General features: G+C 41.9%; 9 protein-coding genes across 24 annotated transcripts in view; 5 read left to right on the top strand and 4 right to left on the bottom strand.

Moving 5' to 3' along the window:
• Positions 1-3,578, bottom strand: part of atp2a2b (ATPase sarcoplasmic/endoplasmic reticulum Ca2+ transporting 2b) — a 24,189-nt gene extending 20,611 nt beyond the window's left edge. The window contains exons 1-3 of the mRNA XM_035526926.2: positions 2,964-3,578; positions 2,492-2,509; positions 2,312-2,394 (exon numbers count right to left, since the gene is read on the bottom strand). Coding sequence (XP_035382819.1) covers positions 2,312-2,394; positions 2,492-2,509; positions 2,964-3,081 — 219 coding nt within the window. The 5' untranslated portion in view covers positions 3,082-3,578. The remainder of the gene's footprint in view (positions 1-2,311; positions 2,395-2,491; positions 2,510-2,963) is intronic.
• Positions 3,579-7,632: 4,054 nt separating this feature from the next.
• On the top strand, positions 7,633-11,434 carry ube2g1b (ubiquitin-conjugating enzyme E2G 1b (UBC7 homolog, yeast)). 2 transcript variants are annotated; one of them, XM_081719656.1, is made up of 5 exons: positions 7,633-7,794; positions 8,591-8,693; positions 8,854-8,951; positions 9,388-9,566; positions 9,783-11,434. In XM_081719656.1, exons 1-5 carry the CDS (start codon positions 7,752-7,754, stop codon positions 9,864-9,866), a joined length of 507 nt encoding a protein of 168 aa, XP_081575782.1. In that variant the 5' UTR covers positions 7,633-7,751; the 3' UTR covers positions 9,867-11,434. The 2 variants fall into 2 exon arrangements, with proteins under 2 accessions (XP_081575782.1, XP_026860010.1); XM_027004209.3 differs by having other exon boundaries at positions 7,635-7,794; positions 9,780-11,434.
• A 613-nt stretch (positions 11,435-12,047) lies between these two features.
• Positions 12,048-15,238, bottom strand: arpc3 (actin related protein 2/3 complex, subunit 3). The gene is made up of 7 exons (XM_027004208.3): positions 15,115-15,238; positions 14,576-14,675; positions 14,358-14,434; positions 13,959-14,027; positions 13,337-13,463; positions 12,673-12,767; positions 12,048-12,309 (listed from the first exon to the last, which is right to left on the bottom strand). The coding sequence occupies exons 1-7, from the start codon at positions 15,118-15,120 to the stop codon at positions 12,247-12,249; spliced, it is 537 nt and encodes a 178-aa protein (XP_026860009.1). The 5' UTR covers positions 15,121-15,238; the 3' UTR covers positions 12,048-12,246.
• A 152-nt stretch (positions 15,239-15,390) lies between these two features.
• On the bottom strand, positions 15,391-19,184 carry gpn3 (GPN-loop GTPase 3). Its single transcript, XM_027004105.3, has 8 exons — positions 18,982-19,184; positions 18,593-18,701; positions 18,256-18,423; positions 17,742-17,866; positions 17,473-17,588; positions 17,256-17,352; positions 15,992-16,120; positions 15,391-15,777 (listed from the first exon to the last, which is right to left on the bottom strand). Exons 1-8 carry the CDS (start codon positions 19,027-19,029, stop codon positions 15,712-15,714), a joined length of 858 nt encoding a protein of 285 aa, XP_026859906.1. The 5' UTR covers positions 19,030-19,184; the 3' UTR covers positions 15,391-15,711.
• Positions 19,185-21,823: 2,639 nt separating this feature from the next.
• On the bottom strand, positions 21,824-25,649 carry vps29 (VPS29 retromer complex component). Of its 2 annotated transcripts, none has more exons than XM_027004099.3 (4): positions 25,558-25,649; positions 23,440-23,631; positions 22,961-23,196; positions 21,824-22,275 (listed from the first exon to the last, which is right to left on the bottom strand). In XM_027004099.3, exons 1-4 carry the CDS (start codon positions 25,558-25,560, stop codon positions 22,158-22,160), a joined length of 549 nt encoding a protein of 182 aa, XP_026859900.1. In that variant the 5' UTR covers positions 25,561-25,649; the 3' UTR covers positions 21,824-22,157. The 2 variants fall into 2 exon arrangements, with proteins under 2 accessions (XP_026859900.1, XP_081576286.1); XM_081720160.1 differs by lacking the exon at positions 25,558-25,649 and adding an exon at positions 24,332-24,373.
• Positions 25,650-25,878: 229 nt separating this feature from the next.
• Positions 25,879-31,431, top strand: gtf3c5 (general transcription factor IIIC, polypeptide 5). The gene is made up of 11 exons (XM_027004086.2): positions 25,879-26,205; positions 26,491-26,689; positions 26,826-27,024; positions 27,383-27,578; positions 28,748-28,852; positions 29,197-29,311; positions 29,507-29,587; positions 29,728-29,816; positions 30,042-30,124; positions 30,315-30,457; positions 31,164-31,431. Exons 1-11 carry the CDS (start codon positions 25,999-26,001, stop codon positions 31,310-31,312), a joined length of 1,566 nt encoding a protein of 521 aa, XP_026859887.2. The 5' UTR covers positions 25,879-25,998; the 3' UTR covers positions 31,313-31,431.
• Positions 31,432-32,360: 929 nt separating this feature from the next.
• On the top strand, positions 32,361-38,129 carry cel.2 (carboxyl ester lipase, tandem duplicate 2). Its single transcript, XM_027004233.3, has 11 exons — positions 32,361-32,429; positions 32,738-32,885; positions 33,283-33,402; positions 33,489-33,686; positions 33,869-33,999; positions 34,127-34,234; positions 34,581-34,695; positions 35,156-35,342; positions 36,070-36,273; positions 36,454-36,651; positions 36,904-38,129. The coding sequence occupies exons 1-11, from the start codon at positions 32,361-32,363 to the stop codon at positions 37,115-37,117; spliced, it is 1,692 nt and encodes a 563-aa protein (XP_026860034.2). The 3' UTR covers positions 37,118-38,129.
• Positions 38,130-38,307: 178 nt separating this feature from the next.
• zgc:92275 (cholesterol 7-desaturase nvd) lies at positions 38,308-55,395 on the top strand. 2 transcript variants are annotated; one of them, XM_027004259.3, is made up of 8 exons: positions 38,310-38,965; positions 45,483-45,671; positions 45,851-46,029; positions 46,294-46,419; positions 49,437-49,556; positions 50,658-50,834; positions 51,404-51,587; positions 52,019-55,395. In XM_027004259.3, exons 1-7 carry the CDS (start codon positions 38,536-38,538, stop codon positions 51,563-51,565), a joined length of 1,383 nt encoding a protein of 460 aa, XP_026860060.1. In that variant the 5' UTR covers positions 38,310-38,535; the 3' UTR covers positions 51,566-51,587; positions 52,019-55,395. The 2 variants fall into 2 exon arrangements, with proteins under 2 accessions (XP_081575666.1, XP_026860060.1); XM_081719540.1 differs by lacking the exon at positions 49,437-49,556 and having other exon boundaries at positions 38,308-38,965.
• Positions 55,396-58,802: 3,407 nt separating this feature from the next.
• Positions 58,803-68,192, top strand: part of grin1a (glutamate receptor, ionotropic, N-methyl D-aspartate 1a) — a 28,728-nt gene continuing 19,338 nt past the window's right edge. For 3 of the 13 annotated variants that reach the window (XM_081718829.1, XM_035527436.2, XM_081718830.1), the window contains exons 1-7: positions 58,809-59,267; positions 59,456-60,283; positions 62,348-62,482; positions 62,770-62,946; positions 65,655-65,717; positions 66,537-66,634; positions 67,178-67,299. In XM_081718829.1, the coding sequence (XP_081574955.1) occupies positions 60,035-60,283; positions 62,348-62,482; positions 62,770-62,946; positions 65,655-65,717; positions 66,537-66,634; positions 67,178-67,299 (844 nt within the window). In that variant the 5' untranslated portion in view covers positions 58,809-59,267; positions 59,456-60,034. Of the gene's footprint in view, positions 59,268-59,455; positions 60,284-62,347; positions 62,483-62,769; positions 62,947-65,654; positions 65,718-66,536; positions 66,635-67,177; positions 67,300-68,192 lie in introns of all 13 variants that reach the window. The other 10 variants (XM_081718828.1, XM_035527438.2, XM_035527434.2 and 7 more) reach the window with 8 other exon arrangements.

Below are 68,192 nucleotides of genomic sequence, written 5' to 3'. Positions count from 1 at the left end.
CCCACGTGAGGGCACATTCAGCGGGAGACAAGGGGGCCAAGCGTGTAAGGGTAATGACCTGGACCGCTACATGGCATACTGCACCTCAGCCACCCTCTTCTTCAGTGGCAAGCGTGACCGCAGTCTCTGGTGCCTGCTGTTGGCTGGGTAATGAGACGAGTTGTGTTTGATGCGCGCTCGCCCTGCTGGCCTGGCACAGACGAAGTGAGTGCCCTGCCTGGTCGGGTGGCAGTTCAGACACTGCCACCGAAGCTTGTTAAGCATGTCCCACAGGGACTGGAGACAGACAGCTTTCCCAGAGAATGGGAGACAGGCACTGTGAACACTGCAGTATGGCTGCGGCTAGTCATCCGGTGCTAACGCTGACGACAGCATCTGACACAATTAGCTCAACACAAAGCTGAATGACCACAATGCACTAAAGAGAATTCAGTGCACCACCACAAAGGTATGTGCATCATGCACGCGCACACGTCACAGTTATTTAGGCACTTGCAGCATCATCTCACTATAGACACAAACAGAATAAACATATGGTATAGTACAGCAAATGTCTTCATTCCAAACACTGTTACACCTCACAGGGCCTGTCTTAGTCGAGAAAACACAAACGTCACTACTCTCCGCAGTACAAACCTTCCAGTCATCAGCAAAGAAAGCAGAGGATGGGCCCTTACAGTTTTGGACATCTACAGAAGATATTATCTGCAATTGTATCATCACTGCTACTGGTAAACCCCCCCCCCCCCAAGCTCTGGGGACTGGGCTTTAGCCACAGATCATTAGCCAACATTAGCTGCAAAGAATTCAGAAACAAACTCCTTGGTATTGTGGTAAAACACACAAATTTCTGCATCTACAGAAATAATCTAGGTCATTCCACAAATGTGTCATGTAAAACTCCATCATGCCTCCAGCCTATAACCTATTTCAAAGTCCACAGACACAAAACAAAGCTAATGGGAGATTTTACCACGTCGTTAAATACTGTTTCTAAATCCAAAATGAACACCAGTTGGATAAACCGCAATTAATTACTCTTTTTCATGACAAGATTTCTGACTGGTCCACCATCTCTGGGCAATAACAACTTCTAAAGAAGAACTGTTCTAAAACAAGTTCTAAAGAACTGCAGACATGATGTTAACACCACTTAGATGACTGGCAGCCAAGAAACTATTGGGGCTCTGAGTCCAAACGGCAGAGATGAGAAGAAAGTCTACTAAACTATGGAAAGGACACAAAGTGCTGACTGACAGGACAGCTGGTAGGACAGGAACACCATGGACGAGCAAGCAAGAGAGAGACAGAGTGATGGACAGAGAGACTGAGTCACTGAGAGTGACAGCAAAACAGAGGGAGGGCATGAGGGAGAGAGTCTGAGAGAGACCAACGGACAGATCTATACGTTCCAGGATGGCAAAGAGGTCATGGAGGTGACCGTCACAGCTATGACTAACTTTGTCAGGGGGAATATCTTTCTAGTGCATGTACATTCCCGGTGTGTTCATTATGGCAACCCCAGTGTTGTGGTAACAAACACCGCAATCACAGTACAGCTATGGGACCTGAAAGGAAGCCAACAGGACAGCCAGACAGAGGGAGCAAAAGGTTACGGGGCCGGTCACAGGGGCCTCTAATCTCTCGCACATATTCACACCATTCCAGACAGGGCTGGCACACTAAGGACCCTTCAACTCCTGCCCGTCACTACAGAAGTGTCAATTGTGGGACAGGTGAGAGCCAAAGGCCACATTCGCACCGTCTGAAACATCCGGTCTAATCGCCGTCAACACTTCACAACTCAACGACAGCAGCTGTCTCACTGGAATCACATTACCCATGCATCAGATTCTTAACTGGCAAAACAATAGACACCTTTGATCTTGACAAAGATCTTGGATCCAAAAATTATAATTTCAACAGTATCACACGTATCCAGTGGTGCTACACAGCTGAATACAGACAAAGATTTGCATACTAGTCAACATTACTATTTACAATATTTAAATAGCCTGTTAGAAAACATTTACAACTGTGAATGAATAAGTAAATTACACGCTTCTGAGAGCTTTCAGGAGACATTATTATAGTCACTTACATTTACGGCATTTAAAAATGCGCTCTTGTCCAGACCATACATCAGCTTAAAGATATCGAACATTTAAGAATATAGTAAAACAAACTTGCTGGTACTGGCAATGAAACTGTCTGAAACCACTAATACTACAGTCTCTATTCCCATCACAAACACAAACCTTTTTCATTCTTTTGAAACTGCTACGGGACAAACAAAAAAAACAGTACTTACAAAAGATATGCATGCTGCCAGAAGTAGAATTCTGACCAAGAGGTCCTCGAACTGTTCAACAACCAGCTCCCACAGCGACTTCCCTGCACAATAAAGAACTCACATGCATAAGAATAGGCACTGGCGACACAGCAGAATTCCCACGTGCATTTGAATAGTGAACGAACCACGGCGCTTTACCTTCTTCCGCTGGTAATTCTGTGGGGCGGCGAAAGATCCGTATGAAGGAGAGAGAATGAGACATTTAGTTGCGCGATCACAATTCATTTTCTTAAAACCCGGGCATAACTTAACCAAAAAAAAAAACCTTAAAAACAAACGTATAATGTTACAAATGACTCGTCATTTCAAGCATCGTTCGCCTCTTATTTTGAGCTCATCCCGGCCGGCTAAGACCACGAGGTCGCCGACTGCAATGACGTCAGGTACGGGTCGGTTCATTTTCAACCGGTTAAACATTTTTAGTCTGTTGATGTACCGCAAAAGCCCGTGAGTGCACGCTGGGTGCGCGTCTCACGAACGTTAACTATAGCGCTGTGCAGTTAAATACACACCAGCATAAGCGAAACCACCAGCTAGCGTAGGTTAGCTAGGTTCGCTAGCCGGGGCAGCTGGGTGTCTAGCTCACCTAAATGCTCGCTAAACCACTCACCGTTGGGTCCCCATCTCTCTCTTTGCCGTTTCACCTGGTCTAGGCCGAGACCCGTGCTTTCATTAACACTGAAGTGACTGTAAACCTCCTCCACGGTCTTGGTATGAGCGTTCTCCATCACGGACAGTCTCCCGAGGGCACCAGTATTAACCTACACGGCGCGTTTCCAATCTCAGCAAGTCGAGTACCTAATAATAAAAATCTAACCGAATAACTTCACAGCAAGCTCTTCGCTGACAGTGAATCACACGCGTTTCGCTAGCAAAACCAAAGGCTCTTCGCCGAGTTGTGTAAAGCACAAATCTTTGCGCTAGCTAAGTTAGCTAGGCTAGCTAGCTGAGGGTTACTTCACGGCGCCGCAGAAGTTTTGAGGTAAACCGTCTCTCTCAGACCCGAGTCCCGGCTCGCAGGGTCGCTCGGCCGCCCTTCACCGAGTAAAATAATCGCTTCTTTAATCTTAATAAGGCAGCTCCGGGGAGCGTCTAAACGGTCTGTCTTGCCGCCGTCGCGGATATCTGTAGCTCACTCCTGACCCGGCGATCACCATCAGCACCAACCGCCCTCGGCTCGCGCCGTCCTCGAGACTGCTCCGCGTGCACTGCGCGGTGTCCGCATGTGGAACGCGCTCATTGGCTGCGGGCGCTCCGGAAGTCCCCGTTTCCTCCCTGACCGGATCAGCCGATCCGCCTCGAATGTTTGCTCAACGTCAGTGACTTTCGGCTTAGGTTTAAAGTAAAATAAATAAATGCCAACTCTTTATGTTGGATGATAAGTGACCGGTAAATGTAAAAATTAATTGCCGTTGTATATTTTTGTAATTTTTCAATTTGCATTTTGGGGGAAAAAGGTGGCGGTAGCGTCATGCAACGTGGGTAAAATGGCAGTCGAATCGGAGAGTCACCTGTCCACAATTAACTACGGCACTGAAAAACTCAGGTCAGGAGATGGTCTTTCCTTCGTAGGTGAAGTTTACTGCTAAGTACCAATGTAGTCCAACACGACCTGTTTGCTTTGTGGGTGAAGTGAGCAACTATTTGAACTAATTTTGGCCTACAGCGCTTTTATTATATCATTTTTGATTTGTGGATATTCAGTTGAGACAAGTTGTGCATAAGTTAAAGTATGAATAACTCAAACAGAATGGTTAAGCAATAAACCCAATTAACAAGAGAATGCCATTTTAAAAATGATATTTATTTACACATTTATAGAGGAGACAATAAAGGGGGATTACATTTTAAATATGTACAGATGTGTCTGTATCTGTCCTAGATGTCTATTTCTCCTGACTGCAGGTATGCACCCTTCACCTTTGGTTTATACCTAAAGTATATTGTATAATTAGCCTATTTTATTAATTCAGTATTGAATATAGTTTTCTAATACAATACCAACTTTTGCACTTTCACTGCTGTTTATGCCTGTTTATACTAGAAAAAAACCACCAATAAATATAATTTCTTATTTAAGAGGATGTTTTTCTGAATTGGTTTTCAGACTGTAATCAACCTTTTTCCTAATAAAATAATAACTAATATGGTCACACATACACACACAAAAAAATATTGCTGCAATAAATAAAGGTGTGAGGGTAAAATTAGTGAGGCTTAACACATGCTATGGAAAGCCATGCTTATACTCCGTGCCTTCTATTACAGTAACTGCTGTGTCGATTTAAAAAATGACAGACTCCTTCAGTCAAGGTCATAGCCAGTTTGCACCATGACTAACTCCCACCAGTGGCATCCTAAGCACTGTATATACTTGATTATGTATGGAACTTGTTAACAGTTATCTGAACCTAAATAAAATATTATGAAATTCAATTGTCAGGTTGTGTACTGGATGTAAAGTTAAATTCTAAGCAGTCATTCTAAATCAAACATAAAGAAATTAAGGAAAGGGGAGGAAATTTTAATGCACCTTTGCAAATATTGTGTGAGTATGAATGAAAATCACTACTAAACAACCAACAGATATCATTGCCTAACAGCTTCCTAGATGACACACGATTGGAAAAGGCAGTAGAACACTGTCTTCTTCTTTCAGCCAGTTGGGAACGAGTTGGAGAATGTGGATATATATGGACACTGTGATAAGTCCCGTCCCCCCCCCCAGCACAAACTGTGTCACTGATGAAAGAGCTCACTGCAGGAACAAATCACAGCACTAATTTAGAGCCAAGGTCTGCAAACATTCTGACATGCAGCAAATGTACATAAAAGAATACAAGTGCACTAAATCAATTTTCGCAGCTCTTGGTTGTTATGGAGATGTTTCCAGTACATTTCATGCAGGTCGTTTTTAAGACCACCTCGGACGTACTGTCTGTGAGCCTAACATATTACATGAATACATTCAGGTGGTACCTCTGATCTAAATAAACTTTCAAACACATATTTCAAAGCACACCAATCATACACTGATCCTAGAGCATAAGGACATGATGATATCAGTGTAATTGACATATCTATAAAAGGCATATAATGTTTTGAGTCATTGCAGTCAAACCCAGATTTCTAACATCTGCTATCTTCTAAATTTACAAGCTACTGAAATTTTTGGGCTACTAAAATGTATTTGGTTACACCAACTAACAGTGACACTAATAGTTTTAATTTCAACTTAAAGTTCTAATATAAAGCTTAAGCCACCTTAGTAGGTACAATATCTGTCATTTAAAAAAATTTGACTTCTGGCTATAGGAAATACAGACTGGATTTGTCTCTATTATATTGTGATAACATTTAATACAAAATATATAATATTATTGCAAAGACTGCTCTAAATTCCAAATTTACATACTTAAAAAAGACTAAAAGTTGGGTAGCAAAATTAGTTAGGGTGATATAAATTTTCAACAAAACAAAATAGAACAAGTTTCCCAATCGATGGTGCAGAAATCATGCTGACCCAAAGGACAGTTGATCCATTTATAGGCCATTATTCACTAACTTCATGACTGACATGTTAATTGACTAGTAATTCAGTAAGGAGAAGTATTCATTAAAATGTGATCTGCTTACTGACTGTTTGAGGTAAACCACTGCATATGGTTCACCTCAAACAGTTGAGGTCAAAAAGTGGTCAACATAAACATAAATACAAACAAGGCATTTGGAAGTGAAAATGCATGTCATTTCAGTAGGAAAAGCACATAGGATAAATGAATCAGTTTGCGTCGGTGGGAAATCTCCTAATGCATCCGTTACAGCGCCCTACTTTTGTTACCTGAGTCTGGTTGTTTTATACAGAAAACTGTCCACTTGTTTTGGTTTCGTGGGTGAGGAATGTAACTGCTAACAACCCTTTCCCATATCAAGGCTATATTTGGTATCAACCTCTGGGCACAGAGCCATGGGTGTGCCTTATATGGCCCTGTAAAAAAAGCAACTGTAAGAATCTGGCATGTCAAGCAGATAATAATTATGCTCTCAAGATAAAAGACGGGATAGAGACCCTGTGCCCTTATGAAGACACGGTCAACTGCTATTTCACCTTTTTTGAGACACCCACACCTATACTCCACCATGGAGTAGTGAGCAACTGAAATTACTTGTAATGTACAAAGCTAAACTGTCCTACCGATTTACCTACCAAACTTTGGGATATCCTTGCCTAGTAATGTACTTTCATAGAGTCTAGGCACGTGAGCTGTATGCCATCTAGTGGGAATTAATTGTTACCGCAGTGAATACTCTGTATACCACTCCACGGCATACTACTGGGATATGTCCAGTCCTAACAATGCTTTACTCTATATACCACTCCACAGCATACTGCTGGGATATGTCCAGTCCTAACAATGCTTTACTCTATATACCACTCCAGGGCATACTGCTGGGATATGTCCAGTCTTAACAATGCTTTACTCTATATAGCACTCCATGGCATACTGCTGGGATATGTCCAGTCCTAACAATGCTGTATTCTATATACCACTCCATGGCATACTGCTGGGATATGTCCAGTCCTAACAATGCTTTACTCTATATACCACTCCACAGCATACTGCTGGGATATGTCCAGTCCTAACAATGCTTTACTCTATATACCACTCCATGGCATACTGCTGGGATATGTCCAGTCCTAACAATGCTGTATTCTATATACCACTCCATGGCATACTGCTGGGATATGTCCAGTCCTAACAATGCTTTACTCTATATACCACTCCACAGCATACTGCTGGGATATGTCCAGTCCTAACAATGCTTTACTCTATATACCACTCCATGGCATACTGCTGGGATGTCTTTCTTTGTTGAATTAGTTATATAGCAGGGAAGCATAATTTAACAGAGTTCCTAGATTGGCACAATCAATGTAGTATACTACATGCTTTTTGGCATCGCTGGCTCCTAGGTTATGTTTGTTAATTGGAAGCCTAAATGATTCAGGCCTGTGTTACATTTTGTCCCAAGATGCAAGTTAGATTCAACTTATTCCGAATCATTTAGACCTCTCACTTTATAGTGCCATCTGGTCACTAAAAACTATTGTGCATTAAACGTTATTAGTAAATCAGTACAAAGGTTAATGCAAAGAGTGTAAATGGTGTTTTAAAAGGTAAATTAGGAAAAGCACCTATTTATATATATAAAAAAAGATCAAAACAAACAAACAAACAATAACAACTCTCACCGTCGCAGTAACCGCGCATGCGACACAATGCCCGATGTCTCGTGGGTACGTTTCGTGCAGCAAGTTTACGGCATTTAGCCAGTAACGGCTAAAGTAACGGACACTCGGTGAGCTAAAACCGTTTATTACCCTCAACCAAATAAAATGACCGAACAGTCATCACTTCTTCTTAGAAAACAGCTAGCAGGTAATATGATGACTTACTTAATTGTTTATATACTTAATTGTACTTTTTGTGTTGTGTGGACAGCTAGCTATCTGGCTAGCCTAGGTTAGCTAACTAGCTACCCAGGCAGCTAGTTGGCAGTTGGCAAAGGGAAACTTTAGTTACCCATCGTTGTTTCAGGTGTTTTCAGCGTAATGTCAGCTTTTATCGGCTTTCACGAGTGATGATTTCAGATCACCGTGGAAACTCTGTAAAATTGTACGTGTGAGATGACTTATGTAGTTCGTGTGGCTAGCTGGCACGTAGCTAATAGCTAAATAGGTCAGCAAACGACGTTCTCCATGACATCTCTTTATTAGCCAGTCGCTAACGTTATATGCTACTGGTTTATCCACCATAGCTGATTCATCTTTAGGTTCACAGCTATGTTATCAACGTTACTAACAGGGCATGCTCGTTCGCTAGGTTGTGTTTACTCACAAAAGCCTAGCCTAACTAGCTACTAGCCAGGTGCGTTAGCTATGGACACTTGTGTCCAAGTACACGTGTTATCAGCCAAGAAGAGGACTGGCCGTCTAGTTACTCCGGGCCTGGTTTTCTAAAAGCCCAGTGAACACACTATTAAAGCAAATGATACAAGCCAAAACCTTAGAGCGAGTATGCTCTTAAAAAACTGTAAAATAACTAGTCACCGCCTTTGGAGGACATGACACAGAAACGTCAGCTCTTGCGCAATGACTTAGAAGTTGTTGAAAAACACGCTCAGGTTAATGTCACGTCAGGTTTGTATGTGGGAAATGTTTGCATTTGATCACAGAGCTCAACAAAAACCCTGTTGAGGGCTTTTCGGCTGGTCTAATCGATGATGACGATATCTATCAGTGGGAGGTCCTCATCATCGGGCCACCAGACACGTTGTTGTAAGTACATTATAAACGGCGCTCACTGGTTTTACTGTTATTTAACGAGTTTCCCTTAAGCGCTTTAAGATCATAAAATGGCCGATCGCTTAAGCATCATGTCACTGAGCAAACGTTGTTCTAATTTAAACATTCGATGACCTTGTATTTTCTTTTATAGCGAGGGTGGATTTTTTAAAGCAAATCTCACCTTTCCTCATGACTACCCACTTCGACCCCCAAAGATGAAATTTATTACAGAAATTTGGCACCCAAATGGTGAGTGCAGGCGACCCGTATTGTAGATACATGTACTCAGAACAGAATTACTGCATCCAGTATTCTTCTTGGGTAGCTGCCACTGCCTCAAATCCCATCTGTTCTGCCACTTTATTTTTAAAACTCTTTCTCCATGTACTTTTGAGCTGTTATTGTTGGTTAGCAGGATAACAGACATTAATACTTTTAATGTTCTTTAATCCCATGAAGGATTGTATTTGTACAGGGTATTTTTAAATATCAGGGTTTTTGATAGGCTACCTGTCAGCATGGGGGGAAAAAAACTTGTTTAGCTAAACTAGTTTCAGTATTGCCTTTACATCTTTACAGTAACATGGTAGGAGGATGTGGTTAATGTGATTAATCTCTCTTAAACAAATCTGTGGTTGTGCCATTGGATGACAGTTTGCGACCACCACCTCTCTATCATCTCCAGTGGCAAAGAACGGGGACGTGTGCATCTCCATCTTGCATGAGCCTGGAGAGGACAAGTACGGATACGAGAAGCCAGAGGAGCGTTGGCTACCAATCCACACAGTCGAGACCATTATGATCAGTGTCATCTCCATGCTGGCCGACCCGAACGGTGACTCACCTGCCAATGTGGATGCAGCTGTAAGTCCTGATGCAAAATAATATGGCATGGTCCAAGATCATCATGTCTCCAGATAGGGCTTTAGTGTAATGCTGGTATTGGATTTTACGCAGTTGTTATAGCATAAAGACGAGTATCCTTGAGTGATGCAAAGCACCCTTTTCAGTCACTTTGGATAACGTTTGCTATTGGTAGTTAGTGTGCTCATGTATAAGTTTGTGTTTGTTCAACAGAAGGAGTGGCGAGAGGATCCCAGCGGGGACTTTAAGAGGAAGGTAGCCCGCTGTGTGAGGAAAAGCCAGGAGATGGCCTTTGACTAGGCCCATCTGTGACCGCAGCACTCGCTTAAATGGTAATTTTTCTACATAGCATCTATCTGCTTTGAACTCTGAACTGTGGAGTGCCAATTGGTGAAGTATCCAAGTTTTGCAGTGCCAGGGGCTATTTTAATCCTGACCTAGGCTCAGTTCCAGCTGTGTCAAGTTCCCTACGGACATCTGGATTGCCTGCACGTTTCACTGCTGTGGAAACTGATTGCTTCAAAATTCTACAAGATGGAAAATTAGCATCCAAAAATACTTGCCCTGCAGTATATCTTTGACCCCAGCACATCCATCCTTTACACTTTACGCCTTTAACTAGCAGAGATGTTATTAAAAATGTCTCAGATTTAAAGAGGCAGTAATTGATATAAATGTATCATTTTAACCCAGCAGTCACTGACTTTTTTTTTTGTTGTTGTTTTTGTTTTGTTTTGGGAACATTGCATTTAGCTCAGAAAGGTAGGGCTGATGTTATATATTGAGCATCCAAACTGGCTGTCAGATATGTTGCTTGGATAGTACCAACAAAGAGCATTAGGATAAAAATGGAAAAACTGGTAATCTATCAGGGCAACCCAGTCCTCCCCACCTTTTGCGTGTAACCATACATAATGAAGTGTGTCATTATCCCTTACTGCCATCAAAATAAATTTTCCTCTGGCCCCACATAGTTATGAAACCCAGGGGATGTACATCTGTCACCATCTACTGTTGCACCATTTTTTTGATAATAGGGAGATGGAAGTCAATCCAGCCATTTTAAGCAAGAGGATTTCCTTTGTGTGAGAATATGATCATGTTTTGAAATGAGCTGATTTCCCTAAATCCCGTGTGTGTGTGTGTGTGTGTGTGTGTGTGTGTGTGTGTGTGTGACAGACTTATTTATTGTCTGGAGTGTGATGAAGCGTAATGCATTTTTGACTTGGTTTTAATAACCTGCGTCTGAGCCATCAACTCTGGATAAGGTCTCTTATGCAATTTTGCAATATTCTGTGCATTTGTTGTAAAAGATTTTGAGAGTAACATGCTGATTCTCTCACATGCTCTAATTGCGGATATCCCTGTGCCCTGGGAAAAATTCACCAGAAATGTCTCTTGCCGAGGAATCAGTACTCTCTGCTGCCTTAGTCTATTTTACTGTATGGAAGGGAGTTTGACTAATTGATGCCATGTCTGTCAGAATGCTTCTGTTCTTCAGCAAGAATCTCTTACTTTTTTTGAGGAGAGGGGTGACAAACCAAAAAGTTACATATTTGCATGAGAGAATATTTTTTTGTACAAAATGCAAGCTCAAATTTTTTTTGTGTGTATGTAAATGATATACCATAGCTGTGTTTAAACATATCTTGTTTTGTGTTGGCCTGCACTTGCCTTAACCTCATCCACTTAATTTGTGGATAGTTGGTGAAAAGACTATTGGTGGTGCACTTCTCAATCTCACTGCCCACCTAGGCTAGCTGTCTCCTCCTGCAGCCTATGTATTTATTTGTTGGTTATTTTTTTATGTTTGCTCTCCTATGCCAAGTTGTTTTGGTATCTGTCCATTAAACCAGTGTCTGTCTTAAGATACATACCTTCAAGTTTGTTGTGCATGTCCGTCACCTGTCTTACGTTTTTGTGTAACATTGGTTTAATTAACCTTCTTAAGTGCATATCAGTAACCTGTTTTTATTTGTGAGAAACATTTCGGGGGGGTTCTTGCAAGTGTTGTTTTTTTGTTGCTAAACTTGATTACAAATAACCCATTAAAAGCAATAAGTGAAAAAGGTGCTACATGTGGGAACTGAACATTAAAATGTTCACCTTTTAAAAGGTTATACTGTGAACAATTCATTGATGTTTCACTGGCAGTGAGCATCCAGCAGAAAGCTTTTCAGCATTAATACAAGTAGCAAACCAAGTCTTGCTTCCAGTTTCTAATTCTATTCCTACATGTAGCAGTGAATGGTGTACATCAAGCTATTCGTGAACTATTCGGTGTAATTATTTGACTCTCCTCAGGTGCATCACATTTTGCATCTGAAAATAATTCTGAAGTAGGCACTTGTAGCCGTAGAATGACATCTGCTCATGTAGTCCCCATTTCTGCAAGTTTAGCCAAATTAAGACGAATAAAAGACCCTGCTCATGCAGCAAATGTTGGAAGTATTGTTTCTATTAATGGATCAAATATACCACTTATTTTTAATATTTTTATTTGATTACCTCAGTTTTCACATATGGTGTATGGTTGTGAAAAGGAAATCAAATATTTGGCTGCAGTATAAAATTAACTTTAAATCTGGTAGCCTTTGATGGCAAAAAAAAAAAGACAAAACGCAAGAAAACATAACCATACTGGAAAAATAATGTTCCAAATGAAAATCTCAGTTTTTGCCTATTGTCCAGGTGCAGAGAGACTCTTGTTCATGAACTGTTTCTTTACAAAGCACACCCACCACTGTGAAAGAAATAGACATTTAAACGATTAGCTATGGGCCACTGTATTGTGCGACAGATCACATTCACATCAATGTGCATTCCATGCTGTAGCATACCAATATGCTTTCTTGGATCTGCTTAGAAACCTGATGCAACTTAGTCATGAGCCAGGAACAGTGAACACATCCCATATGTACTGTCAGTGATGGTTTACATTTGGATTGTAAAAGTCATATGATTTCGCATCACCCAGTTGATTTCAGCAATTAAATTCCACTTACTGGCTTAAGCTATTTAGAAAATACGGGCAACTAGCACAAAGTCCTGGGGAGGATTTTTATGTTCTGGGTCTGAACTGTCCAGTGATGATTATGGAGCTTACCTTGCTTGGCTTGTCAGTCTGTGGGTCAAACACGCGGTCGCACAACCTCAGACCCGTTTCCTGCCGCACTTGCTGTAGGTAAGCCCTCATAGTCTCTGTTGAGCATAAACAAATACCGAGTCAGCACCACAGAGGGTGCGGAAAACAATTAGGATGCTTTTCAAATGGGTGCGTTAACAGCCACTCAAACACACCTTGTAAGTGTACAGGTAGGTTCTATTGCTACTTTTCCATCCCTTCATCAGTGGTCCTCTTCTAACCACAGGACCACTTTGGCTAGCGTAACACGCTCACTTCAGCAGTGAGACTTGACGCATGTTAAACCGCCCAGCAACACTGCTGTGTGCGATCAGCCCGAATCCGCATGACACACACTACCCTATGAGCGCTAGTGGTGAATTGAGAATGGATATTGTTTGCATAGCTGACCCATCAGCTGTGGTGAGGAAGTGATGGTGCAGAAGAGCCAGTTTGTAAGTCCACGCTTAGTAAATGCATCTAAAAGGGAGCTATAGCCAATACACTATGCAGTAAGATCAGATACATGCTGGCTGTGTCAAAGAGGCTATAAATGTACAGAAGGCCTAACATATTCCAGTTACAAATATATTGGGATTATTGGGGCAATTAAAGCAGGTGGAGGGTACAGTTCACTGTGCCATACCTTCTTCCTGTTTGTTGGAGGGTTTGACATACATGGCATTCAGTGGGAAGCCAGGCTCTCCTGGGATAGGGAAGTTAGTGATGCCCAGTGTATACATCTCTTTCTCTCCTTGGCCCCGTGAGCTACACTGGATCGCAAAGAAGGATACGCTCGTCAGTAAGGGTCTTGCAGTTTAAGTGTTTTTGTTTATTTGTTTTTTAGTCACATGCAGTGTTAGTAAGAATGCTTTATCTCTTTAGTACACCTCAGACCCGAACTGCAAGATGCTAAGAAACTGTCTCATGCTTTTGTTTTTCCACTGAGAATACTATAAAGCCCTAAAGCACAAAATACAGATGACAACTTGTTTAAAAAGCAGCTCAAATATTAACACTGTTTGGAACAGATAACCTGTTCTAAAATCATTACAGTGACTGTTACAATGTCTGCCTGTTGCTCAGGTTTAATGATGCACAAACCCAAGGAAAGCTGACATATGTTCAAATAGGGTTTTACAATCAAGTGCTGGTTTACTAAATATCCAAAGCACAGCGAAAGACCGTTTTCTTTAGTATATCAATCATTTCCTTTGAGCCATTAGAACTTTTATTATTGTGCTTGACTAACGCGCATGCGCACCGACCTTCTGCAGCTTCTTAAGGCATTCGGAGATGTACAAGGTGACGTAGATCAATGTTCGATCAGCCTCGTTCTTAAAATAAATAAACAAAAACAAATAAAATGATTATACAAAGAAAATAATGCCAGGAAGAGGCACTTGAAAATGGTGTGTACACAGCTATGCAAGGGAGGAGAGGTTCATCATACGATTAGTAGCAAAGAACGTGTAACTTCACGCAGACGTAACGCAATGCCCTTCTCCAAATGTAGAAGGCAGAAAGGAGGGTGGTGGATCTTTCTGCGTCGACAAACGCAGAGCAGTCACTGACTACACAGCTGAGCATTGTCCTCAGGTGGTGCAGGTAGAACGTGCAGGTTGAGGCACGAGTGCATGCTTTTGTGCAGTCCCCCAACCCCTCACCTTAATTTCGTAATTCTTGAAGAAAACGTTAGCTTTGAAGTAGTAGATGGCCTCGTCGATGATGTCTTGGTCTTTGGCTGAAAAATCGAAAACGGGAACAGAAGCAGCGCTGACGACCATTTAAGGAAGCGAAATGGCAATGTCGGTGCAGGAGTTATCAAAGTGAATAAAAGAGTACACGGTTTACAAACAAAAAAGAATCCAACAACACAGCTTACTTTCTTTTGGAGCCGGGCCCTTAAACTGTGTTTTGAGGGGCAACAATGCCATATTCCCGACCAATTTGGTGTCGGCATCCATCAGATTGGAGTGGTAAGCCTGGGACAACGTTAAAAAGTGTAGCAAATGCAATGAAGCACGATTAAAGATTGTGGCTAGGATGGCCAGCTAAAGATGCAATGTCTATAACCTTTTAAGACTAAAGATGTCTATAACCTGCTCAATTATGGATAACCACAGCATGTAAACGTTATTGTATACATGAGAAGCATCGTTAGCTAGCCAACTAGTTTCCATTATTAAAAGTGCGTGTTTTAACAAATACACGAGTATGTATTTCAGATTTTTTAAAATAGATTATTTTCAAAAATATATTAAGGCTGTATATTAAATATAGTGATGGCTGGTTAACCGTGTAGCTACCTAGTTAGCTCGTTAGCAAGCTATCGTAATGTGGTTTCTCAAGAAATCTTTTCTCAAATTGTCAAAGAGGCTAACAAGACACATTTATCGTAGTTGAATTTATACATCGTCTCACCGGCATCTTGGTAAAATGTATCCCGAGTGTGGTAGGGTAGAATTAATAATGTCAGCGAGGCGATACGCCGCTTCCGCTGTCCCACCCAGTACCAATACAGGAAGCGGATAGGCTTGTAAATTCCATTGCAACTGCCCGTATGGTCCACGAGGGGGCGCCAATCACCTAACATATAAACTTATATACTTAACTTATACATACTTAACTTATATAAAACGGTTCAATCCTATAAATGACATTTTTGGACTTCCAAAAGATGCCCCAATAGCACGACACTTCTCCAATTTAGGCATTTTTATTGAAAAAAATACTTAAATATACAACTCTGAGTATTGTACTATACTATAAGAGAAAGCATTGCTCAGGATAAAGAAAGAATCACGCAGTCAGTGATGAACAGATTCTTGAGGACCCTGGTCTGTGTCAGTCCCTGGGGCCCTGTTCTACAGCAATGTCTTGCACTTCCAGGTTTGGAGAGCCCCAATATCAATGGAACTAAGATTTTCCTTTTTTTTAAATGTCCTTCCAGCTCTCATTTGCTGAATTTGTCACAGGCAGAGAAATTATATTTCTATGACAACAACATTGCCTGGGCCTTTAGGAATCCACTCTGTCTTGGAAGAACTCATCATAATTTGTGTTGCTTGGTTCCTCGTCAACTTCCTGAGGAAGAAAAACAATTAAATAATAATAAAAAAAAGCGCGCGCACACACACACACACACACACACACACACACACACACACACACACACACACATATATATATATAAAGTAACAGTCATGTGAAGTAATTTTGCTATTTTAATAGGAAAAAACACAATTTAGGTTCTTATTAACTGTTAGGTTCTTATTAACTGTTTTGTTTTGTTTTTTACCTTTGGCTCTTTGAATTCTAGATCCTCCCCATACTGGATAGAGAAATCAATGTGTTGAAGAACAATGTTGATACCTTCCTCATCAGTGCGGTCAAAGGGCAGGAATCGCACCATGCTGAAGTCATCGATCTATGAAGAAACAGAACAGTTTTAACCATTTCAAATATAGGTTTAAGTTTTAACTTTTTTGCATTGCATTCTATTAGATTTTATTACATTCTTGTACTAAATGTTGCAGTAGATTTGATTATTCTACTACTGCTACTGATATATTTAGTTTCATTTGTTTGTTATAGATGTTCATAACGGACTGCCACCGGTCAGCTTCTGACTACAGGACCACTGCTGACAGGATGTCATTTAACTAGGGCCAAAACAACAGTGGCAATATTTGCATACAAAGAACTTCATCAGGCTGGATGTGTTCATTCCAAATGACAACTTTCAGTAAAATGCTTATATGCCCCCTAAACAGCAGTGCTCTGAAAACACAGGTGTGATAATAAATGTAAAAATTAACGTGCATGTGATGAGCTCCGTTTAGTGCTCAAGTTGTCATGACAACTAAAAGCTCCTGGATAGCTTATAAGCATGTTAGGTGTGTGGTGCACCTTCCTCGGTCCACCTTGTTTTTGACATCACTTAAAACATAGCCGCCCCAGGCACGTAGGCTCTTTGTGTAGCTAATTTACTGAATGCAAAATAAGAATTATTCTAACCTGCTGTTAATGACCTTTGTGTTAAGATATTAATTGAATTACATTTAACTTTTTGCCAACACTTTTCAATTATTTACAAACCTTTGAACATTTATAGCATTAGCTTTTTTTAATTAGTTTTTTCCCCCCACCAGAACAGTATTTGCTACCATGGTTTTCTCAGTGTGAAGGAAAGGAAAGCATGCAAAAAGTCTGATTATAAAGGGCTATTAGGCATCACGTAACTGTAGACACTGACACCAATAGCAGAGTGCCACAGTAGCTGGTATTGTAGTGGCACAGAAGTATTGGACACAGCAGTGTTACAGGAGGTTTTTTTACAAATCTGCTGAGTGTCTTGGTATCCTCCAGTCAGCTGAAGTCCTGCAGTCGGGAAAACTGACCACAGGTGAGAAATTTATGGATGACAGAAAATATGCATGGTGCCAGATAACAGTTAACAGGCAACAGACAATATCTGTACAACAAGGTGCTTCTAGTAAATAAATGTGCTGCTTTGGAAACAAAATCTGGCTCATTCAATGCAGTAGTTCCCCATGGCTTACCAAACCGCAGATAGCTTTGGTGAGTTTCTTAAATTTTTTGCTTCTCAGTGTGGTCGAGCTGTCCTCCATCATTGAATACATATCTGGGTCCAGATATCTGATGTGAACAAATTACCCCTTTGTTTATTTGTGTATTATTATTATATAGAGTCTACAGTATTTGACCACACAAATGAATAGATTTGATAAAATTTAAAAACCTTACTGAAGCTCTTACTTCTCAATTTCTTTCTTGGATTTTGGGTTAAGCAGGTCCATTTTGGTCATAAGGTTGACCTGAGGGATTTCTAGCACCACCATGGCACTCAAAGCTGCCATTACACCGGAAATAAACTAGAATGCAGAGAGAAACCCCTTTAACATGCTACCTTTGCTACTAGTTCATATGACTGTGGTAAAATCAATGACAGTGTGAACTGAGGAAAAATTGCATTATTCACGAAGGGAAGAATGAACACTTGGGCATCTCCAGGTCTGTTCTTTTACCTTGAAGCTCTCCACCATGAACTGAGAGTCGACCAAGAACACACCACACACACGGAATTCCCACTGCTGCAGCTGCTCCACCAACTGCTTCATGACCGGAAGATGAGTGTACAGCTCAATCTGACCTGCACGCAGAGGGAATCACTCTAGAATAATCAGGATTTAAGCAGAGGCCTGAACATTTATTCGGAATAATGTGGATTTGTGCAAAGACCTGACCATTTATTCATCATCCTTAAGCATTTTTCAACAGGTTCAACAACTCAGGAGAATTTATTGCCTTTCATAAATAAATGAATTTCCCTGCTCAGTGTGATCCAGCAATGTCTTTAAGTCCCAAATCTGTTTGATGATTCAGCTCTACCGAGATCTTCAAACTCATAGTAAACAACTGAGGCTATAAGCACCACAACTAAAGCTCTGAAGATGAACTGGCTCCCAACATTCAACTCCATTACAAATCCCACTACCTTGCTCATCATGGCCAATAGAAATGAATTAAACAGCTAATAACCTGGGCAGTCAAAAAGAATGTAGTCATCCTCTGTATGACCAAGACTTTCCTCCAGCCAGTCAAAGTTACTGGCAAAGTATTCCATGCAGAACACCAGTCCTCCATTGGGGCCAAACCTCAACGTGTCATCCTCCATCACATCGTCGACCTGGATCAGCTCTCGGATATCTGTCCATTTAATTCCCCCCCAAAAAAGCAAAAAAAAAAAATTTAAAAAATCATCACATTAACACCTTTCTATGCGTTGACGGTAAGAACCTGTATGACTTCTAAGGACATGCCTACCACAGATGGTGTTTCCATGGCTCTAGGCCTCCGCCACCCTGGCCGTTCTTACCTGCCATAACTGGGTAGTTAAAGTGCTCTGCCGCGGGGTCAAGGTTCACAACCTGTACAGAGCGGTTGATGGCCTCTGCGTGCTGTATCATCGTGGAGCAGTATGTGCTCTGTGAAGGTAATGAAACAGAGCTTTCATAGTCCTGGCAGTGGCGCTCTATGCATGACAGGCCTTATCGTGGGAACCTGATAGACTCCATAACGGAGCCAAATGACTGGTATACGGTAGATCATGCAGTGTTAAAAAAAACTGGCGTTTTTGTTTTTTTTTTATCCAGAGGGACTTAAAGGCAGCGACCAAAACTACTGTGTGTGGCAAATAAAACATTAACGTGAGCTAGCACAGCTCACCCACGCAACCTGACATGCGAGTGGCTTTACTCCTTTTACCTTCCCACTTCCAGCGGGCCCCATTACGAGCTGCGCATAGCGGGGCATTTTCACCAGTATCACCAGCTCCTCACGTAATACCGAATAGACTCCACCAAATCTAATCTAAATCGCCGCTGTAAAGTCCCTGTTCAAATGCCGTACATAAAACATGTTGCACAAAGCGTCCATTCTGATTTTTTTGGTCAACATCCTGTCGGCAAGTGCTGACGTCGGAGGATGCCTACGGATGTCAAAATAAAAGACAACATTTCAAAATACGAGAGCGGAGAGTCATTAATCAGACAGCCGATACCCAGATCGTGAAAGGGTGAGAACCCTGTAAGTTCAGGATTTCTGTCAAGTTATACAAGCGTACCGGACCATCTAGTACTGGTTGTTCGAAAATGGCATGACATTAAAACACAAAATACACGATTTCCATTGAAAACCAGTAGTACCCCCCCCCCCCCCGACCGTCAAGGTGAGTTGCTTTCAATCGGAGATCAGTGTAATGAATATCTATCGCAAATAGATTGATCGATTGATCAATAGAAAATATTTGTTTAATAGTTTAAATTAAATGATTGTGTGGTGTGGGCGCGGTCATCAGGATTAATATGTTAGTAATATTGAATACGTGGTTAGTAAAATTCACTATCTTATGTCATTTTATAGCCAGAATATTAAACTAGGATACGTGGTCTACAGGTAACAGGTAGCGTAAGGATTCATTATTTCACAACATTTAAGTTTTTATATTATGAAGTGTTTCTCACCTCGTTTTCTGATATCTATTTATGCCCATTGCACCTTTGTCTGTCAGTCATGCATCATTTACTAATGCGTTTTCTCCGTCCCCATATGCCATAAAATGTATCTGATTTCTCTAAATACATGTTCCTTTTTTCTTTTGCTTTTACACGCACTTGATTAACCAAAGTTGTACATGTACAAATGCCAGTGTACAAATTACACAAATTGTGTTGCCAGTGTACAAATTACAGGTCTACAGTGAAATTTGTATTTATTTTTAAAAAAAAATTCTTAAAATCCAGTAAAGTGTAGCTAAGTCTTTCTTGCAACCTGATAAGTGCTTTTTTTCCCATGTGGTGTGTGGACGCTAAAGAAACATTACACTTGCAACAAACAAGACGAGTCTCTCCTTGGTGTTGAGCCTATTGAATTCAAAAATCTTAATGTGCAAATGTAATTCACTTATGAACATTTGACCATCTTTTATACCCTGATGACTTTACAAACTCAGAAAGCATAATGTCCATTACATTTTTAAATTTCTATATTTTTTAGATTTTCTGTTGACTTGATTTCGACGTGTGGATTCCAGTGTGACCTGAGAGTCCTGGTAAATAAGCTCAGTACATGTGCAAAACAGGTATGCAGCAGCTGACAATAGTCCTGGATACTTACAACCCTGTTCACATTCCAAGGGCAATGATAACATATCCATTTCTACAGGTACGACTAACTCAATACCTCTAACCCAAAAAAGTAATTAAACTGCCCACTGAAATGATCTTGGATTCTCCACTGACTTATTTATTTTTTCCATCCAAATCTGAATGTGTGTGGAAACTCCCTTTTGGCTCAATCTATAACAGTATAACAAATATAAATATCTAATTAAATTTAACTGATATTCTAAATCTGAATGAATAAATACCTTAATAAAAATCCAAGCCCGTGGTGAAGTGTGTACACGTTCTCTGTTTCAGCACCCAGGCTTGACGCCAGGACAAAAGCACTATTTGTATACAGTGGATGAATTTTATGGCAAGAATTATGTATGGCAGCTGCTACAGCAGTACTACATAAATGTGACTCGCAGAGCTATCCGGACAGGTGCACAGACACCTGAGTGGCCCTCTACAGACGCAGACTTCGTTGCCAACCTGCAACTGAGTGCCTGTACCCCAGAGCTGCAACACAGCTCGAAGCCCCAGAAAAAGCACTCTGGTGCGAAAGAAAATGGACAGAAACCTCAAGTGGCATCAGGCAAAAAGACACTTGTTCTGCCTAAAATCGGTCATCGGAAAAGGTGACAAATTACACTGACCTAAAATAATACTTCACATAAAAATGATTGAGGCCAGCATTTCACTACTGTGACAATTACAGCTTGATCTCAAGGGTTCCAGAATCGAATGTAAGAAAACCAAAACAAACTGCGAAAAAGATCAAAAATGCTTCAAGTAAGTCCTTCCCAACAGGAGACTATTGAAGATGCACAGTATGTGTAATATAAAGATATACTGCCATATTGACTTTTGCCACTGTCCAGTAGCATCTCCCTGATGTTAGACGGAACACACCTTCTGAACTCTCATTTTCAGGACCAAGCCAAAGAAAGGCAGAAGTAGAGTGGGATGTGACTGAGGAGGACTCACTATCTGGCATCAGCTCCCTGTCTCTTAGTGGAAAGGAGTTTCCAGGCATCATATAAAGCAACATCTTCACTTGTGTACTGTTTGGCAGGAAGTCAGCATGGGCTTACTCTAAACATTTCACTGCTGCAGCTTGTTACATTCCAGTGTCCATTTCACTATTCATGTACTACACATTTTGTGTTTGTTACTGACATTTCTGCCTTTCTATATCTTTTGAATGCTTATATCCTTGTTGATGCAAAGCACTCTGACTTGTCTATGAAACGTGCTGTAGAAATTAACTTGCCTTGTCTAGAAAATATCAGCGGCACCTGCACACCAATACACTTCGAAGATGTCAACAATCACTGTTCTCGATGATCATACCTAAATGTTTTCTTCAAACTGCTTTTGTGTCTGTTGATGGATTTTGCTTACACAGGAATATAAATAACAAGCATTTTAGGACGTTGATATACATGATATGTGACTTTATTGTATGAAATATTTTTGAATTAAGGCCTTAAAGCAGAGAAGGCCTTGAAAAACAGGACATAAACATGAAAAACAGCACAAGTATACTGTACTAATATTAAGCAAATAAAACATTATTGCATTCTAAACAACCATTTGCTGATGAAGAGAAGACAAGCAAATACAGATGGCATATAAACAGTATTATACACGTCACTGAAGTAGGAGAACGTTGTGGTATAGCATCTGCTCTGGGCTCACGTCCTGGGCCGTGGTCAAGGAGAAAGGAGATAACAGAATCCTGAACAAAGGCAACCGGCATTCTCCGTCATTCTCTTACGACTTCTTGTATTCGATTCTCTCGACCTTTACGTCATCGCCAATGAGCTGGTACACATACGTGACAACCGTGGATGCTTGGATGTCCATCAGAACAAAAGATGGTGTGATGTTGCTGTGGAGACACACAGGTAGAAAATGAACACACGGTCGCAATACATAATGCAACTTCCACATTTTAAAAAAAATGTAATGCCCTTTTCTTTTAAGTTCTCTCATTGCTGCAAGCTTTCCTTAAAACCAAATCCCCGCGGTTAAAGGAAGGATGATTCTCATGAGGTTTAACACCATTCTACTGCATATTCAAACGGACCTTTTCTGATTCTGATGTGCTATAAATGTTAAGTTGGTGATGGCATTTGAAAATGAGGGAATATAAAGGGAGGAAGAAGACAAAAAAAGGTGGAAGATCTTAGCCCTGAAGTTGATCTGTTACAGCAGACGTGAAAGCATCACTTACAAAGCTGAATTTCATAAAGACTTTTGCGATGGAGCTGTTGTGTTTGCACGACCTGTCCCAGCAAGGGGCTCATTTGAAAGCTTATTTTCCAGTATGTACAAATGAATCTAATCTGGTCAGTGCCAAACTGACTTCACGGATTGGAGGGAAAAAAAGTGTAAACTCACGGGAAGGAGGGAGGGATAATTAAAACAACAACAAAAACCTTTACAAGGCTCGAATTCCTACTTTATGAGACTGTACCGTTTTATCAGTGCCCCTTCAGGCAAATGAACAGATCTTCATTACGCAAGTGAACGGAATCTCTTAGATCCGGTGAAGCGTGATGTCGGTGCCGTACCTCTCCAGCGCATTATAGGCTCCCGTAGCTGAGCCAGGGTTGATGTAGAACTTGTTCTCATTCTCGAAGGCCTCAAACTTGTGTGTGTGGCCCGAGATGAGGATGTCCACATCCAGCTGTCTTTGCAACAGGGCAAGGCTGGCCATGTCACCCCACGGGATCACCTGGTGTCCATGGATCAGCCCAATTTTAAACTGCCCCACAGTTACCACCTTCTGCTCTGGGTAATTCAGGTTCTGTCATTCAAAGGACAAAAACAAAGCAAACAAACAAACAAATAAATAAATAAATAATGATTCGATTTGGCATTTTTGCTCAAATAAGCCACACTGAAGGGAGCCTTTTTCTCCCAGATTGTGCAATGTAAAAGAAAAAAAAAAGCAGGAAAAGAAGACAAAAAAAAAATAGGACCTGAAAGATTTTTGTAGATTTAAAAAGATGTTATCTGATACAGTTTTGAGAAAGAATAACACAATAACCTCATCAAAGTCCCCTCTGACGATGTGCACATCTCCAGCCAGCGTTTTGAGGTAGTCATAGCTTTCCTTTGTGCAGAGGTTCCCAGTGCAGAGAATATGCTGAATCTTGCCTGGCACCAGCAGCTTTTTGAATTTGGCTGGCAGGGTATTGCATCGGTGGGGAATGTGCAGGTCACCCAATACAAGCACCAGCTGGGAATACACGAGAAAGGGTTAAGATGAAATATCACTTCACTCTGAAAGACATCATCAACAAAGCCATTCTTGCTATATAAACACTGACAGATAAGAGTTATGCACAAAGATAATGGTTGACAAGTGAAACTATACTTACTTCAATGATATTTACTTTGTTTGCACACACATTAGACCATTACTCTATGTGTTAGTGAGTTAAAAGTCAACTTGGTTATATTCTTTTATATGCTCTTATATTCTTCAAATGACTAAACCTGTTTGTTGTTGGTGATGCTCAGTAAAATGTTTGTCTCATAAACAAAGAATAAATCAAAAGGAGGCATTAGGATAAGAAATGTGATTTAGAACTAGATCCTCACCAAATTCACACATGCCTTTTCTATCAGCAAGATGATCAATAGCTATTACTAACAAATTACCAAATTCCAAATATGCTATTGAGCATTGATCATACTCAGCCTTCGTTACAAGAGTGTTTTAAGGATTGTAATTAAATCCATTGCAGTCAAGTGTCAACAAGTGTGGGAGGAGTTTACCAAGCACATCCAAGGACATCTTTACATGTTTCCTATACAAAGCAGCACTCAGACTAGTTCCAGCAGCCCAGTGGGAGCAGGGTTACTATGAGAACATCCCGTTAGTCTGCGATAGAAGCCTCCATAAAGCAGTGTGGAGCGAACCGTGGCGCACTTACTCTGTGACCAGCCTGAATACAATGCATGTTGATTGGAGACAGGATGGGGTACAGTGGGTGAGAAGGAGTGGTGGGGGGGGGAGAGATCAAAATGATGCGTAATCACAAATAAAGGAACAACAATAAGACAAGGTTGTGAGACAGAAAAAAAGGAAACTGAAATACCAAGTGGACAAAATCAACATCAAATGAACACGTAAAACACAAATCCAAATGTTAGGTGATGGTGGTTAATAAAAGGTTAGTAATGTGTGGTTAGTGTGAAGATTGGGAGCCTAGAGCCTTGTTTGTTTTCATTTAGGAAAAGTTGTGAACACCAAACTTAAACTGCAAATGAGAATATGATTTATGAAAGATAAAATTCTTTCATTTAAACAGCAGTTGAAAACTAATCTTAGTTCATGTATTTGAAAGGTTGCCAGCGATGCACGTTATTAGGCTACAGTTGAAGCGTTTAACAGCATGCCTGTATTTGGCCTTCCAGCACTATTCATTGAAACCTTAGACGTTTCATTTATCCAGCCTTTGGGAACTTTTAGAGAAACATCTGCACTAGTCCTACTTCTGGACCACAGCGGTTTATTATGTTTTATACTAGGCAAACCCCACTGTCAACAGACAGACATAATGCTTGTTTTAACTCCATGTAACAAAAAGCGCAACGCACAAACCCAGTTTTTTTTAAGATGTTGCACCTCTTGACAGCAAAACCGAAAAAAAACACCGAAAGGATAGACGGCTAACGGGTTAAGCACTCACAAAGCAGTGGGCTATTACAATACCATCAGTGGTCCTACTGACAGCAGAAAATGAAACGAATTTAAGAACAAACTGGTCAACATAAGAAAGAAAATATCAGGCGGCGTTAGCTAGCTAGCTAACATATCTAGCGAACAGAGAGGGCTTCGATTTACGAGACATGACACGCTCCAAATATAAAGGGACATTCATTAACATGAAGCTTTCCCAGTAAAGCATCCTGAACTAACCTATTAATTATTACCGTGACGGGACAACAGGGCTTCACTCCACCTAGCCGTGGTGGCTATCTTAGCTAGCGCTAGCCGGCTAACTCCATGGGATTACTATGGTGAACGCTAGCCAGTTAGCTAGTTAGTTTGCTGCGTCCGCGTACGTTTTCAGTTTGTACGGATAATCCCGATTGTATGGTGTGAACACCAGGCCAGTCTAAATGTATAAAACGCTGTGATAAATTTAAAGCTTACCATTTTCTTTAAACTGTAAGTTTCTACTGGCTCCCCGGAAGCGACTAGTCACGCGATATGCAGCACAACTATTAGAGACGAGCGGGTTTCCGATTGGCCCCTCAGACGTATTGGCCCTTTCAAAATAAAAGCCCTCGGAATAATTTGGAAACAAACTTCGTGATTAGATTTTGCAATATATATATATAAAACATATTTCTATATATTGTTTTTTGCGTTTGTGTTTTATATGATCTAAAATTTATTATTTAATAGTCATGTAGTCATGTTCGTCAAAGTTGGAACGAATAGTATACAGCGATCTTTTCCTCCACCGGACCGTTCACTCGAACGGACATGTTTTCCTAAATCAAGTGTAACGTTATTGTTGATGTCTTAATGCAGAAAATGGTTTGGTATTTCACACAGTTTGAGAGTAGAGTCCGCTAAAGATCCCCAGCAATGGATATGACAGTAAACAGCACTACTTTAGTTACGGAACCTGTGAGCGAAGGGAATGGTAAATTACTGGATGCACCACTTGCGTCGGGCAGCACAGCAACGCTGTCTTTAACAGACAAAAAGCTCGTTTGTGTGGAGTATCCTGGTTTTGTTATTAGTGTGGATAACATGCTGGACAGCGTTGGAGGTGAACAAGCACTGACCAAGGTGATCATTTACTTACTGCTAGTACTTCAGAGAGGAAGATACGGACACTTTTGGTTTCTATTTGAATGCTGATTACTCAGTAGACACAGGCACAGACATACACATGTATAATATGTAGCTCTGTTTTTAGATGTTGTACTGAATGTTACATATGTAAGATGCAATGAAATAGATTAAATATAAGCAGTATAACAAGATAAAAAAAACGTCCTTGTTGCCCTATTAGGTGTGATTCAAATACTGCAAAGCATACTACTTAAACCATTTTCTTTTGCATGTTTATAGACATATGCGGATTCATCCAAACGGCTTGAGCTACGGTTCCGCCCCAAAGATCCGTACTGTCACCCTGTTTGTGGGAACCGCTATTCCTCCAACAACCTGCTCCTCCGAGTGTGTCGCAGGAAGCGCAAAGGGAGTAGCGGCGAAGCTCACATCACCATGGAGATCCTCGGCCTCATTGGGACCACGTATAAATTTCAAGGTGGACCTCTCTATCCATGCACCTTGGCTAGGAAAAACACTGGTGTCTTCCCTCAGTCTGAACCAATCTAACTCATTCATCATCATCATCATCATCATCATCATCATCTTCTTCTTCTTCTTCTTCTTTTTTTAAGGAATGGCAGATTTTCAGTACCTTGCCATGCACAATGAGCCAGATGGCTCCAAGGTCTCTTTGTATGACAAGGTGATTTTGCGCAAACCTGAGAAGAAGGAATTCTTTGACCTTTCCGTGCCACTGTTTCTCCCACCTCCACTCTTCTCTCGACTGGATGGGCCTGTGGATTACTTCTATCGGCCAGACAGCATGCACAGGTGAGCTTTGGCTTTCTGAGGCTCAGGGGATTTGCTTTATTACACCACATTTAATGTACTAAGGGGGCTAATAATAGTAAACAAAAATAGCTCTAGACCACTGAGGAGAAAGTGTTAAAGTATGCTGCATGTTTTCTATAATGTAAATTCTATAATGTACATTTTCTATAATGTAAATTCTACCGACTTTATTGTAGAAAAAAATAGTTTAGAAAGTATTATAATCTTTGCAACCTTTAAATGTTGTCATTGGTTTTAGCTGTTGTGTTTTAAGATCTGTTTTAATGCATGATTTTATATGTATAGTATTCTTTGTATTCAATTTGAATGACTTATTCTGTTGTCTCAAACTGTACAGGGAAGGAAACATGCAGTCATTGCTCTTAAATGAGAACCTCATTGGTCCAAACCGAGCCAGGAGGCCACACAATGCCATTTTTGTTAATTTTGATGAGAAGAGTATTCCAACAGAACCCCTAGAGGCTGCCAAGATTAACTGGAAGAAGAATTCTATCCACCACAGTGATATTAAGGCAGAGGAAGAAATGAGAAAGGTTAGTTTTTAAATAAATAAGATACAATATAATACTGGAAGTGTTTTATCTGTATGTAATGGTCAGTTTGTCTTAAGATATTATTGTAACAGTCTTGATGTGGATGGGGAAAGACTTCATTCATCTGACTAAAACTGGATGAATGAGCAGAAATTTCAAAAACGTTTTAGAGCAACAAATGATTACAGATTAACCTGTCAAAGAATATTGGGGTTGCATATTATTTCTGTTGAGGAGTCTATTATTCTGAAACAGGCTTATCCACTTGAATGGCCCCCTAATTAAATTTACAACATCAGCCGCTTAAGTAATGAATATCCCTTTAATTAATACATATGTTCCCTAGTAATTTATTTAATTAATTAAATTAACTGAAGCCTGGTCACACGTTTTTTGGTCTGCTTTCTGCATTTGTTTTATATAAGCGGCTGATGTTTTTATAAGTGGCTGATGTTGTAAATTTACAACATCAGCCGCTTAAGTAATGAATATCCCCTTAATTAATACATATGTTCCCTAGTAATTTAATTAATTATTAATTAAATTAACTGAAGCCTGGTCACACGTTTTTTGGTCTGCTTTCTGCATTTGTTTTATATTTTATTGTTTTAAGAATACAGTTACTTTATATAAGTTTTGGATGATTTTAGAATGCCTCAAAACCAGTGAAAATACACACTTGTTTTAAAGAAATGCCATCAGTGTCTATGATGAGTGTCTATGACAAGTCTATGAGAGGAACACATGAGTGTGTGTGCTACCATCACTGCAGGAATGTCGGAAATCTCACTGCAGTTGCTTTAATCCAGAGTCGGCTCTGCTTTAAACCAATCTGGTTGGAACACCGTTGCTAAGCAACTGGACATCTAAACAAGTTAGGCTAAAGCAATGATTGCTTCTTCATTTTTTTTGTTGTTTTTTTTTTTTAAAGAAAATTGCTGATAACTGAACAACCATAGGTTTCAGAAAACTTAAAAAAAAAACTTTTGTCCTTAATCATTGGTAGAAAGCACAAGGGGGTAAAGCCTAAAACACAAAATGAAAAATAAACAAGTGCTAGCTAAACAAATAACATTATGATTATCTCAGGAGAAAGACAGTAAACTGTCCACTCCTGTTTTGCATTCTTGCATAATGTAGGTCTAATTTTTTCCTTTCTTTTAATTCAGCTGTTTGAGAGACGGCCCATATGGTCCCGCAATGCTGTCAAAGCGAACGTGGACATCCACCCAGAGAAGCTGAAATTGCTGCTTCCTTACCTGGCCTACTACATGGTGAGAAAGAAGCCCAGACTGAAAGCTAGCAGTCAGAATGTTTCCTCTCTCACCCATTTGCTCATGATGGAGGAGTACAAAAACTGTGTACTGTGATGATACCTTTTGGTGTTGAGTTAGAACTAGGGGGTGTCTTTGTTTGTATACATGGGGCATATGCTTGTGAAAAGGAACACCCTGATTTTATTCAGTGAACATGTTACTCTGAATGAAGTGTGTGTGTGTGTGTGTGTGTGTGTGTGTGTGTGTGTGTGTGTGTGTGTGTGTGTGTGTGTGTGTGTGTGTGTGTGTGTGTGCGCGTGTGCGTGCGTGTGTGTGTGTGTATCCGTCTGTAACTGCATCAGTTGACTGGGCCATGGAGAAGTCTTTGGGTAAGATTTGGATATGATCCTCGAACGAACCCAGAGGCTAAAATCTACCAGGTTCTCGACTTCCGGATCCGCTGTGGTATGAAACATGGTGAGGACCATCAGCACATCATTGTATCAGCAAAGCTACGAGAATGACACTGACCTCACCCTGATTAACAAAATTATGAGTTTCTACCATAAATGAATTTAAGACTGAAAACTAGCTCACTTCCCAGTCCTTTCTGATGGTTGTACTGGTTAGTTGTTCATTGAGCAGAATGCTTGTGTTATTCTCTCGCTATAGGATATGGTGTCAATGACATGCCAGTTAAGGCTAAAAGAAGTGCCTACCACTACTGTCTCCCAACCACTGTCAACAAAGCAGGTGAAAGAACCGAGGAAGGCTTCTTACCTGACGACATCACGCTTACTTTACTCGATAATGGACCAACAGCAAAACTAGAACAAGAGAGTTGTGGCTACAACATCTGACCAACTGGTTGTTTGCCTTTTATGTATCTTTAGTTCCCCAGCCAGCCAGTCTAAAGGAATTCACCCAAGATGGTACTTCACCCTCAAGCGCCAAACCCTCTTCATTACGATACATTCTCAAGGTGCGTTCACATTGTATCAGACTATAGCTGTATGTTCTTTCGCAGGTCACTTTGGCATTTTTCCTTACCAGATATATCAAAAGCTTTCTTCTGTGCAGACATGTTCTTATGGGTGACATTAAAAGCACAGAACATTGGGGAAACTAAGAAGAGGGAGAAACAGACAGAAGGGTGCATTTTACTGTGGCATCCTATGACCCTGTATGACCTTCCCATCTTTTGCAGGAGTCTGCTTATGTATTCCGTGAGGGAATGTTGCCTCCCTACAGACAGATGTTATATCAGCTGTGTGATCTGGACGTGGAGCAGTAAGGATCCGTTTTTGCCTGATAATCCATCCTTCCATCCCTGTAAAATCGGCATGAAAAGTCAAGTGTGACTTGGGGATGTGTTACTGAACCTCTTTCCTCGAGATAAACCCTAGTGCTAAACGTTGGAGCGTAGGGGCAGATATCAGGTGGCAGCTCACGATCGGCATTCATGTTAATGCATCCTCAGAATAAAGGGCATTATCCAAAGGAATGATGGGAAGGAGGAAGTGTGTGATGAGAGGGACGGTTGGTGTTTGCCCCAGACTGCAGATGATCTCAGGGACATCATCTCCTCCATGATCACCCAGGTCGTGCGAGCCAAGAGACCTGGTAAAAGCACCGCACACTAGATACCGCAAATATTTTTAAATACCTTTCGTATCCACTAGCTACAGCAAATGTGACTGATTTTGTTTTTGCAAGATTAGAACTAGGTTTTACACCGGTTCGCTCACTCCCAGCGTTCTGAAAGCAGTATAAACTCATTAGCAGTGAGATTCCTCTCTGTTCTTCCATGTACACATTTTAATTTGGCTACGGATTTGCACCTGTACATTTGGGACCCTTGCAATGTGCTGCTTTTCTGTTTTCTTTTGTTGGCAGCACTGGGTTAGTTGAGTATTAACTAGCTTTCAGGATCAAGAAAACACCTGCATTCTTTCCATTGCTATTTTGGGCGTGAGGTCAGGAGTTATGCGATGCAGTCTTTATTGCTCATATTTTACCACTTGTGTTGATTTAAAGGTAGCAGGCATTGCTGTTATTTAAATATACAGTGTAAATCTGCATCTGAGTGTGGGAATCTCACTCTGTAATATTTCACCGGCACCTTTAGCACTCAGTAGCTTGCAGTGGTCATGCATTAACCAGGCACTACCGAATGGTTGTTCTTTAGACTGGACGATGACTTCAGTCTGTTGCCAAGTTGAGCATTTAAATTAAACTGACGGTCGTTGTGTTTCTGAGAGGAGTGTATATTTGTAAAATGTAATTTTAAAAAATGACCTTTAAATTTTTGTCCCTTCCTCTCTCGTAGCATCATCTTCCCCAAAGCTGAAGCCAGTGAGGGCTGGACGCAAGATGGAAGAAAGTGATGAAGATGACGAAGAAGAATATGATGATGAATACAAGCCCTCCGAAGGGAGTGAAAATGAAATGGAGACAGAAATGCTTGATTATATGTAAACCTGTTCTGGAATTCTGGAACAGGACCAGGAACGTGTACATGTGCAGAACATCAGTGCACCAGCTCAAACTGTATTTTTAACATCTTTGTGAAATAAATGCTTTCTCAGCAATTCAAATATGTGTGTGTCAGTCTAAAAGCTCATGAATGCTGTTTGGCTGCTGTTGAATCAGAAATACATCCAGTCAGAAACTGCAAAAATTACGGGGTATCGGTGCAGTCAGAAAAAATGCAAATTAATGAAAAAATGTAGCAACCTTATGTGACAGGAAGGTAGACAGGTGTAAGATGGCAAGAACTTCTCACATGAAAACACTGTTTCTGGCATCACTAGCAACTTACCACTCTCCATGGTTTCAGACTGGCAGCACTTCATGATTACACAATACTCCTGTTGTCTTCCTCTGTTCATATCACAGTGCTCAAACGTGCGTGGACATGTACTGAGACATATTATCTTCTAATGCTGAAATGCACAGAACTTTTTCTTCGAATTACTGTTTCATGCACCTCAGTAGCTCAAAGCAACTCCATGACCTCATAGTGTGGGGTCAGTTTTATGTTTTCATCTCAGGTTGGTCTTTGTACAAATCACACTAACAGGTTGAATTGTGTATGGGTGGGTGGGTGTGATTGGTATTAAAAGCCCACTGAGGAACACCCTGAACTGTGCTTATGCTAACACTGGGACTAGTAATAAGCTGCTTTCATGCTGTGATAAACCTGCCTGCTCTGGTGTGTTCTGGTTGAAAGGTCTCACAATTAGTTTGTCTCTAGCGTATGTTTCAGAAAAAAAGTAAATGCAGACTAAACGTAATTTTCACCGGGTCCTGAACTAGACTTGGTACTGAATTCTGTACCCAAGTGTTTAACTATGAGAACTAAAGATAAAAACCCACATGTTGACCCTTGAGATAAGAATAGAAAGTACATCTTTTTTTTTCTTTTTTTTAAGAGATATGAGCAGACATGTTTATATATTTAAATATACACACAGTAAATAAAAGGAGAAAGACAGATCATCTGTTTCACACCTGTGCCTGGTGAATGATGATGGAGGTGTGGAGGCTTTTCGCAGCATTGTGCCTGTTGCTTAGTACTGCACATGCCACAAGTGTGAGTGAATATTTACATTTTAATATTACAACAGTTTCATAATTAAAATGTACTTTTTGTACTTAAAAAATTATATATATATATATTTTAAAGAAAGCTTCAGATTAGGTATGCTAATGGTTGCATTAACTAACTGATGATCCTGAGAACAAACTGACTGCGAGAGCTATTTCAAATGTATGAATGCTATTTTAATTGACTCCCTTCATTTATCAATTCTTTGATCACAAATCACACGTCCCAGTTTGGAAGCACTCATTTTCGATCGAAGAGTTTCTGGTGATTTATTCAAGCTCCATGTGCTGTAGCTGGGAGCTGTATACACAGAAGGTGGCATGGTGGAGGGGACAAACCACAAGGTAGGACTGTTCCGCTCCATGGATGTCTTTAAGGGAGTCCCTTTTGCTGCCCAGCCTGGGCGATTCGAGAAACCCAAACCTCACCCTGGCTGGAGTGGTGAGTGCATTTAGCTCTGCAGACACAGCAACTCATTCCAACATATCAGTTTAATTTGTTTGAATTTATATTTGTGGTCATTTACGTATATGCCCAAACATGCGTGTGCCTGCATACAGAAAGTTGAATGTGAAATTGCATAAATAGTAGGCTGTGTCCAAGTTCTTCATATGTTGGTAAGCGATAAATAATTTGTTTCGTTGAATTTGGACTGTGTAACTATGTAATCAACTACATTACAGTTATAATTAACACTGTAATCCAGATATGTTTGTGTGCTCAGGCGTTTGGCACAATTAACATAGTTTTTCTGCATCATAAATTAAAAAAGCAAGGCATGCTTTTATTTTTTTATTTGATTTCTGTGGTCCAAATTCTTCCACCTGTTTCTGCACAGGTATTCTGAAGACCAAGGACTTTGCTAAGCGGTGTCTGCAGTTAACGTTACTTCAAAATAATAAAAGAGGCAGTGAAGACTGCCTGTACCTCAACATCTGGGTCCCCCATGGCCGAAAAGGTAAGTAATCGGCACGCCTGACCATTGACCTCCATGATAGCACTAAGCCATGGTGTATGTATTAGGTGTCTGATTTCCCTCTGTAGTCTCCACTGGCCTTCCTGTCATGTTGTACATCTTTGGAGGCGGCTACCTGGTCGGGGGTTCTCAGGGCGCTAACTTCCTAAATAACTACCTGTACAGCGGAGAGGAGATTGCTGACAGAGGAGACGTCATCGTGGTGACCGTAAACTACCGTGTCGGCACCCTCGGGTTCCTCAGCTCAGGAGATTCTGAATTACCTGGTACAAGCTAGGAAATGAGTGCTTTGCCAAGCAAATTAACGCCATTTCAGTGAAAGAGTATTAACATGAGTCTTGAAACATGACATGAGAATTTAACAATTTGGATCTAATTAACTGGATCCTGTTGACATGAGAATTTAACAAATTTGGATCTAATTAAATTACTACACCTTGATTTACAGGGAACTATGGCCTCTGGGATCAGCAAGCTGCTATAGCGTGGGTGCACAGAAACATCAGGGCTTTTGGAGGAGACGCCGAGAACATTACCATCTTTGGAGAATCTGCTGGAGCCGCCAGTGTGAACTTCCAGGTAGAGTGGTGCTTTACATCCTTTCATCTAGTACCTGCATAGCTACTGTGTAGGTACTGTTTATTATACACGTGCGTACGTCTGTGTGTGTGTGTGTGTGTGTGTGTGTGTGTGTCTGCCTGCACAGATGCTGACCCCCCACAACAAAGGCTTAATTCGCAGGGCTATATCTCAGAGTGGTGTCGCTCTGTGTCCCTGGGCGGTTAACAGGAATCCTAGAGCATTTGCAGAGGAGGTACGTGTGTGTAAAAAACCTACTGCCTAAAGATGTGCATCTGTAAATATAAGGGAGGTTTAACTGACATTTAACTTTTATTTAACTTAACCCAGAGAAGTCGTAAAACGTTTTTGTACCGACCTTCCTCACCTACACTCAAATCTGTTTACTTACTACCCTCAGCAGTCAATTTGTGGCAAACAGTAATATGCCAGTGCCAATTCAGTCATATTTGGCACTGTTACCACTGCATTTAAAAATCTGCTTTTAGGCCTTAAGAAAACAGGAGACCGTTATCTTGTGTGATAAACACGGTTAAGAAAATGCTTAGTATTTTATGCTGCGTTGCTTACTCGGCTGGCAGGTTGCTAGGAAGGTAGGCTGCCCCACTGATGCGGGCATGGTGAACTGTCTGAAGATGACTGACCCTGTTGAGCTCACTCTCGCTGGAACCCTCAACCTGAAGGGCTCTCCTGCACGTAAGCAGAGCGATTACGATAATCGAAGGCAAAATAATGACCAGAATAATTCCTGCGTCAGCTACTGTCGCTGAGAAACACACACGCATGCACGCACACACACGCGCGCACACACACACACACACACACACACACACACACACACACACACACACACACTCTACTACTCTATGTGGCATTGTGATAGCATTTTGTTTTACACATTTTACACTAACAGCAAAGTTGAAAGTTTTTAGAAACAAACTGGAAGCAAAAGCTAATTAGTTCCTCTGTGTATAAAAAATATTGGTGACCATATATGTAAACAAATCGTACTTGGAGCTCCTTTATCAATTTTCCTTGTTTCGCTGTTTATTGTAACTTTCTATTCAGCAGCGTATATAATCCAGTTCATTTAAGACCCAAACACAGCTAAGCCTTGACCGTGCTTAAGTTGCCAGTTATGTCCATAATCCTCCAGACCCCATTGTGCAGAACCTGGTCCTCTCCCCCGTAATTGATGGTGATTTCCTCCCTGATGACCCCAGCACCCTGTTCCACAACGCCGCTGACATTGACTATATTGCTGGCATCAACGACATGGATGGGCATATCTTCACTGGCTTTGACGTCCCGTCTGTAAATCAGCCTATCCAGTCGACTCCAGTGTAAGTGCCTCTGCTTCTGTGTCTTCCTCTAAAGCTTCTCAGCACGTTGTAGGAGATCGTATCAGAGGAGACATTTGATCTCCTCGCCTGTGCTTTGTCCCTCAAAACACGCGCACACCTCGAGAGATTCTCCTTCACATTCTCATGTCAGCTAAATGCCGTAGATGTAGAAATGTGATTTTGGCTCTTCCATTTATGACATCACATCTCATATTTACCAGTATCTTTCAGTGCTGGTTTGGGATATAAGGACCACGATCAAGCCCAATTTAACTGAAAATAGCCCAGCTATGTTGAATTCATGTTTACCCTCATGCATATACTGTACAAGTGCACAGTATAAATAATATGTAAATATTCCTTCTATTATTCCCACAATGCAAAGCTGGAAAACATTTAGCATTTAAAAGACAAAACTATGTGTTGGACAAAACTATGAAAAACATCAATAAATAAATAAAGATGCAGATAATATTTCTGGAGCAGCAATGTTATTAGAGACTAGAAGTTATACATACAAACTAAAATGTTATGGTCCTTTGATCGACTGACACCCTGTGCAAGGTTGGGTCCTGCCAAGGGAAGAATTTCACTATTCACTTCTTTATGGACTTTGATTTGAAAGTCGTCTGAAAAATGTGGAAACTGTTCTGAGATCAGCAGTTTCAGTCTGAGAAGTCTGTGTATTCTTTTATTCTTCTACATTTTGCTGTTCCCCTCCACGCAGGGAGGACGTGCAGCAGCTCCTGACGGCCCTGACCAGGGCAAAGGGCCCAGCTGCAGCGGCTGCTGCCATGCAGCAATACACTTCCAGCTGGGGAGGAAAACCTGGCAAGGACGAAATCAAAAGAACCATCGTGGAAATTGAGACTGACTACATCTTCCTCGTCCCGACCCAAATAGCCCTGTATCTGCACGCCAAGCACGCCAAGTGAGCGACGCGCCCCACGTGTGTTAGGATTCCCAAACCACGGAAACAAGGCTGACGATCATAAAATAAACTTACTGTTCAGGCCTAAATGTGAACCGGCTTCTGGAGCTGAATGTAATGCTCCCCATTTTCTTGCATCCTTCTGCTTTCATCAGACTTGTCGTTCCGTTTTCCCGACAGAACGGCGCGCACCTACTCCTACCTGTTCTCTGAGCCCAGCCGACTCCCCGCCTACCCGTCTTGGATGGGGGCGGACCACGCTGACGACCTGCAGTACGTGTTTGGGAAGCCCTTCACCACTCCCCTGGGCTACTTCCCTCGCCATCGCAAGGTCTCCAAACACTTCATCTCCTACTGGACCAACTTCGCCAAGACTGGGTAACATATGCGACAGCCCTGCTTATGTCTTTGGGGAATTAAACCACCGATAAGAAGTGGAAACAGTTTGCTGCTTTATTAGTTGAGTTATGAACACTAAGCGTATCGCATCTTCAAAGGTTAGAAGCTCTTTAAGCATGTTCTTTCTATCATACATTTTTGACGATAGAAAGATGTTCAAAAAAATTCATGAATGGTTTCCTTGAGTTGCCCAATACTCTTTCCCCTTTTCCTTCTCTTGCTACTTCACAGAGACCCCAATGTCGGTGGCTCTGAGATACCGGTGTTCTGGCCCAGGTTCATTGGTGAAGGGCACCAGTTTGTGGACATCAACCATAACACGGGCAAGGACTCTGTCAAACAGAAGATGAGGAGTCGCTTTGTCTACTTCTGGACCACCACCTACATGAGCTTCCCAAATGTGAACGAAACAGTTTCACTTCCCGTTGATCAGTATCTGTCTTAGACACTCTGCACAGCTTCCTGTGATTGCCAAAAAAAATGGACCCAATAAAACAAACCATCTCTCTGCTTAAGGGCTTAACATTTGTTAGTTGTTTTATGAAACATTCCCGTCACCAAATTCCTGCTTGTACCAACCATATACAGTAAAATGATGATACAATTTTTCCCTTTCTATGTCAAAATCCAAATATGTACCCCTTTTCACATTAAACCTCATTATATAGCAACCACGGGTTGTATACTGTATACACATACAAGGGAATGCAGATGCCATCACGTGAATACTGTGGTACTCTCACCACTAGAGGACAGTGGAGTTCTGTACACAGTTATTACCGCCTCTTTACCTTCCAGCTTCCTCTCAGTCCTTGTGTGGTCAGTGTCTTCTTAGCTGTAGCAGGTGTGTTAGATTCGGTTTAGCACTGCAAGAAGGCAGATCTTAGTTAGACGGACAACTGGAAGCTGTGAGAGTGCAAACGTGAACAGCAATGCACAAGGTTAATGGATCCGCCAGAGTGCTAAACGTATTCGGCTTGCTTTAGAACAGAGTGCATGCTCTGGTCTTGAAAGGCTGTAGTCCAGCATTTTGGGAACGTTTTCCTGCACAAAGACACCCTTATTTATTGCACAACTTGAAGATTAAGCAAAGCGTCTGGAATATTCCATCCCTGAGGCTCCGCGCGTGCTTTAAACACAGAGGGCCGATAAAGGCTGGGGCGAAATACCACTAAAACGACAGCAATCACATTTTAGGGAAATCTGAGCCTTTTCCTTCAAGAAAGCGCTTTTCATCGTGATAAAAATTAAACAGCTCTCGTATTTAAAAAGACCGAACTACCAGACTAACCACGACTATGGGCTTTGAGATTTCTGACCAGATCCTGGATCCCGTATCGCTGTGCATGCTGGATTCTGCAGCTATATGGCCACGTGCCGAACTACATTACCACTGGAGCTATTGAATTTTTATTTATTTATTTAAATTTCCATTTTAATTTCAGCAAGTAACTCGCACTCTCGACAATGCAGTACGGTCTTCTCGGCTGTCCCAATGAGTCAAGACTATGACAAAAACACGACTCACGAAAGCCGTGCATCCCCGACCGCCTCGTGACTCTCACCTGCGGAGGCGTGTCAGCCACCGCATCGCGTTTCCAGGGCGCGTTGGACTCGCGAGCTCATTTCGGACGCGTCCGTGGGGCGCGTGCGTAAACAGGTCGCCTACAGCTCACCTGTCTACTGTCTAAGACGGACGATGCGGCATCGTGCAGCTCTCGCGGAGGGGACGTGGGTCGCGCTCGCTGGTCTTAACAGTGTGTTTCCGTGACGGTGCGTTAGTGGCGCACGCGCACACACACGCGCGCGCGCGCGCGCGTTTGACTGTCGGTTGCACCGCGCGGGGAGCACTAATCGAGCATCATGGAGAGTTGTGGCAGTTCACTGCTCTTCAAAGCGCTCGCTATAGGCGCGATCGTCCTGACCGCCGCCGTGCTGATGCACGCCCGGGATCCCTGCGACCTGCTCTTCGGTGCGGCGTACCCCGAGCTGTGGAGGAAAACCGGGCTGGCCGGAGCCCCGGCGCGGGCCGCGGCGTGCATCTCCGCGGGGGTGCTGCTTCTCGCAGCGGGCTGGCTTTACCGCTTGCTGTTCGCTCCCCTGGAGCTGCTGCGAAGCCCGGACGACGTGGGCTACATCGCCGCGGATGGTCGCTCCCGCGCCCAAGCCGCGAACGAGGTGCGTCGGAGGCGCAAGACCGGAGAGCTGCCGCCGGTTTACCCGAACGGGTGGTACCGGGCCTTAGACTCGCACATGCTGGAGCGAGGAGACGTGAGGAGCGTGACCGTCCTGGGTATGTATCTAGTGTTCACCAAAACGCGCCCGGGAGCGCGCTTGCGGAAAGCCGTGCCTTCCCGAAAACGGCCAATTCCTTTCTGTGTGGCACCCTCAGGTTTCTGTCAATTTCTTCTGTTCTTGACAAGTTTTATTAAAGGTCAGGGAGGTGAGCTACGCGATCCGAGCGTACCGGCGCATCCCTCCCCTCCTCCTGTATCTCTGTGGCTCTGTGTCTGGGCTACGTGTGTGCATGTGGTATAAAAATAGCGTTCCTCACTATCGCAACCGTTTTTCAGGTCACTCCAATCACTCTTCTCACACTAACTTGCTGTGCACCCTCTAAAAACTACAGTGCTTTGTATGGAGTGCGACATGCCCGCTTCAATTCTCAAAGCATTGCGTTCACGTTTATCAAAAGTCTGCATTCATCGGTTTATGGGAAACCGATATGTCCCCATTACTCAAGTGCATGCTTTTGTGTGTGAGTAAAAAAAGTAAAGAATTAGAACTGTAACCTGTCCACGTCATTAGATTATGTGAAATGTGTGATGTCCGTCAGGTTTCTTTAGTATTGTACGGGGGGTGGGCGGTGTCAACTCTTGGAAGCCACAGCACTAGTAGAGTTGTTGGCTTTAGCCTGTTCTACCACACCGTGTATCATATGGCTTTGCTCATATCTACCACACCGTGTGTCATATGGCTTTGCTCATAACTAACTAATTCAGTCAGATGTTAAGTCAGTTAAATATATGAACATTTTGAACATCCTGTGTAGGGCTGGAGTCTGTACTCTGGAATACAGTAGTTACATGGGGGATTTTAAAAAAAGTAAATATATTCATTGAAATTAATTCAAAGTTGAAAATTTGGGTCAGATCTCTTCTTATCTTCTCAGCATATTCACTTGACACTTTGAATGGCTACATACTTTTTTTATGCATAGCATGTAGGTGAGATATAAGGAGAACAGTACATCAGTTAGCTGGTGATGTTCATAGTCTGTGTGTAAAAACGGGGTGTAGCATAACGTGCAACCCAGAGCAGACCTCAACAAATCATATTCCTAAACAATTTAATTCCTTGCAAAGACTAGCTTTGTTGAATAAAGAAACAAGTGGTTTTATGTATTTATTTATTTTAAATATAAGTCATAAAATAATAAAAATAGTATTAAAAATAAGACTGAAAATAAATTGGTTATGTGTGTATTACTTAAGTAAAATCACTGCTGTTTCAATCAGACAATATTAGTATCAGTGTAACAGTTTGCAATATCCTACTCAATACAAAATAACAGATATACAGTGTATAACACTGTATAAATCTTAACTTTTTTTTGCTATAGGAGGACCTTATAGTACATTTTACACTGAATTCGAATGTGTTTTTAGAATCTTTCTATCACATATGGTCTGTGATACCATAATAATACAATTTTATATTAATTATATATTACTTATTCATAAATGAAGCCTAAAATATGTGCAGACCTCTAATATGTACAGTGTATGATTTTTGCCTACATTAGGTCTCAGGAACATTCATCTGTAGTGTCCAGCAGTAATCTGCCAACACAGAGGGGCTCCACTTTCCTTGGTACCGCTTTTTTGCACTATACATAATGACATATGAGTATACTTGCACAAATAACTATGGGTGAGAGATACATTCTGAAAACATATTTGGATTCAGCATGCAAATATAGACAATAGACAGATATTTTTGCAGGAAAGCAAAATCATTATTGACCAGTGTAATCTATGCAGCACATCAGCTAAGCCTTTGGAACTCCAAGAGGTAAATCGGAAAAAGCACAAGAATCAGCACAGGCGTCCCTGGGGACTGGACGGCCAGAAATGCTGACCCCGAGCATGTCACCAGTCCTGCTAGTATTGCTGTATCACTGACCTGCTCCGACCCTTCTGCTGCAAACAGAGGATTCAACTCTTTTGAATCTTGTTGCTAAGGCAGTTCAGCATCTTTGGTTACTTTTCCTGCCCTTTGTTCTTTCTAACGTGTCCTTCGGTGGGCCAGCCAGGTTGCTAGGAGAGACCTTATTATGTTGCACACTCCTTTGGGTTTTCAGTGTAAACTTCAAACAAACCACCTTTGTTAATTGTCTGGATACATCTTAGCCACTTAGAAACGATTCTTTTCATGTCTCTGTTGAAGTGTCTCTTGGATGACCATGGAGAAGGCCCGGGAACAGACCAGAGTCCTCGCAAAACATCACAGTACAAAGATGCAGTTGGAGAAAAAGGTTTTTGCAAAGCTTGATGAAACTGCTTTTCCTTTCAAATGGTGCCTCTAAGCACAGGTTATTCCAATAGTATTTTTCACCTGTGTAGCTTAATTAAATCACTCGGAACATCCTCCAGAGAGCAACTCATTCACTCTCCTACCTCTCGTATGCTCTGCTGTGAGCGAAATGGTAGCACTGAGTTCTTGGAGAGAACTCATATTGAAATAAAGCTGCATTTTTATTACTGTTAGGTTCTGGTCTTGGCGGCCAAGCAGGCACGTGAAGAACGAGGGCACTAATGTGGAGTCAGCAAAAACCCCCACACACGTAGGAATTAAGTGCAGTTGATAAGGAAACGTGTATAATACAATAATAACGCACAATAATGTAACCAAAACAAACACCACAAACACAATACCGGGTGAATATTTACAGGAAGGTATACAAAAGGTGAACCCAAAACACAGGCGCTAATCTGGAATGAGCCTTGGCAGTGCCTAAGCACAGAAAGAATCTAAACACGCCAAACTGTTCTGGGGTGCGTTTCCCGATAGCGATTAATCTCACTGATATATGAACTACTTTAAGAACGATGAACCTTTAAGAATGCCAAAAGACCAAAAACCAAAAGAATACCTTTTGCGAATGTTTCCCAGAAGCCTTCTTAGTGTCCAAACTTAGAAACGAGTTTTAAGTACTTCTTTACTGACTCCGCCTCGGCATCCCTGCTGGAAAAGCACTGGCAGTCGGAAACCGAAAATTTAAATAAATACATTTACATACATTTTCTCATTATTATATCACAAACGTAAATAATTATTAAAAACTAATAACTAATAAGTATTTAAATTACTGGTGTAAAGTAAAACATGTAAAACATTACACTTGCAATTCCTTCCTATTGCATAATAGGCACACAGTAAATCTTTCAGTCCAGAAGTACGGCAAAGCGTTGCATAAACTGAATTTTCCTAAAGCTACAGATATGGTGTATTAGAAAAAAAGATGCAAAGACAAGATTTTTGTCAATGATTGTTCAATTTAATTATCTTTCGTGTGGTGGGCACAACGTTTAGTGAAAGTAAAACTTGCACCACAATAAATGCATATTCATGTTTATAACAGAAACAACAAGCACAGGTCACTCACTCAGTGTGTCCTCCACTGCACCAACAATTCCAGGAATGTTCCCATTTTGATGCAATGCAATGCATCTCTAGTGAATGAAAATGTGAAAAATCTGGCCTTACTCTAGTCTGGCCTTACTCTAGTCCGGCCTTACTCCGAGTTACTTATTTGTGAGAATGATTAATCAGTTTGACTGGTTATGTCATAATAAGCTTATTAGAATAACTGTAGTCATTTCTTTGCAAAGAATACATTAATTTACTACTACTGCTACTACTACACTGGAAAATGTATTTAATTTAATTAAAATAATTTAATTTAATTGAAAATAAATTTTTTAAAAAGTCTAGGCTACAGCAATAAATAATCTCGTGTTCGTCACTAATTTAATGTTTAATTAGTTAATTTAATACTGGGAACATACTAACTACATAATTCAAGCGAATAGCATCAATATTTGTTGGCATTGGATGTAGTGAACACCGTTTATTTTGTGAGATTTTTCGGTACATTTGCTATATATTTCCTGCTTACCTTGCATTGCCTGAGATTTAAAAGTCCATGGGGGATTTCAATGACTGTCCTTTCACCCCTACCCTGCACAGACAGGTTTGAGCAAAGGTTTACTGCATGTACAGTTTAAGGAAATGATCTGACTCCTTATGAAAAGGTTGGGAAGGGCACATTATCCTGTATACTGTTATATTGGTGTCACCAGCACAAAACCACAGCTGGTTCTTAGATAGTTGTTCTCTCCGGTTAGCTAATATTTAAGTATTTACATAACAAATGCTTACTTGAAAGAGTTTCGCACGGCTTCAAGATAACACAGCATTTGTAATAAGGTGATAAAATGATATTGTAAATAAAAGAAATGCAGGATTGAAAAACTACAACCTGACTACTACATGGAAAAATGCAAAGGCTAGAATAACTATAGAATGAATCGGACACGTCGCATCCCCAGAGAACCATGTGTCTCATGCTTTGTTTTATTAACCATGGAAAAGTTTCAAACAGAACCGTGTTTTAGAACCACGTTAACCAGTCGGATCAGTGGAATTTGGAGATGACCGCTGGGTCCACTAATAAAAAGAGAGCAATAAACACAAGAGTGGGAGATACATTGTCTTCTACACAAATATGCTGTAGATCAAGCTAATACAAATTTCATTTCTTGACGTAAAAGGATGAGCTTAGGAATGTATCCTGATGGTCCCCACACAGCTAAGGACAACCATGTGCTAACACATTCCTCCAGCAGGACGTGCTGTGACCTGTCCTGCAGAAGGAGTGTGAGATTTGTGCCCTCGACATCCACTCTCACCATGCCTGCCTCTGCTGGGTTTCATGTTTTCTCTGCAGCAAAAGCACATCGAGTCTCCTGAGTCAGCAAGACCGTTTAATGTGTGTGTGTGTGTGTGTGTGTGTGTGTGTGTGTGTGTGTGTGTGTGTGTGTGTGTGTGTGTGTGTGTGTGTGTGTGTGTAGAACGGAAGCAGGGAGTGGGTGTGGTCCGGAGCTGCTTCCAGCATACTGCAAGGTTAACACCCAAGAGTGCTTAAGTACTAACACCCATTCTGGAGTCATGCAGGTTGTACAGTATGTTGTTCATTAAAGATGTGTTGGGCTGTTCATGAAGACTGTGTGCTTATATCTAAGCATTTCCTTGTGTCTGTGAGATTCTTCTTCCTTGCCTGTTGTTGAACTGTGCTGGGTATTGAATGTGTAAGGCTGACTGTGAAAGCATGATTTGATAATGAACATAGCCTTCTATGTAGTAATGCTCAATATGACATGAATAAAACCTAGTACCTAATAATGCCTGATGTGATCGCGAATATAGTGTGTTATGTTTTAATGCATGATGTGATAATGAACATTATCTTCCCACATAATAATTCCTGATGTAATAAAGAATATAGTGTTCTACATAATAATGCACAATGTGATAATGGATCTAGTCTTCTGTATAATAATTCCTAATGTAATAATGAACATACTCTATAATATTTTTTTTCCTAATTAACCAATGAAAGGTGCAGATTCATTAGTGATTCTGCAACTGAAATATGTAATACCCCCCCCCCCCCCCCGCCAGCCAGCCGCCACACCCCTACCTCATGTAGCTTGTGGAAGGCATATTTGCTAAATCTCAGGCGTGTCTCTGTGTGCAGTATTCTTTTACCATGCAGAGCTACTGGGGGCGCCCATTCTGCTCCCAGCACCATGAGGCTGTGCTAATTTGCTAAAGTCACCCTCAGGGATGAGTCACTTATGGCACGGTTAATATTTTATAGTGCTCTCCAAAGTCCACTTTCAGGCAAGTATTATTTAATTAGCCTTTAAGCAGTGAGAGCGTAGTTATCGATCTACATGCCTCGGCGTTGCACTGATGAGGAGCAGTCAGTCATCGGAGATAAAGTGGCATGATGCTCAAATGTGGGTCACAGCTGTGTGAAGGGTCTGCAGTTTGAGAGACAGCGTGCGATGTACCTCACTTGACAGGATGCAGCAGCTGGTCAGAGATTGTCACACTCAAACAGCAGATTTGCTGTACATGAATTCATGTTTCTCATACTTCTCCCCACACCTCTTTCGTCTCTCTGCTTTCACTTTTTCCTCATTCATGTTTTATTTCTTTGACTGACGCCCCCTTTTTAAATGACACTTATCCCTGTCCCAGATTCAGATCTGACGCAAGTCAGTTCAGCCTGTGTGTTTCATGGTACTTTACTTACCTACTACCCATAATGTATTCCCCGTTCACCCTAAGGGAGGTGTCACCTTTGATCCTTTAACAGAATGTTCTGGACACTAGGAGCATAAATGGCCTGTATGTGTTTTGTAACATTTGGCACTTCGCCACCTGGGGCCAATATTCACTTGCCTGGTGGTGTTTATCACTTAGCACTAGCTTTCCATATCTAAATAAATGTTAATAAATGCAAATTTAAAATTAAGATCGTTGGCCTACTGGTCTTATGTGTGACCCTGGAGTTGGCACTTTGCTTCAAAACCCACAGGGATCAATTGCACAATGCTGCCCTCTTCAGGTTATTTTCTGCATTTTCATGATGAGTTTTCTAGTGTGGGTTACTGAGGATAATATCAGTAATATTTCCAAAACGTCATGATTTATAAATGCTCTGCTTGGGTCTTTAGGTGAGCAGGTGGCCGTGTTCCGTGGTCAGGACGGGAAGGCCTATGTTGTGGGTGCCTACTGCCCTCACCTGGGAGCCAATTTGGCAGTTGGTGGGAGAGTGATAGGCAGCTGCATAGAATGCCCCTTCCATGGGTGGCAGTTCCGCGGGAGCGATGGAAAGTGCGTCAAGATCCCATATGCTGAGAGAGGTAATCGGCACGATGAGGTTGACCAGAGCTTCAGCTTGAGACACTGATGACATCCCTGTGACCTCACTGGGTTCTGTGTAAATACATAGATAGATAGACAGTATGCACCTCCAGAGAGCTAATTTGTAGTACTGTATACGTGCCTTTGTGTGTGTGTGTGTGACTGCATGCATGGCCAGTGCCTGAGTTTGCTAAGGTTCGCTGCTGGCCAAGTTGTGAGATCAATGGGCAGATCCTGGTGTGGTTCCACTGTGATGGAGAAGAGCCAGCTTGGAGCGTCCCCGAGCAGAAGGAGATCAGCCGTGGAGAGTGGGTGTACCGTGGGCGAACCGAGCACTTCATCAACGCACACATAGAGGTACTGCAGGCTTAACACAGGAACTTAAAATAGACTAAAATAAATATAAGCAGGGCTGAAAAAACATACAAAAATGAACGTCTCCACGAACATTTGACTAATCCAAAAGTCTCTTTGAAAAGTGAGAGTATGTATACATATGGCTATGTCCAATAGTTACCGCACTGATGGCCTTTTTATATATCCGTATAATACCTAAAATGCAGTTCGGCAAGAGGAAAATAACTGATTCCTAACTGCCCCTCTACTCCCACCACCCTGTAGGAGATCCCAGAAAATGCTGCAGATATCGCTCATCTGGCCCACCTTCACACGCCAGGCATTGTGAGTGGAGTGGATCTGCGCTACACCAACAGCAAGACCTGGGAGTTCCTTCGGCACAACTGGAAGGTGAGCTTCCCTACAGGCTGACATATCCAAAATTCATTTAAGTGTCCCATGGGAAATTGAACTGTCCTGTGGGGAATTAGATTTTTCCCATATGGAAGCTCGTTTTGGACACAAAGGCTGCCAAGAACTGCACAAAACTAGACTACAGTCATGCAGAAAACTAAACCACAACTACAGTGTAGCAGTACCACATGAAACCAGTCCTAAAATCTGTAGCGAACAGCACATTGCAGACAATGTCTGGGGGAGCAAATTAAGATTTTGGTAAACAAAAAAAGTTCATTTTAATTGTTCATATATTAATGAGATTAAAAATTATATTAAAATGAGCATTTTAGTAATGCAGACTTTGCATGCAATCTCTTATGGTCAAACTGGTTGTAGTTGCAGTTACACTTGTTTTAGTATCTGTATAAGGTTTTCTAAGTTGATTTGCACTGCTTTCCGGTCCTTTTTGTTTTATATAAATGCAGAGTAGTAATGCAACACAACCAAGTTAATCTTATTTCTTTTTATTCATCTATTTGAAGTCAAAGAAATGGCTAAATTGGTTGGTCTTAGAAACCACCCCATCCAAAATTGAGGACAAGTATGACTATAAATGAATATGAATGAATATAAATGAATATGAATGCCTCTGAGCTTGGCTGAGACTGCTGCACCTGCCAGTGTTTATACTGTATTATAGTTGTTGTGTTTTATAACCCACCAAAGTTCTGATTGTGGAGTTCTGTATTAGTTGGCTCAGTGGTTGAGCGCCAGGCAATAAAAGTTACTTTACCAGTAATTGTGGTTGTAGGAGATGTTAATCCCCTAAAGTACAGCTCCCTCTGCTGTGCATTGAAAAGCCAGTGCACTGGCTGGACCGGTTAAACGCCATCGTTCCAGATATGAAGCAGCTGTCCCATGAGCCCTCTCTCGTCACCTCTTATCGACAGATCACAGCGCTGTTTTTAAGTCTGCAGGGTTCCTGTCTGAAAGTCGCCCTCGAGCTTTGTATCTGCACGACTGTTCTGCTATAGCAAAGGGACTGTTGTGTCTCTGATCGATAAGGCTATTTTCTCAGGAGCACAGAAGGCTTAGACATCTTACAACGTGTTTAAACCAGTCAGCCAAGACGAGCTGAACAAGTGTGAGTAGAAAATGCTCCTCTCTAAGGTGACTCACTCCATCAAAAACAAGCAAAGAGGAATAAGTATGAGACTGATACTCACCCACCTTTAGAACTTGGCTCGAGGAATCTTTTATGAGTTGGTTAAGTCTGTTGGGAGCTGTGGAGAATGGAGGTGAGAAAGGAGCTCGCACCCTGCAGCAGGGCGAATGTGAGACTCTTAGCATACCTTTCTCCTCTGTCTGGAAGGACGCTGCCGCTAACATGCCTACTCCAGAAGATGTACCGTCAGTGTTGGTATGCTGACCGACATGCACCTTGAGGATTGGTGAGGCTAAACTGCTTCTCCGAAAATGTAACTGCTTCAGGTCAGAAGAGAAGGATGGGTTTCCGGCATAGGTGAACTACAGTGAAGAATTAGCACTTGTACTAACAATTCTGTAGAATTCTTGTCTGATAGCGGGTCGGGTTCTTACTCAGTGGAAGGATTCAGTGGTCTGTGCTGAACCAATACACAGCACACCACTGTTCCTTCAGGACTTTAGGCAGATATCCTTGCTTAGTATATGAGTATAGACAGACAAGATATGTGAAGGAATCTTAAAAAAAAACCAAACAGTCAGCCTGAAAATGCAATCAGAATCACAGGTTCATGAAGAACAGATTGACTGTTTCCTTTCTCCTACAAGCTCACACTGTATGTATCAACTTCTTCGGGGCCTTCGATACAGTTGATCATGGTCAACTTCTGTCTACATTAGCCGTCTGTGGTATTTCCCAAATTCTATGGCTGGTCCTGAATGTCTATCTGATGGAGAGGCAACAAGCTGTATTCTGGGGGAACCTTTGTTCTCAGCACAGTGTGTACAAGCTGGCCTTCCTTGATGTGTATGAATACACTAGACCAGATGTTGCCTTGTGGTGCGGAGCCGTCACGTATGCTGAAGTGACGTTGAGTGAGCTGTTGATGTGATCTCCTCCTGGATAAATACAAGCTGCTGTTGATGTGATCTACGGTTACGCAGGAGAGGCAGAATCTTTTTGCCTGTTACCTAATCCTTTAAAAACAAAAGATGTGGTTATCAATTTCAGGAAGCCTCAAAACAAACCTGATCCTCTTAAAGGAACAGGGGCTAGAGTGTGTGGAGTCAGATTAGCTCAGACCTGACATCGTCAGGAGAGTCCAGCCATGCATACATGCCATGAGGAGCTTGCATGCCTATCACCACTTGCTCTGCTGAATGTTTGTTGGACCTTCTTCTAGCCTTGCTATGCTTCTCCTGTCTTGGCAAGGTTACCTAAGTGTGTTGTGCAAGATCCGAGTCCATCCATTTCCTACAAAATAGTAAGAAATGTTTACAACCATTAAGCCCCATGTCTAGGGCATTTAAACTACTATAATCAAACTTTTGTTTATATGGGATTGACATTGGACTAATATCATGAATATTTTTAGTAAGTACTGTATTGCACTGGTTGATATCAATGGTAGTGTTGGATTTGTTTACTGAGCTGTATTGTTTTTCATCTGGTTGTACAAATTCTTATTTCATGTACTTCAGTGTCCTGTTTATTAATAAACCTGAACTTACAATAGGGAAAATGATTCAAAACACTACTTATGCTGTATGATAAAATTTTTTCCACACCACTGTAAAGTACTGATGTGCTTAGTTGCAAAGGATTGAAACTAAATCTGCAAAGCATCCTACTGGTTTGAAAATGAAAGGTTGGCTCCTTGGTGGACATTGGATTTAAACATTCCTAAGGTTTTGTTACATTTAACTTAATGACTCCACATATTCACCAGTATTGTATGATGCAACCGTAAAGCTGCTATCATCTTGTTCACATCGATGTTTCTATGTCCTCCTGTGTCTCTTGCGTGTGTGTGTGTGTGTTCCAGGTGGAGTGGACTCCAGAACCAGAGCCATATAAACACTGCTCTCAGATGCTGGTGAAGCATGCTCTTACTGTGTTCGGCAAACACTGGCCTCTTTTGGATCTTAACGTGGTGGCTAGGCAGGTAATGCCACAGCAGAGCAGCAGGGGGCACCAGTGGGTGTCACCGGGGAATCAGTGCAGTGCTTCAGTCTTGTTAATCATGCATTCAGAGACATAAGAACCGTGGTTTCTTTGTCCCACCACTGCAGTCACAACATATGTTTTTTATTTGTTTATGTACATCTTGTTAAATTAAAGCTCCGAGATTGATCCTTAGCTTTTGCATATAGGGTGCATATGTCCAGATTGGATGCATATGTCCAGATTGGGTGCATATGTCCAGATTGGGTGCATATGTCCAGATTGCATGCATATGTCCAGATTGGGTGCATATGTCCAGATTGCATGCATATGTCCAGATTGGGTGCATATGTCCAGATTGGGTGCATATGTCCATTGTTACTTTTATGAAATGTAAAATCTATTTTGTGTTATCAGTTGTATGCGTAATGTGTATTTTATGTCGTTGCCAAAGTCCAATTTCTATGATTTGGGTGGACGTAATGCTTCAATTAAAAGAGTCTACCTCCCACACAATATGAAGGATTTCGTACACGTAAAAGGAACTCATTCAAATAGGTCTGAGTGCCTTTATTCATTCCTAGACAAGAGGGGTTTTGTTGCACGAAACATTCCAAGTCCTTCACATACAATTCACCATCAGCACTCATTTATTTGAGCCTTGAATATGTGTTTGTGGTGCCTTTCAAAAAGACTACCTCGTAACCATGGCGATGCTAATTAAACACAGTGGTACGTGGGAGAGGTGTCGTTACTTAAAGCTGCACGGGGAAGTGTCGGACAGCTGCGCCCCTCATCGGGTGAAGCGCCATGCTCTATGACCGGGCTGTAGACCTGTTCTCTGCAGCTGAGGATTTGGGGTACGGCCTCGTGATGTGACGTGACGTGGAGTAACTAGGTGTGATGTGTTGGCATGCGATGCAGATGGACTGTGACGTGGCGGAAAATGATCTAAGGCAACATTGATTGCAAAGCAAACAGTGCATCAGGTTTGGGGCACACGTGTAAGAAGAGCCAGTGATGCAGTTCTTCAGCACATGTCTTTGCGCTGCTGTACGGTTGAGCTGATTAGCACTGAGAGGAGATGTGTGTTTGTGTCCAGGTGGGGCCTGGTGTGGTATTCCTGCTGTTTGACCACAGCTTCCTGGGTCGGGGGGTTATCATGCACTGTGTGACCCCATTGGAACCACTGCTGCAGTGTGTGTCACACACCATCTTCTACCAGAGCGGCATCCCCCCGCTGGTGCCCAAGTTTATCCTGCGAGCAGAGTGTATCCAGGTAACACACAACCATTTATAAACACACACACACACACACACACACACACACACACACACACACACACACACACACACACTGCAGTAATCGTATTCTAATGGCTCTATTGGTCTAAACATTAGACATATCCCCTCTGTATGTGTGTGTGTGTATGAGAGGGTGTTAAGGTATTGTCTCACAGTTTATAGTGTTTATATTTTCTTCGTGTTTAACAATTTTGTATCTATAAATGTTTAGATGAGAGACATAGTTTTTTGTGTTTAGTCACCTTACGTTTATGTTCTGTTTACTTTCTAAAATATAGCTTGACTAATATTGCATTTTTATAGTCATGCCATACACAGTTCTTACACATGACCCAGGGATTCAAGCAGCCTGCCTTTGGGGCTTGTCTTCAGCAATCAATACCAGTAATTAATTATCTTTCAGATGGCAATTTTAAGAAGGTGTGTGATTATCTGGAAGAATAACAAGACATAACAGGGGTCAATGCTGCATAACGCTGAAGCACCTAAGGTTTTCCTAACCAGTAACCAAGAATCACTAAGTGAATGTCTCTGCCATGGCAGTTTGAGCGGGACGTGATGATCTGGAACAACAAGAAGTACATTTCTAAACCAGTTCTGGTGAAGGAGGACTCAGCCATCCAGAAGCACCGGCGCTGGTATAGTCAGTTCTACAGCGAGAACAGTCCACGGCTGCGCTACCAGCTCGACACAATGGACTACTGACCACACACAGCCTGGACTGGAGGTAAGGTTTTCCTCTGACTGACGTCTTGGTTCCCACACTGTAGAACTGGTGATGTTCTGGACCAGCTGCCTAGACCACCGTTTCTCAGGGTTCACCACGTGGTGCTTTATCCCCACTCCTTCCCAACTCCCAGCACACCTGAACCGAGCAAACAGGAACCAAACGAGTGGTATAGGTGTCCTGGAAACTAGGTCAGAGTGAAAATATAGACCATTTTTTGGGGCACTGCTTTAAAAAACACAACGCATTTATACTGTGCAATTGCTTCACGTACTGCTGCGTAGACAAACATGCTAAAAAAGAAGCATGGAATGTGAATGAATAGATAGATGGATAATTTGATTTGAGATAGAAAAATTGGTTATAGAAAATAAATAAAGTGCATTAACAGTATTGCAGCTGGAATGATTTTCCTCTCTTTTTCTTTGCAGCTTTTATGCAAAAGTTTAGCCGAATGCTATGAAATGGACAAGACACTCATTTTGGACGAGGCTGCAGCTGCTACGCAACTAGTTTTAGAGGGGAAAAAAGTCTTTCCTCAGTCTTGGAACCCATGAGTTGTTTTTCTGAACTGACTGAGCCCATATTTTTAAATATTCAAAAATGTTCCACGTTTCACATGTAAGAACTGAAAGTCTCAATGCAAGTAAGTACTGTTAGAGAACTCAATGGCCTCTCAGAGGACAGTGAATCTGCAGTGAGGGGAGATCTGCTTGCCTGTGACTGAACAGGTGTTCCTACCAATGTAAGCAATAACTGTCCATGTGCCAGTGGATGAACTGAAGCCACAAAAACAATCACGTGCCCACTGTGAAGAAGGATCCAAAGAGCATGTCCTTCTAATGTATCACAAAAACACTGTGCAAGTAAGCAACAACAAATTTAGATGTTTTGACACTATAATCATTCAGACTCGATGTAACATGAAACAATGACTAAAGGCAGAACTTACTTTGAGACTGAACCATAGTGAAATTTAGTTGTTTTAGGTGACCATAAGTAATACACTCAAAAACGAATTTTTATCATCGTATGCAGTAACGCCCAACAAACATCCCCCATAGGCAGTCTAGAGTTGCACGTCCCTCCTTCACTCTGGTACAGGTTAACTTCTTAACCGTATATCTCCATATAAGACTTTGTTTCGGAACTCTAAAGGACTGTTTTTATGGACCGTAAAGAATTTTTTTTTATCTACTCGAAGGAAACTTACTGTGACATACCCAAAAATGAGACACTGTATCCTGATAAAGGACATTTTGGAAATTGGATTCACTGTGCTGTGGTCTCAGGAGAAGAATCAAGTGCATTCTTGAAAATCATTGCATTTTTTAAGCATAATTATCACTCGGTAGTGCTAAATCTCTTCAAGTCTCTCAAAGCAGGAATCCAGTAAGACTCTGCAGGACCGGTAGCAGTCGGTCCATTGGAAGCCCCCGCCAGGAAGGCCGTGGACGTAGATGGGCCCTCCATGCCGCTCCAACTGCAGGATTGATTTTGTGGTGCAAGAGGTCACAGCTGCAGTGGAGTCGTCTAAAGCAGGACGCAGTGGGGAAACATGACATGACTGCCAATGGCGTCTCCAACCCCAGCTGGGACGTTTCCAGAGGTAGCACATTCCTACCACATATGAAGAGTTAGACCATTTCGCACTAGCTATTGACTGCTGATACGAACCAGTAGGAACCTTACTAAACTAAAACGCTTCTGTATTGTTGATAGGGTCGTGGTTTAGTTGAGATTTCTGTTCGAGTCTTGTGTTAATGAGCTAAGTAACTTCATTAGGAGACTCTAGATTACGCACAGAAAGCCTTCATGTCTGATAAGACCAACAATCTTATCAGAAGCCTGAGTTCAGAGCGCCGTGCAGAGAGCAGGCGCCTTCGTCCTTGTGCACTGATCCCCTGCACCCGATACGCTCGTGTGCCATGTTGCTAACTATGCCCGCCACTGTTCATGTAAATGTTCATGTAAACAAAAAAACAAACAAACAAAACCTCTGAAATAACTTCCAATAAGGTGACGTGAGTCATTCAAGCATGAATGCTTGTGTTAGTGTTAGCTCGTGGGAAATGTCACAGCTAAGGGCTAAGGGTGTCCTAATCTGACTTGTGGAGTGGTTCAGAGACATGTGTGCCAGTTTTTATTTAGATATAGATTGCAGTTCTACAAGTCAAAGCTTTGCTGATTGTTTTAATGTTGAGACATTTTAGTTTTTGATTTTTAAGATGAATTAAGCTGAATCCAGCCCCCATAAAAAGCTCCTCATTTCTCAGTTGTGTTTTGCATTTTTGATATGATAAGCTTTATTGCACCATAGTCCCTGTTTAATAGTTTCACATATGTACATCAGCATACAAAGCTTTCCTTTAATGACAAACTTTCTTTTTTGTGCTGTTTGAAATCCAATGCAACATTTTTTGTGTTTTGAAAAGTACAAGATATGTTTTCTTCTTATTTAAACTGCTGTGTTCCTACACATGGCTGTAGATATTGGATGCATGTAAAAAAAAATGCATATAGGTATATTAATTAGAAATTCAAAAATTAATCAGTCGTAGGTAATATCAGCTCATCAGCTCATTAGCTATTTATATCACACTGAATAAACACTGATGTGTGTAAGCTATGAGAATGATTAGTGTTGTGCACAGGTTAAAATCATCAGCCTGAAAAGAACTGCACTCTCTTCTAAAGCCAAGCTTGTCATGCAGAGCCAGTCAGCTTTAACACTCTCTCGTGACCAGCTCTTAATGCCGAGTGGCATTAGTTCATCTGTCTGACCACGCTGACATGACTGGAGTCTTTTACAACATGAGCCATATGCTGGATCCGGTCTTGCTAATAAACGTTGAATGTCATCCAACTAGACAGAGAGAGAGAGAGAAATCACATGAGGTCACTGCACTGGAAACATGTCAGTATGCAGATGTTTTTCACATCTGCCGATGGTGCCGTGTTAAAGGCAACTAGCTGCACTACACCTGCACTTTCTGTCTGCTTGGAGACTAGATGCCCATTCGGTCCTAGCGGAGACCGCACGGTAAAGCACAAGGCGGAGAAATCAAATGTGACTCACTGTGATGGTCTGAGATGCAGTAAGCATTCTGCATTACTTTTGTTAGCCTCAGCTGCAGTTATTTGATGAAAGTTCTAGGCATTTGTACTGAATTTTTAGGGTTTCAGTAAATTCTTCAGGTTGCACATATCTATTATAACCATTATGGAATGGTTGTAGATAAGAGATAATTACATAATTGGGGGGGAAATGTCCTTTTTATTGTTCATTTGGTATTGTTGGTCAAGCTGTTTTAAGTGAAATTCAAGAAAATGTTTTCTGGATAAACTGCTGGCAATTATTTTTGAAATCCAATGCAACAAATTCACTGTATGCCGCATTTTTTTCAGTTGTGTTAAATATGAGAAAAATGTGACTTTGCTTCACTAATGCTCTGAGGTAGTATGTTTACTTATGTGCAACGTCTTCTACTTGGAATATGAAAGCCTTTTACTAAAGTAAATTATTCAAATATAAACTTTAAAAGGTAGTGTGGAAGACATTTATGGAAAACAGTTCTATACTCGGTTTAAAGAAGAAAGAGTCACCTGACCTGAACCACAGAGTGCGCCAACACACTACAGTCTGAGTACAAATGTGGACCTGTGAACCTCACAGGTGGAGGGAACCTCACCTAATTCTAGACTGTCCAGTGTATGTCATTGGGACATGTAGTCAAAATATAATTACTGGAATCCTGTATAAATTTGAATCCAGATTCATAAATAAAATCCTCAGAATACAAAACAATTTTCTCTTTTTCTCAATTTTCTGAAAATCAGTTATACATATTCTTTTTGAAAGCACAAAGAATGGGATGTCATATATACATAGATTTATGAATAAACTATTCAACCATGCTTGGCCTGATGTTCAAATCTCTGAAATGCTTGACCTTGTTAATGTTATATTGAGTTTCTGCACATTGCATTTCAAAAACCATGTGCAAAAGAAATGCATGTTTCTCAAGACTGATGTTATTCAGTGTTATTTCAGTGACTGGAACTTTAGTTAGGTTAATCGGTACCAGAGGGCCACAATGCCGTTTACATAACAGTGATAAGCAGGCAGTCAGAATATGTCTATAATAGACTGGAACCGGTGTCGGAGACATTACCCAGAAAGGGAATGCGACTCCTTGAGCTACTTTCCAAGCAGGACAGAGCTTTCTGGAACACCAGTGACTTTTTAAGTGCATGGATAATGTGTGTGATCTCGAGGTTGAGTCGGGAGGAAGGAAACAGACCGCAGGTGGTGGGCCCCCAATGTGCGGTGATTTCACCTCCTCCTGTTCCAGAAGAACAGGAGAGGTCCCCTGGTCCTACCCGTAACCCAGCATCTGTGAAGCCTAGTGTGCAAACAAGTGTGTCACCTCGATGAAGGAGCAGCACAGACAGCTGTGGCCAAGGATCAAGAGTTTTTGCGTGTGTCGAATGCGCAAAGTGCTGTACCTCCCACAGTTCCAGATCCAGATGGGCCGAAGCCGCGTATCAGGAATGCGATCCTGTCTCGGCAGGGTTTGGTCCGTGAATGTTTGCTTAGTGAACTTTTTAATAATCCCTTAAGAAAGTCAGTGCGGAATGTCAAGGTTAGGAATGGACAGATGGACAGGACGGTGGGACGCCTGGACCTCCGAGCCAGGAACCAGCCAACTCCGGCCAGCTACATGAGGACACAGCCTTGGCACTAGATGAGTGCCCAATTTGCGCAGAGTCCTACCATCCCAAGGGCAAGCATGGCGTGGTGCTGCTAAACTGTGACCACGCCATGTGCCAAAGCTGCCTGTCGACGCCGCTCGCCCGCGCGTCCGACCAGCCGTGTGCAGTGCCCCCTGTGCGGGCAGAAGACGCCCCTGTTGCGGTGAGAGATCTGCAGGCTTCAGGAGGCCGCCGGGCTCCTCTCCTGCCCTCGAGACGCTGCCGTCTTAATGGCACGGCTGGAAGCGGAGCCGGAGCTGGCGTGGGCGCTGGGCCGCGGGCTCTGTTGGCGGGCGGAGGAGTACCCGCTACTGCGGGCGGAGACGGGCCGGGTGTGGGGCTGCTTCGAGCACCCCTGCCGGCTGGTGCGAGCAGTCAGAGGAACGCGGCTCCGTTTCCTGCTGCTTCTCACACTGTACCTGGTAGAGCTGAGCTTCCTAGTGCTTGTCTTTCTGCCCATCGTAGTTCTGCTTCTCCTCTTCACCCTTGCCAGCCAGGCCAAGGTGACTGGGACTGACAAACACTTTTAACTGTGGGCTTTAACTGCAGCGATTGAGAGCATTTCCAAACTAATACAGCCATGAAAAATAAGCTTGAGTGTATGATCCTTTTTTAATCAGCAAGAAGAGTGCTTTTCTGGTATTGAGATAAAACTGAATTAGGAGCTGTGCTAGAGAGGACAATCATTTTAAAATATGATGGGAAGAAAAGGAAATAATGTCTTTTCTTTTTGTCAACAAGCTGCTTATCTATACTGTCTCAGATAAATTGTTTTTTGTCTGTAAAAAACGAGGCCAAAATGAGGTCTGGTGATAATAACAGAAGGCAACGATTAATCTCTGTCTGGTTTTGGGTTTAATAATAAATTCTGCTCGGGTGAAGTCCTCTTCTCCACCACTCTGATGTTCCACTTTTTGGAGGAACAGATTTGACATCATTTATATCCATAGCAACCATCAAAAGTTGGTGCATCGCCACAACACTTCTGTGAACTTGACTCATACTAAGAAATTCAGGAAGCAGGCTTCCTTTTTGTAAGGAGCTGATTTGATCTAAAAATAAAGAGATTTGTGGACAATAGTTTTTTTTAAGAATAAATCTCTGATCATTTGACACTTTTGTTATCCATCTATCATTTATAGAAGTATAGTTGACGTATTTGTGTTCTGGAGTACACTTTCTGCCCTGCACATTAAGTCTGCCTGCGTAAAACACTTCTCCCATATGAGTCAGTTTTGCTTCCAGTGCAGATGAAAGTGACAAAGTCTACTTTGTCATTAATAATAAATTGACCCACTGTACACAACACAGATTTTATTTTTTTTTTAGTAATAGGTTTGAAAAATCTTTGAAAACACTGAGAAGTAGCATATGCGTGGCATGGAACGTGTTAACAGGCAAGAAATATTTCTCTCATTTTCATCTGTGAGGGTCATCAACCTTTTATAAATCTTTTTAAGGTCATTTTTTAATGTTGTTTTTTTTTGCACTGCCATTCTGACATCCGCCGAGTAAAGAGGTGTGTCTCCAATGTGATGTGAGGTGTCTTCAGTCTTCAGTGTGTGTGTGTGTGTGTGTGTGTGTGCGCGCGGGCGAGAGAGAGAGAGAGCGAGAGACTGTTCTCCTGGCAGGAGCATTCTTATATAATGGCTGCATTGCAGGCTGGCCCTAAAATATCGATGTGAGGGGAGGAGGGTACCAGACTCAGGGCGGGGAGGTTCCTACCGCTTACTCAGCCTTCTATAAGGCTCCCACAAACAGGAACCCTCCGAAGTTAATCGCAGCAATAGACTGAGGGAGCAAGTTTGCACCGCCAATTCCTCATGAATCACTTGGACTACCTAAGCACGCAAATGAACTACCACATTATTTCACATATCAGTCAGTTGTTATCCAAAATCATAGACGACTATTCATAGTGGTGCTGGTTAAACTTTGTGCAGCTAAATAAAGACTTCCCATGGGGTGTGCAGGCTTAATACATTATTTAAAGTCGACGGCATAGCCAATCAAGATCAATAGTGACCTTATTCACAAACCCCCAGTCATTCCCATACTGGATAGCGCTGACATTCCCAGTCAGAGGCAACGCTACGAGGATCAGAAACGTTTCCCCCTCTAACAGTGAAATATTCACTGACTATCGACTACGGATTAACACCATACATGTATTAACTCATGATGGATCATATTATATATCTAATATATCAAGACATCTGTCTGTACACCGCTTTAAAAGACTCTACACAACGAATATACAGTGGTAAAAATGCAAGCCCCAAGTATCATTCTGAATCCCCACCCGCGTGGTCTGCTGCGGCTCATTAACACCCCGCGTGCTTACAGAAAGCCTACACGAGGACACTTTGAAACTTCGCACTCTGGGAGAGATGCTTGTTTCCCTGGCAACCGTGGTTCTTTCACCTCGCTTTTTTCTGCATTGCAAGCTAGGCCCATGCACTGCTGTTCGTAGTTGCGGGTTACTTTTCCCTTAGAAAATCACACCTCGTTTTCTCCTTTAACCTTTCGCAGTCGTGGACAGACGTGCGGTGGAGCAGAAGGCCTGGACATGTGTAGAGAACAGAGAATAGACTACACTTGAAGGCTGCGATGTTTCAACACGGAATGTACCGCCCGCAGCAAGAAAACTTGATACAGAATATCTGGTCTTTAAAAGTAATTTACCTTTTCTTTTTTTTTCTTTTTTTTTTGCATGCTTGAAAATAAGGATATGTGTACGACGAAGTCATATTTGAGCAGGTGCGTTTTGTAATACCCCAAACACGGGCAGTAAGAGGTTTACTGCTACATAGGGCCGAGAACGAAACCGAGAAATTACATTAAGACGAATAGACTGAGTTCCACCTACTGTTTTATGGCACGGGTTTGGGGAAATACACGGATCGAAATTGTCTCATTTTATCGGTAAGATCTATTTTAATTAAATTTCATTTAACATTGCTTCAATATTGAAAACGATATATTACTTTTTATTCAGTAAAAGACGTGCACTTTTTCTTAATTCTTTAACGCGTTTTTTTGTTACATTAATAGTTAACACTAATAATCCGTATTTACGCACATTAGTAATCTGAATTTCCTTCTAATTTTAGATTAAAACGGTGGCGTTTGGAACCACACTTCATTTAGTTGACGGTAAAGTGTGATAATCCTGAACGCCAACGCGAAAACCGGAGCGGCAGCGGGGGCGCGCGTAGCTGCGCGAGCACAGCTGTCAGCACCAAGGACAGCCGCTCAGCCTCGAGCGTCGCATCAGTTCTCAGCCAGAACACAGACGACGGACACTGGGGCGGACGATGCACAGCGCATCGCAGATTAGGATGTGACTTACCAGGGCGACAGGTGATTTGGCCATAACCCGCGGCTGGGAGAAAACAAGGCTCCGCATGAAACATCAATGAAGAGAGGCAGTGCATCCGCTGATATGCGCAAAAGCAAACAGTGGTTAGGACCCAGGACTGTGCGCATTCCGAGACAGTGAATATAATCCTTGCAGCCGGGGTTTGCCTTTTGCTAAGATCGCACTGCTGGACTGTGGTTTAATACCCCTCACCGAGTACGTGGGCTTCTACCCAAAGGTAGACTGCAGCGAGCCTCCAGAACCGAGGTTGGGGTGGGGGGGGGGGCGCGGACAGAACCGGGGCTCTCGGTGCGCTTCGGCTCTCGCCACGATGCGTCTGCTAGCGCTGGCGGTGTTCTTCTCGTATTCGTGCGTGCGGGGCGGCTGCGAGCCAAAGACCGTGAACATCGGGGCCGTCCTGAGCCAGAAGAGGTATGAGCAAGTGTTCAAAGACGCGGTCAACCAGGCGAACGTGGTTTACGGGAGGGAGAAATTCAAACTCACCGCAATCTCCGTCACCCATAAAGCCAATGCTATTCAGATGGCGTTATCTGTCTGCGAGGACCTCATCTCCAGCCAGGTAAGTTCCTCAGGTTTCGCAACATTTCTTCGTCTCAGAGATTCATGCAGAACTCATGTGAAGTGCCCACGTCATCAGAATCACGGCAGCCACTCTCAAAGCCCAAGCCCGTATGTAGGAGGGGGGGGAATGGTAAATGGATATTTGTATATTCTTCAACAATTAAGTTTATTTCAAGAGAACCTATTTTAAAAGACGGAGTCCACGTTGGTAGTTAATTTCTCGTCGTAGTAGCCTTCGAGTAACTGCCATACGAGTACATTAATAGTAATCCTTAAGTTGCATAAATACTGTACTGAGGGCACCAGAGCTTCGACAGAGTTCCGTTTGTGTGACCAGTTTTCACATAAAGGCCGTTTGCTGAAAGTGGCCCGGTTGCAAGCTCGTGATTGGAATCAACACTTCTCATTTCCCGCAATGATTCCGTAGTGTGGCTATGAAAATGGTAAGTCGTGCCTCACTGCACACTACAAAGCTTTTTAAAAGATCGCTGAGTTAAGGAGAGCATCTGAAAAGGCCGTGAGAAATGTCTCGATCGTAAAGAGAGTATGTGTATTAGGTTTTTTTTCCCCCTCCACGCCTGTCATAAGGTGCCATATGACTATTATTCGACAAAACGAGGCCAAGCTTAGAAAATAGCCGCGCGCGCACTGCAAGCATCTGCAGTGCAACGCTGATTTCACAGGTGAGGCGCGCGCGACAGGATGTCGGGGGGTAAGCGCGAGCGGAACTCCGCGCAGGTGAAGAGACCAGTGTAGCCCACGTCGGCTCTCGCATTCAAAAGCACGTTCGCATGGACAGTCATATACACTTTAGTTTAATTGTCCATCTCTAAATTTCTCAACAAACTCACGGGAAACCCTTCAGAATACGTAACATAATACATGTGATGTTCAAATAAAAACTTTATAGTTTTTCAACCAAAGATGAAAATGGTCTATTTTACTGAAGCCAAATATCCACCCGTTTTGGATTACCACGTTGATTACGTTTTCGTACACACTGAAGCCATCCAGTTTGTTCTATCGGTGTAGTTATAGCATGCACACATCTAACCGATTTACTCAAACACAGTGTAGAAAACGTAAGGAGAGACCGGAAAATGGCACCGCATGTTGGAAAGAGACGTATTGCAGAGTGCTGACAAACTCTAAGGAGTGATAATCGCATCGTTAAAAATCGCTGGTAGTTGTCTTTTCCTAAAGTGCTGAAGTCGTGCTTTCCTCTGATATAGGGTTGAGCTGCAAAACAGGATGCTGTGTAAATGCACACGTGAATGTGAAAACACACACACACACACACACACACACACACACACACACACACACACACACACACACACACACACCCCTTTAAAACATTTTACGTTCCAGAGATTCCATTTTAACATCTATGTATGCCAGACCAGTTCCATGTACACATAAAGTGCTCCTGGCTTAGTGTTAATAGTGTTGAATCAGAAGAAAGACTATTCGCTGGCAGATGGCGCAAAAGAGATGGTGGAGCCCATGCTGGATAAAGATCCATGTTTGAAGCCCAACCATACAGCCACTGTGGGCATGCACAATGCCAGACTTGTTTTGTTGTTGTTGTTACTTGCAGTCTCCCTAATATTTCTACCATATTTTCACTAAATATGGTTGCATTGTAAGCAACTAAAATCCCTCTGAGAGGAGTGTTGCCCAGGCAATATCTGTCATGCAGACAAGATAATGATTGTTGCTTCTCATGAGGATCTCTCTGCAGTGCTGTCTAGACATACATTTGTGGATCTTGTACATTATTAGTCTGGGACGGAGCGGGCAGAACATTTTGTACCAAATCTGCGCTGTTATTTCAGACACATGAATCTGGGTCAGCCATCTCTGTTTTCCTAACCTTCTCACAGATGTCTCGGAAAAGATTTCTATCATTAATCAACGTACATGTCAGTCTGCCTGGCTATTAAATGATCAACGATTTAGAACAGCAACTCATTTGCTTAGCATCAGCATCCAAATCCAGGTTTGTGCTCTCCCTTCTGAGAGTCAAGTGTGGACTGTTTCTCTCTGAAAATGCCTGCAGGTGTATGCGATACTGGTGAGCCACCCTCCACAGTCCAGCGACCACCTCACACCCACGCCGGTTTCCTACACGGCAGGATTCTACCGCATCCCTGTGGTGGGCCTCACCACCCGAATGTCCATCTACTCTGATAAGGTTGGTGGTCAGCACGGGAACAAAAGGACAAAGCCTAGCATGCCCTTTGGAGCAGTGTGCAGAAACGCAGTGATGCTCTTTTGTATGTAGTAGCACAATGCAAGATTCTGCGTCAAGCTCATAGTGTAATATTTTTGCTCTATTGTTTCCTAAAAAAAATCCGGTGTGCGCCTAATGTTTATACATTTGCACACACACATAAAATCAGATAGAATATTTAGAAATGCTAACATTTCTCCCCTCTGCATTCATCTCCTCCTCCTCTTCCTCCCCTTCCTCGTCCTCAGAGCATCCACCTGTCCTTCCTGCGCACCGTACCACCATATTCCCACCAGGCGCACGTGTGGTTTGACATGATGCGCGAGTTCCGCTGGAACCACATCATCCTGGTCGTCAGCGACGACCACGAGGGCCGTGCAGCACAGAAGAGGCTGGAGACCCTGCTGGAGGAGAGGGAGACGAAGGTGAGCTGTTCCAGAACACGGGCGCGTGTGTGTGTGTGTTACGTGTGTCTTTAACTCAGAGGTCTTCTACGTCTATAACTGTTGACTTTTCTGTTGCATGAACACATCTCTTCCATTACATTCTGTAAATGTCGGCTAACGTTCTGGAGCCAAACACATCAGCAGCGTCTAATGTGGTCTAATCTAACTGAAGTTTGTGTATGTTTTTCCCATCTCACGTTGCTTTTTGCCATAGTCAAAATCTCCTGAGTCTGTCCACAACAGGAGCAAAATGAAAATCTTAACCTGGGGCTTTGCAAAGCATCACTGGCTCACAAACAGAGCAGGTTAGCATTCCATGTAATAGGTTTATATATCTCATTCTCAGAGCAGCGACTCTGTTAGTCAGCTGTTTCGGCGCAGTTTTCAGCAGTTGTATGTGATTTATTAAGGTTTCAATGCCTGCATTGTGATGGTTATGAACTCACTGAAGTATCTAGATGGTATTTCCTCAGGGAAGAGCTAAATCGATCTCCTAAATCGACATTGCTCTGTGTTGTGCTAATTACCGTTGCCCTCATTCCCGATAGAGGACATTATTAACAGTGAGACTATTTTGGTTTAGTTGCAGTTAAGCTTTAACACTGCAGAGAATTTAATGTTTTGTGTTGTCGGTTTCACAGTGGTACTTCTGTACATTGAGATGAAATTCCTCTCAAAGTGTTTGTAAAATGCTGCTCATAAAATTTGCATGGAGAGTTTTGCAAGGCTCTGTCAGTGAGAACTTTTTTATCTTGAAGTTGACTGTAGGTCACTGTATATTGTGTGACAAACATAAAATCATCTGACCAGAAATGCAATGTATTACAGTGTGACAATCCTTACATTTCAGTAAGTGTTTTTTCATCTATAATGACACTTGTTTGTAAGAAAATATCAATGGAATGACCTGGAATTGGTCATTTTTCCTTATAAGGAATGCCTTGCATGACAAAATGTCAGTAAATTTGACACTATGTATGAACATTTCTGGTCACACTGCTCACATTGGTCACATGCTCACATTGTGAACCGATGGTGACATCATTTCTGGATGAAGTAGGTAATATTTTCTGATTCATGGTTTCATGGAGTAAGATTTCGAGCTGTACTTGGCTTCCGTTCAGCTGTGCAGACATGACTCATGCTTTGCTGATGGCCTGACATGTAAATCTGCATACTTCCAGTGTTCCCTAGGCTTTACCCAGCATCCATTTTGATTATGGCTTGCACTATGAATCCTGCCACAGTTTGTGAAACTCTAGCAGACGTTGTTGTTCCTTCCTTCTCGACTTGTGAGTCATATATTGTTTGCTGTATTTTCTCTGGCTGTTTTTTTCCTCAAAAACAGACTCGCTGCCTCAAATTGCTACAGTTAGTGGCAGATTCCCTCAGCAGTTCTGCTATTTGTATGGGCGATGCCATCACACAGTACATTTGAAGACAAACACATTGTGCACCTCAAGCCTTTTTTAAATGTTATATCTTAAAGATTAGAGTAAAAAGTGAGAGAAGAAACTGTTGGGATTGGCAAGTGTTATTTGTCTTTATTTATTATACATTAAAAAAAAAAAAATATATATATATATATATTTATTTATTTGTTTATGAGAGTGATGCAATGCTTAATGTTTTTGCATTCAACATTGATATTGTCGTTTATACCACAAGCTCTGGTTCTCTTTTCTTCAGATAATTAAGCCCTGGCGCATCAGAGTGGGTATTTTGCCTCTCTTAGCAAATAGGCTAATGTTCATATTGCTTCAGCTGTCAAAATGTGAATGTGTCACCTGCAATTACTGAACAGTCACATGTCAAGGTACAGGATGAAAAGAGCAGCATATTCTGCATGTTCCTAGGCTGACACAGTAGGCACTGGAGTTCAGAAGTACCAGTAAGAAGCTGTAATGGCGTTTCATGCTTAATGTGCTTAATTTGAAAAGGCCCTGCAAAATAGAATTCAAACCAGACCCAGAACCAATCAGGAGAGAATTAAGCATTGTTCAGATTAGAATCGGACTCACAATCAGACTCAGAATCATATTCAGAATCAAAACTAGAAATGAGACCATGGCCAAAACCAGAATTAGATCCAGAATTAGAAAGTGCTCAGTCATAGTGCACCATGGAATGTTAAAGGATTTTATACTGTTGCAGTATAGCTCAGTCTAAGCACAGTATTTTCTCTGAGGCTGCTGCCCTCAAAAAGACAAAACAAAACAGATCATGAGAAATGTACACTACAGGGCAACAGTGAAGGCCAGAAGCCTCTAAACACACTGCCTCCATGGGCAGACACACAGCATCGACACAATATAGGCACTACAGACTATACAGACTATAGATATTATTATTCACTTATGAATCTCTAAGAAGCTAATATAACAACGAGAACGTCATGTCATCTGTGTTGAATGTACGTTTTTTTGTTTGTTTGTTATATAACATTATGACTTTACAATTCCCCCAAAGACATTGTGATGGCATCTTTGGTTCCTCTGGCTTTTTTCGGGTCAGTTCTGTGTCTTAGGCAGAACAGCTCTTTGATGTCTTTTGAAAGCCCCAGTGTTTGGAATTCCAATTTGGAGAAGGAAATGGAGATTTGTTGGATGCTTTATTGCCCATCACTTTCAACTGTTTATAATATTCTTCTGTGTCTGCATATTTTCTCTGTGCACATTACTCATCAGAATAAAAAAAGGAACTATGAAAACCTCGACCAACTGTCCTATGACAACAAGCGAGGACCCAAGGTATATTTGCATGGTCAATGCACGCCGCCCACCAACTTTCCAAACGTAGCAGCTAGAATCCCAGCCCAGCCAGTCACCGGCCAACCCAGAAATGCCCTTGGTAGCACGTGTTTCTTTTTACATTGAGAATTTTTTTTGTACCCTTATAATTTCAAAGACGAATGGAATTGTTTTGAACAATTATGATTTTGGCTTCCAAAAAAAAAAAAAAAAAAAAAAAAGATTAAAAAGAGAGAGAGAGAGAAAGAGAAAAAAGAAAACATGCTCCGCTTCCGTCATTACCATTTTTCCTTTTAAATAAAGGAATGCATGATTCAGATGAAAAAGGCAAAAAAAAAAAGAAGTAAAAATCGGTTCGTTTGCGGTCGTGTGGGAGGCGGCACTTCCCCTGATACTCCGACCTCCCTTCACGCAACACTTCCTCCTTGTTTTTCAACTGTTTTTTCTTTTGGGGAAATCAAGTCCCCTCGCCTCTCGCTTCCTTTCTCCTGGTTTCAGTTTCCGGTTGCACTGGCGTCTTTTGCCTTCCCCAAACCTCTAACATGCACGTTCTTCTCTGGAGCCTTGATAACCCTCAGCATTGCATGCGGCAACACAGACGTTTTTTGTTTTTTTTTCCCCCTCTAGCCTTTTTTTTTTCCAGATAATTTTTTTAGTTTATCCGGTTCTCCTGGAGATCTCTCATTTTTTCCCTCCTTTTTCAATTCCACAAAAGAAAAGAAAACCGACCAAACCAATCAAAAAAAGGTAACTCAGGCAGCATGGTTCAGGGGTGGGAGGGTAAGTGTGAGTTTGACTGACTGTGTGCCCCGATCTCAGGCAGAGAAAATCCTCCAGTTCAACCAAGAGACTAACTTAACCGCCCTGCTTCTGGAGGCCAAAGAACTAGAGGCTCGTGTGATCATTCTCTCCGCCAGGTAAGATGTTAACTGGCTCTCCGAAAAAGTTCCACTTTGCCAGTGCTACTGTGTGTTCAGTAAAGAAGCTGCAAGTACACTCCACGTAGGGCTGCGTCTTCACCTATTGAAGGGCTTGTCCTCGATTTGAGCTTCAGTTCTCACTAAGGTCTAACAGTATCCTCAGTAACACTCATCAACAAGAAAGCAAAACAATCAGACTACGTAGTAGTTTAATTCAGTAGTTTAATTAGTAGTTTAATTCATAGTTTAATTTAATTCAGTTATTTTTTAATGGATATTTGACTTGACCTCTTTTTTAAACTCAAAACATTTTAACTAAACTTGTCCCCAAGGTGAGTTACAGAAGACAATTAGAACTGCAAGACAATTTTTTTAATCATTATTATTTCTTTCAGGTTAAAAAATTATCCTAATTTCTAAAGCCTGTTGAAGCGCATATATTTATTTATAAGAGCAAAAATAAGAGGGCAAGAGAACCAAAGTAGCAAGGGTTAAGAGGCCATCGTAGAACAATAGTGACTAATGTGCGTTTGCCCACAGTGAAGAGGATGCTGCTGCCGTGTACAAGACCGCGCGCTTCCTCAACATGACAGGATCCGGCTACGTGTGGCTGGCCGGAGAGAGGGAGATGTCCGGTAAAGCTCTGAGTGAAGCTCCAGACGGTACGTACGGGGCCCCAGAAACTGCCACCCACCAGCCAGAGGCGCTGGGAAAATGCCCCAAACTGGCAACATTTCTGGTGCCTCTCTCCCTGTAGTCTGTAGTCAAAGGGAGATGTCAGGGGTTCACTGGTGGGTGTGGAGAGTGAGTCGTGGATGTGAAATGTTGGACGTTGAAGCATTTTGATGTTTGAAGGTTTTAAATGAGTCACAGTAGAATACGTTGTGTTGTTTTTGTCAGTAGACTTTGATATTTGTTCTGTGGTAACATGCAAAGAAAGGCTGAAGCACAAAGGAAAACAATTTATGCGATATTATATATGTGTGTGTATGTGTGTGTGTGTGTGTGTCTTGGTTAATCAGGGGAATGTTTTTTATTGTATCACGTTTATGGCTTGGCTCTAGTGGTGAGCACTAACTGTCCGTTTGTCTTGGATACTGCACCTGACTCCGTTGCCATGGTTGCACCTGAGCATTTGGTCACTTCAGACTCTCTGTCATATCTGTGTCTGAACCGTCGTGGAGTGTTTGTGGTAAGATCACCGGTGTAAAGCTGCATGCTGCACTGTGTGTAGTCCAAGCAGGGTTCTTAATACCAGCCACCAGTAAAAACTGTGGCCATTTGTTGATGCTGGTGAGCTTAGTCACAAATGTTTCCCTCTAGCAGAGTTGAAGAATATTGAACCCTTTTGCAGGAAACAAATGCCCAGTTGAAGCTGGATTGGTGTATAACGTATTAATGTTAATCTATGCAGTAATAATTAATTAATACTTTAACAATGTTCTTAGTTAATTTATTTCCCTTATTAAGGTTTGTTCGGCTTGGTTTATCGATAGGTAGTGTGAGAGCTCAGAAAATCTAGCTTCACTGGTTTCATGGATATGTCATATGCCTG

The sequence above is a fragment of the Electrophorus electricus genome, chromosome 8 (genome assembly GCF_041902795.1).
Source record: "Electrophorus electricus isolate QZ-2024a chromosome 8, ASM4190279v1, whole genome shotgun sequence".
Taxonomy (NCBI): Eukaryota; Metazoa; Chordata; class Actinopteri; order Gymnotiformes; family Gymnotidae; genus Electrophorus; species Electrophorus electricus.
This window is presented reverse-complemented; position numbering and strand designations above follow the sequence as displayed.

What these genes read in the sequence shown, in the direction of transcription:
- vps29 (XM_081720160.1), bottom strand. Translation starts at nt 24,358, where the DNA reads ATGCATTGTATTCAGGCTGGTCACAGA. An exon ending in TCAGAGGGGACTTTGATGAG is followed by an intron (nt 23,197 to 23,439) that starts GTTATTGTGTTA and finishes TTTGAATGACAG; the next exon opens with AACCTGAATTACCCAGAGCA. An exon ending in GCCTATAATGCGCTGGAGAG is followed by an intron (nt 22,276 to 22,960) that starts GTACGGCACCGA and finishes GTGTCTCCACAG; the next exon opens with CAACATCACACCATCTTTTG.
- gtf3c5 (XM_027004086.2), top strand. Translation starts at nt 25,999, where the DNA reads ATGGATATGACAGTAAACAGCACTACTTTAGTTACGGAACCTGTGAGC. An exon ending in CAGAGGAAGAAATGAGAAAG is followed by an intron (nt 27,579 to 28,747) that starts GTTAGTTTTTAA and finishes CTTTTAATTCAG; the next exon opens with CTGTTTGAGAGACGGCCCAT. An exon ending in AACCACTGTCAACAAAGCAG is followed by an intron (nt 29,588 to 29,727) that starts GTGAAAGAACCG and finishes ATGTATCTTTAG; the next exon opens with TTCCCCAGCCAGCCAGTCTA.
- gpn3 (XM_027004105.3), bottom strand. Translation starts at nt 19,029, where the DNA reads ATGCCCCGCTATGCGCAGCTCGTAATGGGGCCCGCTGGAAGTGGGAAG. An exon ending in CCAAAGCTATCTGCGGTTTG is followed by an intron (nt 16,121 to 17,255) that starts GTAAGCCATGGG and finishes GTTTCTTCATAG; the next exon opens with ATCGATGACTTCAGCATGGT. An exon ending in TAGAATTCAAAGAGCCAAAG is followed by an intron (nt 15,778 to 15,991) that starts GTAAAAAACAAA and finishes TTTCTTCCTCAG; the next exon opens with GAAGTTGACGAGGAACCAAG.
- arpc3 (XM_027004208.3), bottom strand. An exon ending in TCAAGAATTACGAAATTAAG is followed by an intron (nt 14,028 to 14,357) that starts GTGAGGGGTTGG and finishes ATTTATTTTAAG; the next exon opens with AACGAGGCTGATCGAACATT. An exon ending in CTCCAACAAACAGGAAGAAG is followed by an intron (nt 12,768 to 13,336) that starts GTATGGCACAGT and finishes TATGCTCAACAG; the next exon opens with AGACTATGAGGGCTTACCTA.
- zgc:92275 (XM_027004259.3), top strand. Translation starts at nt 38,536, where the DNA reads ATGGAGAGTTGTGGCAGTTCACTGCTCTTCAAAGCGCTCGCTATAGGC. An exon ending in TCCTTCGGCACAACTGGAAG is followed by an intron (nt 46,420 to 49,436) that starts GTGAGCTTCCCT and finishes TGTGTGTTCCAG; the next exon opens with GTGGAGTGGACTCCAGAACC. An exon ending in TTAACGTGGTGGCTAGGCAG is followed by an intron (nt 49,557 to 50,657) that starts GTAATGCCACAG and finishes GTTTGTGTCCAG; the next exon opens with GTGGGGCCTGGTGTGGTATT.
- ube2g1b (XM_027004209.3), top strand. Translation starts at nt 7,752, where the DNA reads ATGACCGAACAGTCATCACTTCTTCTTAGAAAACAGCTAGCAG. An exon ending in TCTTAGAAAACAGCTAGCAG is followed by an intron (nt 7,795 to 8,590) that starts GTAATATGATGA and finishes ATTTGATCACAG; the next exon opens with AGCTCAACAAAAACCCTGTT. An exon ending in CTGCCAATGTGGATGCAGCT is followed by an intron (nt 9,567 to 9,779) that starts GTAAGTCCTGAT and finishes TTTGTTCAACAG; the next exon opens with AAGGAGTGGCGAGAGGATCC.
- cel.2 (XM_027004233.3), top strand. Translation starts at nt 32,361, where the DNA reads ATGATGATGGAGGTGTGGAGGCTTTTCGCAGCATTGTGCCTGTTGCTT. An exon ending in CCGCCAGTGTGAACTTCCAG is followed by an intron (nt 34,000 to 34,126) that starts GTAGAGTGGTGC and finishes CTGCCTGCACAG; the next exon opens with ATGCTGACCCCCCACAACAA. An exon ending in CCTGAAGGGCTCTCCTGCAC is followed by an intron (nt 34,696 to 35,155) that starts GTAAGCAGAGCG and finishes ATAATCCTCCAG; the next exon opens with ACCCCATTGTGCAGAACCTG.